This window comes from Tasmannia lanceolata, unplaced genomic scaffold (assembly GCF_043159265.1).
Source record: "Tasmannia lanceolata isolate RefF3 unplaced genomic scaffold, GAP_Taslan_0.1 ptg000003l, whole genome shotgun sequence".
Classification (NCBI taxonomy): domain Eukaryota; kingdom Viridiplantae; phylum Streptophyta; class Magnoliopsida; order Canellales; family Winteraceae; genus Tasmannia; species Tasmannia lanceolata.
Genome location: NW_027518680.1, coordinates 10,323,475 through 10,388,861, shown reverse-complemented (window position 1 = coordinate 10,388,861; position 65,387 = coordinate 10,323,475). Strand labels below are relative to the sequence as shown.

At 40.3% G+C, this 65,387-nt stretch overlaps 2 protein-coding genes and 1 long non-coding RNA gene across 8 annotated transcripts; 1 reads left to right on the top strand and 2 right to left on the bottom strand.

Annotated features, from left to right (window-relative positions):
• Window positions 1-29,107: 29,107 nt before the first annotated feature.
• On the top strand, window positions 29,108-32,962 carry LOC143850647 (putative wall-associated receptor kinase-like 16). The gene is made up of 3 exons (XM_077359868.1): window positions 29,108-30,178; window positions 30,419-30,574; window positions 31,552-32,962. Exons 1-3 carry the CDS (start codon window positions 29,317-29,319, stop codon window positions 32,733-32,735), a joined length of 2,202 nt encoding a protein of 733 aa, XP_077215983.1. The 5' UTR covers window positions 29,108-29,316; the 3' UTR covers window positions 32,736-32,962.
• LOC143850651 (chlorophyll a-b binding protein 7, chloroplastic-like) lies at window positions 31,669-42,795 on the bottom strand. 6 transcript variants are annotated; one of them, XM_077359884.1, is made up of 8 exons: window positions 42,592-42,795; window positions 42,328-42,494; window positions 38,804-38,950; window positions 38,381-38,513; window positions 36,226-36,902; window positions 35,431-35,483; window positions 35,188-35,301; window positions 31,669-32,096 (listed from the first exon to the last, which is right to left on the bottom strand). In XM_077359884.1, the coding sequence occupies exons 1-5, from the start codon at window positions 42,718-42,720 to the stop codon at window positions 36,768-36,770; spliced, it is 711 nt and encodes a 236-aa protein (XP_077215999.1). In that variant the 5' UTR covers window positions 42,721-42,795; the 3' UTR covers window positions 31,669-32,096; window positions 35,188-35,301; window positions 35,431-35,483; window positions 36,226-36,767. The 6 variants fall into 6 exon arrangements, with proteins under 6 accessions (XP_077215999.1, XP_077215992.1, XP_077216003.1 ...); XM_077359877.1 differs by having other exon boundaries at window positions 35,188-35,483; XM_077359888.1 differs by having other exon boundaries at window positions 35,188-35,483; window positions 38,377-38,513; window positions 42,592-42,793.
• Window positions 42,796-52,494: 9,699 nt separating this feature from the next.
• Window positions 52,495-54,215, bottom strand: LOC143850696 (uncharacterized). The gene is made up of 2 exons (XR_013236024.1): window positions 54,082-54,215; window positions 52,495-52,956 (listed from the first exon to the last, which is right to left on the bottom strand). It is a non-coding gene; the product is annotated as an uncharacterized LOC143850696 (long non-coding RNA).
• Window positions 54,216-65,387: the final 11,172 nt, after the last annotated feature.

Here is a 65,387-nt window from a genome sequence, read left to right as displayed (position 1 = left end):
CCAAAGTGCATTTAAAGAAAAGCTAGGAATTGATAACACGTTTGAATTATTTTCAACATGAGGTTGGGAATTTGGGATAAGGGTAATATGCCTGATTTATGATGGCCAAGACCATCCATGGACCTCATTGCCATACATATGACAGGGGGTCCATGCCATACGTGGTCATCTCCTTAACGAAAACATGCTAGTCTTAAAAGACATTTCCTTTGGGCTTTAATGAAGGATCTCCATATCCTATTTTCATTTTCAAGTTTCTTGGTTTTGATTATTGTCAGCAGTTTTCAATTAGAATCGGCGTTTAAAAACACGGATGTGACGCGGAACACGGTCAAGAAAAATCCTTGTCGACTCAGTGTGGATGTGGCCAAGAATGCAGTTGACACGGTTGATGCGGTCATAACTCGGGAGAGTCAAAGGAGTTTTTATTAACTCCGTAAGGTAAAACACCGGCCAAGAAAAATCCTTGTCGTGTCAACGAGTTTTTAAACACCGATTAGAATACCTATGGTCCCATGGGTTAATGCGAGCTCCACAGCTTGACGATGTAGGCACCTTATTTTGTTCCTACCAGACCTAACACTACTAGAAATCAACTTGGGCGGGTACTAGTGAATTAGATTGTGATGATCGGCTCTTCTTGTTAATTTTTCTAAGTTTTTTTTTGAGGGACTTTGACATAATTTTAGTACAGCCCCTCAGTATCAAGATGTCCTTTTTATATGATGTAAGCATTTTAATTTTATATGATGTAAGCATTTTGACATAATCGGCTCTTCTTGTTAATTTTAGGACATCTCATGCTGGAAATGAAATTTTAGTATTGCATTTATGCTTTCAGATGATGCAATTTAAGGGTGATTTTGAAATATTTTCAATGTCGCTTATATCTTATAAAAAAAAAATCATTCAGTTGTTTATTTGTACCCACTCAAATTTTGGTTCTTATAAAAAATATTATTCTCGGTCGTCAAATTTGAGGACCTTTTGGTAGGTTTTTTGTGTTGACTCCTAGTTGGTCTAAGACAAGGACTTTGTGTGTGGTTTAGTGTAGGCTCTCTTGGATCAATATTTATCTACATCTCAGATCCATCACAACCAGCATGAGATGTATGAAAGAAGAAAAGATTCAGATTTAATTTAATGAATTTCAGATTTTCCTATTTTTAGAAAAAATCACCTTTTCATGTAGATATTTTTTTGGTTCTATTAAGGCCTGGTTCGTTTTGGATTTTGAAAATCAATTTTAATTTTGAGTCCAAAACCGATTATTGGACTCGAAATTAAATGCAAATTTGAGTACAATAGTCAGTTTCGGACCCAAAATCCTTACAACTATAACGACCAAATCTCATAGTTAACCACCAAAATCACAAACAAAATTCATAAACACAGAATAACCCTATATTTTCTTTTAAAAAGGGAAGAGACTAAAACCCTCATTCACGTGATGTTATATTCTTGAGTTTTACAAGAAGAAATATAACCCTTTATAAGTCTCTTAGGCAATAGATTTTAGAAACCAACCCTCACGACGAAGGAAGATTCCTAATGGGTCTGATATTCCATTAGTTCCCACATTGAATAATCCATCGATTGAAGATAGATGGTCATGTGGGTTTTGCAATAGGCATAATTTGTGCCATTGAAGTATGGAGGTCTAGAAACATATTGGTCTTCCGCATACCCCGATAATAATTTTAAAAAATTATAGCCTAAATAATTGAGCAAGTTGGAAGCCTCTTCTCAATAATAATTTCATGCAATAGACTTTAGAAATATAACCCTTTAGGCAATAGACTTTAGAAACCAACCCTCATGAGGAAGGAAGATTCCTAATGGGTCTGATATTCCATTAGTTCCCACATTGAATAATCCATCGATTGAAGATAGATGGTCATGTGGGTTTTGCAATAGGCATAATTTGTGCCGTTGAAGTATGGAGGTCTAGAAACATATTGGTCTTCCGCATACCCCAATAATAATTTAAAAAAATTATAGCCTAAATAATTGAGCAAGTTGGAAGCCTCTTCTCAATAATAATTTCATGCAATAGACTTTAGAAATATAACCCTTTAGGCAATAGACTTTAGAAACCAACCCTCATGAGGAAGGAAGATTCCTAATGGGTCTGATATTCCATTAGTTCCCACATTGAATAATCCATCGATTGAAGATAGATGGTCATGTGGGTTTTGCAATAGGCATAATTTGTGCCGTTGAAGTATGGAGGTCTAGAAACATATTGGTCTTCCGCATACCCCAATAATAATTTAAAAAAATTATAGCCTAAATAATTGAGCAAGTTGGAAGCCTCTTCTCAATAATAATTTCATGCAATAGACTTTAGAAATATAACCCTTTAGGCAATAGACTTTAGAAACCAACCCTCATGAGGAAGGAAGATTCCTAATGGGTCTGATATTCCATTAGTTCCCACATTGAATAATCCATCGATTGAAGATAGATGGTCATGTGGGTTTTGCAATAGGCATAATTTGTGCCGTTGAAGTATGGAGGTCTAGAAACATATTGGTCTTCCGCATACCCCAATAATAATTTAAAAAAATTATAGCCTAAATAATTGAGCAAGTTGGAAGCCTCTTCTCAATAATAATTTCATGCAATAGACTTTAGAAATATAACCCTTTAGGCAATAGACTTTAGAAACCAACCCTCATGAGGAAGGAAGATTCCTAATGGGTCTGATATTCCATTAGTTCCCACATTGAATAATCCATCGATTGAAGATAGATGGTCATGTGGGTTTTGCAATAGGCATAATTTGTGCCGTTGAAGTATGGAGGTCTAGAAACATATTGGTCTTCCGCATACCCCGATAATAATTTAAAAAAATTATAGCCTAAATAATTGAGCAAGTTGGAAGCCTCTTCTCAATAATAATTTCATGCTATGTACTTCAACTTAATCTCAATTAGAAAAATAATAGCCTACATAATTAAATAATAATAACTAGTATTAAATAACTTTGTGCAATGTACCTCAACTTAATGCCTTACTCTCAATTGATGAATTCACGCAATTGCGTGAGTTGAAAATTTTGAGCAAGTTGGAAGCCTCTTCTTAATCGCCAATCGGTGATTAAACTTGTAGAGAATAAGAGATTGTGGAGAGTAACCTTATAGTTGTAAAGAAAGTGAGAGATTGTAGAATGCAGAGAGTGTATATAGAGAGAATTAGAGAGGAAAAGTGACTTGTGTGTTGAGAGATGGAGCAATGGGTAATAGGACCTGAAAATGATTTTAAAAATAAAAAGAACACACTTTATTATCCAGTAAAGAACATTTTAATGAAATAAAATTCAATTTCCTTATATTGCTCTCCTTACAAGTAATTTTTGGGTTAAAACAGTTAAAGAAGGGAAGATTTGGACAACAACAGTTCTTTTTTGACAAAAGCGAGATAACTTATTAAGATGTTTAACATGCTTAAAGGAAGAAGAAAGAAGAGTTTTCGGGTAGAAAACCCCAAAATAGTCGTTCTTTAGATATTGAGGATATTTGGGTAAAAATTGTTCAACTTACAAAAATACCCTCAAAACTAGCCATTTTCTAGATGTCGAAGGGGATATTTGGGTAAAAAAAATCCATAAACTAACCGTTTTCTAGTTGTTGAGGGTATTTTCGGTAAAAAACTAAAAGGGAAAAATACAGTTATAAGCCCTCAACTTTCTGACTCATTCAATGATAACCCTGTAGTTTCAAACTCATCAACGACATCCCCTGACTTTTCAATGTGTAAAAGGTAGACCCCCTCTTTTGAAAGACTATCAATGTTAATTATGATATAGTCTCTAGTCGGTTGACTATAGAACCTTCTCTAGTCCGTCGACCAAAACACAGTGGACTCACATTGTTTGGATGATCCAAAACATTCATTTGATGGGCTCTGGCATTGATAGGGTGTGCCCAAAATATCAGCTCTATAAGATCATCCTAACCCTTCGATTTGTGGACGGACTGTCAATTGAGGAAGTCTACCTTATACACATTGAAAAGTTAGGGGGTGTCGTTGAGGAGTTTGAAACTACAGGATTATCGTTGAATGTGTCAAAAAGTTGAGGGGGTGTAACAGTATTTTTTCCAAACTAAAAATATAAGAAATCGTGGGTCGTGCCGTGCCAGCACATCGTGGGCCGCGGGCCAGATAGACTAAGATCATTGGGTCTTGCCTGTCAGTCTGTCATGACCAACTACTGTAGTAAATGGGCCGTGTAAGATAGGGCCCACGTCGTACCAGGCCGGAGCTTCCCTCAATTTCCACTTTGACATTATTACACTATGCAATCTCAATAGGGCTTGAGAAAGCCCATCTCATTGTGCCACCATCATCCCATGGATGACCACCTACTCAAGCCAGCCCTGGGATGTATTCATTTTTTTTCAAACTTCATTGTACCTAAAGCTTAGGCTACAGTCCGAACAAGAATTCTTTTAGAAAGTCAGTTCTTTGCACTTTTAACTTGTACTAGTAAAAATGCACGTGCGATGCACGTGCTATCCATTTAAAATTTAAATGATAACATAAAGAGGATCTTTTGGTGCTGAGAAATATAAAAAAAATTGAAAACATGCTTTTTTGAATGATTTTTAACTTACCTTTTTTTTTTTGCTAAGCACGGGAATGATCAACTTGTCCAGAAATCTAAACTGAACAGTGTTAGATTAACGCATAAATCTAAACTGAACAGTGCTATAGAAGAAAAAGAGAGATAGATTAACGCATTTACTAAAGAAATGTGTTTTAGAATAGGGCGAAAACTGATTCTCTAAATCTAAACTGAACAGTGCTAAATGATACATGTTTGCTCCTTTATTGGTTCCTTTGTCTTCATTGTATGGATAATTCTGCAACTTCTTAACACCTTTTATCGCATATTTTGATAATGGCATGGAATCACATATTTTGATACTACCCTCACCGTATTTTGATGATCGCACTCCTCGCTTTATTAAAATGTACGGTATGGCCCATACCGTAGGATGATCCAACCCGTCCATTAGATGGGCGAAAACTGATTCTCTAAATCTAAACTGAACAGTGCTAAATGATACATGTTTGCTCCTTTATTGGTTCCTTTGTCTTCATTGTATGGATAATTCTGCAACTTCTTAACACCTTTTATCATGTGAGCAAATTAAAGTTGAAAAGAGGCCAATACGGAATTTCAACCATTCCAAATGGACTGTTAGGATCGTCTGATCATAATATATATATATATATATATATATATATATATATATATATATATATATATATATCACTACCTGTGGACCCCGATCTGAGAGGACCGGTGCCGAGGGATGCGAGATCCCCCTACAATCCTCTGAGATCTCCACAACGTGAAGGAGAGCTCTACCAAGGAACTCTCGAACTGGTGCCACCCTCATAGCATAGCACGAGTGGCGATATAAAAAAGAAAGAGATACCTCTTGATCCGGAGCAAGGGCTTGAAACTAAGACGCACTCGAAATAACTCAAAGTCGCCATCTATGGATAGGCCATGGAACCAAAACAAATGCTCTGCTTGCAATGGATAACCAGAGATACAAAAGGTCCGTGCCTGGTGACGAATGGAGAAGGTCCGAAGAGTACCACCAATTCTCCCGAGTGCGAACACTTGGTCTCGTATGCCATTTATTTATTAACTTTGAAGAGTTTTGGGTGAAAATCATGTGAAATAAGAACGAATATCCCCGAGAAAAACGTCTACTTAAACATGCATGACCCGGAGATATTAAACGCATACAAAATAAATAAAAGAAGTGTGCCACCTAAGCATTGCTAGGTTATGAGTGTCATGCCTAAATAGGTGTCTAAATTCTAATAGGCAAACACATGCATGCTACAGCTAAAAGTATGAGTCTGTACAGGAAAGGAAATCTAAAATTAGCAGTTAATCATAAAATGAATTAAGAAATAGTAAATGAAATAAGGAATAAACAAAATGCCAGGCAAATAAAAGAATAATGAAATAAAAACCTACAGCGAACACATAACGCCTATCTACATTGGGGCGAATACATAGCGCGGAATATAAAATCCTAACACATCCCATCTAGAAAGCAGTAAATGACAGATAGAAAATGCAGTAATGAAAACCTATGTCGAACACATATCGCCTATCTACATTGGGGCGAATACATAGCGCCTAATATAAAATCCTAACACATCCCATCTAGAAAGCATTATATGACAGATAGAAAACACAGTAATGAAAACCTATGGCGAACACATAGCGTCTATCTACATTGGGGCGAATACATAACGCCTAATATAAAATAAAATCCTAACACATCTCATCTAGAAAACAATAAATGACAGATAGAATAAGTAGTAAAGTGCTACAGCTAAGAAGTAAACCTGAGCAATGAGCAAACGTCAGCAGATGATAGTAAAGGATAATAATCAGTAACCTAATAAAGATAGAGAATTATAGCTAAGCATGTGAGAACTACCGCTAAACATGTGAGAACTACAGCTCAGCAGGTAAGAGCTACAACTAAGCAAGTAGGTAAAACACATAAGCAGGTAAATGTTATAGCTAAGCACGTAAGTAAGCAAGGAAATGAACACACGCTATTATGATCCTATGCGAAAATCATCATTAATATGCAAACACAAGCCCTAAAGTGCTACCAACAGACCGAGTCTTTAGATGATCTGATGTTCATCCAAAGAAGCCTACGTATCCCCGCCTCCACGAGAATCAAGGCAACGTAGTTCTTCGCGCCTATTCTAAGCTATGATGCCTAAGACATCTAAACCTCTATCCTAGACACGACCTAAAAGACCGGACTAGTTATTAAAGCTTCTTGTGCGATTATTTAAATTCCAGTGGATTGTGATTTTTAGGACACCCTATATGCCATAACTAAATGCAGGTTAGCCCTAAGGTAATGCAGGTGGTTCCTACAACCTATGTGTAACTAGGCCATGTGTCCTAAGGAAACAATGGGATCACTAACACATCCTAGACCTAGTCATCAGTCGACGATGTAAATCGCCAACTGACCGGACGGAGGCACTCCTAGCTAGGACAGGCTCCTAACTCTAAAACAAACACACAACAAGCATACAACAAATCAAGGACAAACTCCTAACTCTAGACGAAGAGCTTTTTGAAAACAAGATTTTAAAGTTGTTTATTCAAAAAAAGATTTAAAATACTATTTACAAAAGTTTGGCTGGACTTGGGATAAAAATCCCAAGCTGCACTACGTACATCGTGAAAGAGGATCAAGCCAACGTAGTTCGAAAAAAAATTTCCTAACTACGCTTCTAAAAGAAACACTCAACACTTTAGATGATTTTGGATTTTTCTGATTTTTCAAATGTTTTTGATGTTTTCAATTTCTAATGTTTTGAAGTGTTTTTTACATTTTAGGCGTCTAAAGTGTGTTAACACCTGTGGAACCAGATCCGGGACGGGCGTGAGGGGACGGGCCCCCGCGCGAGTCTCTCTAGATCGTCCACGTGAAGGAGAGCCCCACCAAGGAACTCTCGAAAGAGTGCCCCTCACAGCATGAGCGGCGATGTAAAGTGAGATACCTCTCGATTCGGGGACTAGCCCAGATTCGAGGCGTACCTTAAACAAAGAAGAGTCGCCATCCAAGGAAGTGGGCCCTGGATCCCATGCTGTGCTCTGTTGCAACGGATAACCAGAGATATAAAATAGGGTTCGTGCCTGATGACGAATGGGGAAGGGATTAGGCGCCCCCAATTCGCCCAAGTGCTAGCACCTGGTCTCTTATGCCATTTATTATTAATTTTGAAGAGTTTTGGGCGAAAATCATGCGAAATGGGAACGAATATCTCCGAGATTACGTCTAGCTAATCATGCATGTCTCGGAGATGAATAAGAAGCACACACAAAAGAAATGAAAGATATGTCGCCTAAGAATAGCTAGGTTATGAGTGCCATGCCTAATTGGTGTCTAAGTTCTGGTGGACAAGCACATGCATGTTACAGCTAAAGGTATAGGATCTGTACATAAAAATAAGAAAACACAGCATAACACACAACACGACACGACTCGACACACGACCCGACACGACAAACCCTAGACTCTAATGCAATACTTGACTCGGACCAGGATGGCCATTCATCCTAGCTGCACTACGTATCCCGGCCTCGGGAAGAATCAGAGCCAACGTAGTTCGATGTCCTATGCTAAACCACAATGCCTAAACCTCTAGGACCGCTATCCTAGACTCGATCAACTAGACTCGACTAGTTTTTAAAGCTTTTTGTGCGATTGCTTAAATTCAAGTGGATTGTAATTTTTAGGACTCTCTATATGTCCTAACTAATGCAAGTTGATTAGCCTTAAGCTAATGCAGGTGGGCCCTACATCCTATGTGTATCTAGGCTGTGCATTCTAAGGAAAACCATGGGTTGACTATATGCTTCCTAGTCTAGCCATCGGTTCGACTAAATGTCTAACCGATCGACTTGAGGCCTCCTAACTCTAGGGACACTCACACGACAGGACACACCATATCAATACAAATCAGGACCGACTCCTAACTCTAAAACACCCTAAATATCTAGGACAGACTCCTAACTCTAGGGGAAGATCTTTTTGAAAAGGTTTTGAAGTTTTTTGTATTTTTTGGAGGTTTTGAAGTTATGAAAAATGGTGAAAGTTGTGAGAAATATTTACAAAAAATGGTGGCTGAAAATGGTGAAAGGGTGTAAAAATGGTGTCTAAAAATGGTGAAAGGGTGTAAAAATGGTGTCTAAAAATGGTGACTGAACTCACGGTGCCAGCAGCACGCCTGAGCTGCCTACGTACCCCTCAGCTAGGGATCAAGCCATCCGTAGTTCGGAACAGAATTCCTAACTGCTCTGCACATAACTCAAGATTTTTTGAGATTTTGATTTTTAAAATGTTTTTGGATTTTGAATTGTTTTTGAGATGTTTTTGAATTTTCAAGTGTTTTTGGAATGTTTTTGTTGTTTTCAAGTATTTTTGAAATGTTTTTGTTGTTTTTTGACACCAGAGAATAAAATCCTATCATCATAAGGGTAGGGAGACTTCTGGAATCCCGCAAAGGTTGGATAGCATCCTATGCTTTGCGGGGGAACGAACAGGAAAATAACTCGGCAAGGGTTGGACAGCATCCTATACCTTGCAGGAGCGGGTAAAGATCACGACTTGATGAGAGGATGGACAGAATCCTAACCCCTATGATGATAGGAAAAACTCCTGGACTGACTGAAGGACTGACTCCTGTGCTGAAGACTGTTATAATTACTATTCACAACTACTATTCACAACTACTATTCAAAGCTACTATTCAAAGCTACTATTCAAAGCTACTATTCAAAGCTACTATTCAAAAGTACTATTCAAAAGTACTATTCAAAAGTACTATTCAAAAGTACTATTCAAAAGTACTATTCAAAAGTACTATTCAAAAGTACTATTCAAAAGTACTATTCAAAAGTACTATTCACAGTAGGACCTACCAAGTACTATTCATACATCGGCGGGCCCCACACAAACGGGCCCCACATCGGCGGGCCCCACATCAGCGGGCCCCACATCAGCGGGCCCCACATCGGCGGGCTCCACACAGCGGGTCCCACATCAGCGGGCCCCACACAAACGGGTCCCACATCGGTAATTGGAAACGAAATAACAATTAAATATTCCACCGAAAGAAAAATAATAATACTTAATTAATAGTAATCATCGCGGTCAAAAAAATTAATAATTTAATAATATTAATAACCGACAAAAATAATAATTTAAATAAAATAATCATTACGGTCAAAAAACAATAATTAATCACCGACAAAATTAATAATTTAATAATATTAATCGACGAAAATAATGATTTAATAATATTAATCGACCTGGTACTGTTCACGCAACCTTTACTATTCACGAAAATAAAAATTTAATCCTATTACTATTCAAACAGCTGTTACTATTCTCGATAATTTAATATTAATAATCAACGAACAGTCAAACATGCAATGATGAAACGACAAAAAAAAATTAAAAATAAATAAATAAATAAACATAAAAAATGAAAATACCTGAGCGTAAGGGTGGCCGGAGTTGGGGCCGGATTCCGGCACAGCCGGTCGGAGGTGGTGATGATCGGACTCCGACGAAATTTCTGTCGGAGAAGAAGATCCTTCTCTCTCTCTCTCTTTTCTCTCTGCAGATCTCTCCTTCTTTCTTTTTTTTTTCTTTTTTTAAAAATAAAATAAAAAAATAAAATAAAATAAAATGAAGAAGAAGAAGTTGGAAGTGGGGTGGAGGAGATGGTGGTAGGGCTGGAAATGGCCGAATAGTGGTGGTTTGGGTTTTGCAGAGGAGAAAAGGGGAAAATGAAGGAGAAGGTGGAGATGGTTCGACGGTGGTGATCGGATTCCGGCAAGCTTGCCGGAATCAATGGAGGTGGTGGCTGTTGGTGGTTGTGATTGGGTGAAAGCTCGATCGGAGGTGGTGATGAGGGAAAATATGGGCGGCTCCGGTGGGATGTGGTCGGAGGAGTTGGGTTGCAGAAATAGGATGGAGGCAAAGATGAGGTGGTGGCCGATCCGATCGGAGCTCCGGCACCGTTGCCGGAGGAGAAGCTCTCTCTCTCTATCTTTTTTTGTCTTTTACCAATGAGCTCTCCCCCTTTCGTTTTTTGATTTTTTTTTATATAGGTTAAAATAACCTGTTGATATCCGCACCCCCATTTGATGGGCGCACAAAAATGATAAGGCGCGCCCGTAACCTTTGTCCCATTCGGTCCAGGTTCGGCCCCACCCAGGATAAATCACCCCCCTTCTGCGCATTTACACCACAGCACCGTCTTAGCTCGTTTGCTAGGCAAACGCGATCGGATTTCGACGAAATTTTGCGGGGACCTAGCTGGGACCCAAAGCTAGCCTAGGGTTAAGTTTGGGACCCTAACTCATTGATTTGATGGGGATTTTTGCAAAACTGGAAGGGTTTAGGGCACGGTCAAAATGGGGTGTCTACAGATGCCCCTCTTTGGCAGAGCGCGCTTGTCGCGCGAATGTCAAAGCTGAACAGACAACACATTTTGACTGGCCCAAGATTTCGAACAGAAGGGATGCAAAAGGGTGGCGAGATGGATCGACGAGACACATTCTCATCGAGAAGGAATGATAAGATGAATTGACGAGACAGAATCTCGAAAAGAAAACTGAGATGGACTCTCAAGTGGTAATGAGACAGACTCTCACACAATGCAAAATGGAATGATTAGACAGCATCTATTTAAGCCATTCAGGGATTTGGAGATTGTAAAGCGGAATGATTAGACAATATCATGATCAAACCTAAATTTGGATCTGGGACAAGCGAAATGATTAGACAGCATCTTGATCATTCCTGAATTGGGATCTGAGAAGACAGCATCTTAACAGATGAACACAGCGGAATGATTAGACAGCATCATGATCAAACCTGGATTGAGATTTTGAGAAGACAGCATCTTGACAGACGAACGTTGCGGAATGATTAGACAGTTATCATGATCAAACCTGGGATCTGAGAAGACAGCATCTCGACAGATGAACGAAGCGGAATGATTAGACAGTTATCATGATCAAACCTGGATTGAGATCTGAGAAGACAGCATCTTGACAGACGAACGTTGCGGAATGATTAGACAGTTATCATGATCAAACCTGAATTGGGATCTGAGAAGACAGCATCTTGACAGATGAACGAAGCAGAATGATTAGACAGTTATCATGATCAAACCTGGGATCTGAGAAGACAGCATCTTGACAGATGAACGAAGCGGAATGATTAGACAGTTATCATGATCAAACCGGGATTGAGATCTGAGAAGACAGCATCTTGACAGACGAACGTTGCGGAATGATTAGACAGTTATCATGATCAAACCTGAATTGGGATCTGAGAAGACAGCATCTTGACAGATGAACGAAGCGGAATGATTAGACAGTTATCATGATCAAACCTGGGATCTGAGAAGACAGCATCTTGACAGATGAACGAAGCGGAATGATTAGACAGTTATCATGATCAAACCGGGATTGAGATCTGAGAAGACAGCATCTTGACAGACGAACGTTGCGGAATGATTAGACAGTTATCATGATCAAACCTGAATTGGGATCTGAGAAGACAGCATCTTGACAGATGAACGAAGCGGAATGATTAGACAGTTATCATGATCAAACCTGGGATCTGAGAAGACAGCATCTTGACAGATGAACATAGCGGAATGATTAGACAGCATCATGATCAAACCTGAATCGGGATCTGAGAAGACAGCATCTTGACAGATGAATATAGCGGAATGATTAGACAGCATCATGATCAAACCTAAATTGGGATCTGAGAAGACAGGATCTTGACAGATGAACACAGCGGAATGATTAGACAGCATCATGATCAAACCGAAATTGGGATCTGAGAAGACAGCATCTTGACAGATGAACATAGCGGAATGATTAGACAGCATCATGATCAAACCTGAATCGGGATCTGAGAAGACAGCATCTTGACAGATGAATATAGCGGAATGATTAGACAGCATCATGATCAAACCTGAATCGGGATCTGAAAAGACAGCATCTTGACAGATGAACACAGCGGAATGATTAGACAGCATCATGATCAAACCTGAATCGGGATCTGAAAAGACAGCATCTTGACAGATTGACAACAGCGGAATGGGTGCTCTAAGGGAGACTTTAGTGAGGTGCTCTCAGGGAGACTTTGGTTGGGTGCTCTCAGGGAGACTTTGGTGAGGTGCTCTCAGGGAGACTTTGGTTGAATGCTCTCAGGGAGACTTTGGGTGGGTGCTCTCAGGGAGACTTTGGGTGGGTGCTCTCAGGGAGACTTTAGTGAGGTGCTCTCAGGGAGACTTTGGTGAGGTGCTCTCAGGGAGACTTTAGTGCGGGTGCTCTCAGGGAGACTTTGGTTGGGTGCTCTCAGGGAGACTTTGGTGAGGTGCTCTCAGGGAGACTTTAGTGAGGTGCTCTCAGGGAGACTTTAGTGAGGTGCTCTCAGGGAGACTTTGGTTGGGTGCTCTCAGGGAGACTTTGGTTGGGTGCTCTCAGGGAGACTTTAGTGAGGTGCTCTCAGGGAGACTTTGGTGAGGTGCTCTCAGGGAGACTTTAGTGAGGTGCTCTCAGGGAGACTTTAGTGAGGTGCTCTCAGGGAGACTTTAGTGAGGTGCTCTCAGGGAGACTTTGGTTGGATGCTCTCAGGGAGACTTTAGTGCGGTGCTCTCAGGGAGACTTTAGTTGGGTGCTCTCAGGGAGACTTTGGTTGGGTGCTCTCAGGGAGACTTTAGTTGGGTGCTCTCAGGGAGACTTTGGTTGGGTGCTCTCAGGGAGACTTTAGTGAGGTGCTCTCAGGGAGACTTTGGTGGGGTGCTCTCAGGGAGACTTTGGGTGGGTGCTCTCAGGGAGACTTTAGTGAGGTGCTCTCAGGGAGACTTTGGTGAGGTGCTCTCAGGGAGACTTTAGTGCGGGTGCTCTCAGGGAGACTTTAGTGAGGTGCTCTCAGGGAGACTTTGGTTGAATGCTCTCAGGGAGACTTTGGGTGGGTGCTCTCAGGGAGACTTTAGTGAGGAGCTCTCAGGGAGACTTTGGTGAGGTGCTCTCAGGGAGACTTTAGTGCGGGTGCTCTCAGGGAGACTTTGGTTGGGTGCTCTCAGGGAGACTTTAGTGAGGTGCTCTCAGGGAGACTTACACGGATGATGCCTCAGGGGTCTTACATAGATGGGATGCCTCAGGGGTCTTACACAGATAGGATGCCTCAGGGGTCTTACATAGATGATGCCTCAGGGGTCTTACACAGATGGGATGCCTCAGGGGTCTTACACGGATAGGATGCCTCAGGGGTCTTACACAGATGATGCCTCAGGGGTCTTACACAGATGGGATGCCTCAGGGGTCTTACACGGATGGGATGCCTCAGGGGTCTTACACAGATGATGCCTCAGGGGTCTTACACAGATGGGATGCCTCAGGGGTCTTACACGGATGGGATGCCTCAGGGGTCTTACACAGAAGGGATGGATATTTCTTTTGATTTTGATTGATTGATTTATTGATTCAGATTGATTCATTTGAAAATTGCTTTGTCTCTTGCCGAGAAAATGGGATTGCGAGTTCTTTGCTGAGGACCAGACTCACATGATCTGCTGAGGTTCTGAGTATTGATCATTTCTTCTGAGAGAACTGAATTTTGCTGGAGATTGAAGGCTGCGTGAGCAAATTCTAGACTTCGCTAGGGAAACTGATTTTCTTGGAGAATTGACTCTTCTGAAGAGTGGAATCAACTGAGGAGTTTAGAGGTTTGGCTTGAGATGTGCTCGTACCCCTCTTATCTTAACTTGCTGGAGGCCTTATTACTGATTGCCTTTGTGTGCTTGACATCTTTTATGACGCGAGTCATAAAAGATGCCCCTAGTATATTGTGTTTCCATGACAGGAGTTTTAAGGAGGCAGGACAATGATGGTTGAAGAAAAGATGTTTCATTTCATGAAGGCTTGAGGTTGCACAGTTTTTTTTTTTGTATGGAGAGAGTAGGACAATCACCATGATGGCTGGGTCTGAGAATCCCTTTTTTTTGCATTGCTCACTTTTGGAGGCTTAAGGTCTCTGGTAGGTTTGAATAAGATGTCTCTCGCCCCTTCTGATACCTAAACCAGGATTTACTCTGAATTTTCTTTGCATTTTGGAGGACACGCTCCCATTCTTCCAGCACCCGACAGTTTGGACTTTGCAAGGAGAGGGAACACAAATATGGAGGAACAGATTTCCAAGGACTCAATCAAAGAAGACTCTTTTTGCTTTAAGGACTCGACTCGCTTTCGACTCACTCTTGGATCTGATGTGTTATTTTTCAAGGGTATGGCTTAGCCACTCTTAGAGTATTTCGAAGACCATGTCAAGAGGCACTACTCTCCTCTTTCGGTGTTTCCGTCATGGTTATTATCCCTTTCAAATTGCTCGGTTTCAATGCCCCTAGTTTAGAGGAATGTTAAAGTAATCTTGCTGGCACTACTTGGACTCCGAGATTTTGCCCTGGTTGAAGACTGTTTCTCCATCTCGATGATTCGCTTTTTCGTTGGAAGTCATTGCCATTGACCAGATTGCCTTTTCAGGTTTTCAATCTGACGGACCGCTTGCCCTAACTTTTGCCTGGTTCGCCCTTTCGGGTTTTCAATCCAGCGGGCTTGATACCCTAACTTTTGCCTAAGCTGACTTTTCAGTTGTCAACTTAGCGGGTGAATGACCCTAAATTTTGCCTAGACCGCCCTCTCGGGTTTTCAGCCTAGCGGGTCTTCAGACTCCGTCTCTTTTTCTTCTTGACTTTGAACCTCTGCTTGTTCACCAGAAGGACTTTTCTAGGTAGGCTTGGATTCAAAAGGGTTGGGTATTTCTTTTGGATTTCAAAGTTTCGACCGAACCTTGATCGGCCAGGTTGCCTAAAGTATCCCAAAAATGGAGGATCAGGTCCGCGTAGTTCGCTGGGGTTTGGAACACAATGATTTGGCTTTAAGCTCAAAGGTTGAAAGGGAATAATGTGACTTTTATTCCAAAGGTTGAAAGGGAATAATTTGACTTTTATTCCCAAGGTTGACCGAACCTGAATTGATCAGGTTGCCTACGTACCCCCGAAGAGTTGGGGATCAGGTCAGACGTAGTTCGAAACGAACTACCCCTGGTTTGTGGGTGTTTGAAAAGAATGTTTGATTTTGTTGAGGCTCAAAGGTGTTTGCAAAAGGATTTTTTTTTTTTTAAAAAAAAAAAACTTGGGATTTTGGCATTTAAGGCTCAGGCGTCCAAGGATGGCCTTCTGGTGTTTTGGCATACAAGCTTTTTGAATGGCTAAGGTTCAATGGCTTTGAACTTTTTTTTCTCTCTTTTTTTTTTAGGAGTCTGGCGGCATTTCCTGGCAAGACTTCATCTGTACTGCGCAAGCTAGACTGATTGAATTCCCACTTTTTCTTTGGGATCTCGCACTGATATTCGGGATTCTACGGCTCTGGGTCTTCTATGAATGCTGAAGATGATTTTGAAATTTTCAATCCATTTATCGACTCTGCTTCCTGCGATTCTGACGTTCTTGAGGAGTTGACGTGGGGCATGCTCCCTTCTCCTTTCTTCTCTGGATTCTATCTTATTTTTCTTTGTTCATTCTGATTTTTATTTTTTTGCTTGGATGTGGGGAATGCCCCTACGCCTGGAATGCTTTAACTTGAAATTCCATCGCAATGTATAGCCCAAGTATTCTTTTTGGGGTTCATGCTCTATGCTCATGACTTTGTTGTCTGAAAGTCTTCTCTCAATTTTTCATTCACTGCATTTGATGTTTGGTATTCTTCATTTGAATTTTTTTTTTCGACCCGATGTCTGAAGCTGAGGGTGACTCACGTTGAACAGTGTCAAGGCATGTTTCCGGTTTATCCTCATAGGACCAAGCAACACTTCTTTGAACCCTCTAAATAGGTTTATCGATTCTTTGCGCTCTTCGAGAGATAAAATTTTGCCAATCTTCATTTCCCGAGTTTCGGATTTCGATACCACTATCCACGGTATCAATTTCATCTTCAAGTGGCTTTGCTCGACGCTCTTCCTCTCGTTTGATTATCTTTCAAATCTCGAGGAGAATTTCATCGGCATCCTCATTCGAGGAGGGTGTCTTAATTTGTTTATTAACATTAGATCCAAGAGTGAACATATACAAGAATATTGACGACACTGGAATCAAATGTTCTTTTCATTGAATGTTTGAAGTACATACAATGATTTTTGATGCGCCACGATAGGCTCTCCATCAAATTCAGCAAAAGATTGGACATTGGCTCACAATGAGAGAGACCGGTAAACACAACATACTTAGAATTGATACTGACATGGTTAGACTTACCAACTTTGACAGGAGGGTTGGTATACACACTTCAAAACAAATTTCAAAGATGAGACACTTTATCGGAGGCAACGGATTGGCGCTGAAAGTTCAAGGACAACGTGCCTTCATTAATGGCGATAATGATTGGAAAGAGTAATCCTAGAGTTAGAATCTCAGAAGGGAGGGCCTCTTTGGTTTCTGTTGACCCAGCTCAAATTGTTCTTTAGCACCTGACAATGGCAAGGCTTTCTTTGGTATGATATTTTCAAGGAGTTCAAGCTCTGATATTTTTCTTTTCTCTTCCCAATCATTTTCCAGCCCAGAGGTGGTACAGGTAAAGGTGGTAAGATATATGAAGGGTTGAATGGGTGAAATGGTTCCCATGGTGGGTGTAGGAGGTGCAACACGGTTATGTGCAGGGTTCTCAGAAGCATTTGAGTTCAAGAAGAATGAGGGAATCCCTGTCTACCAGGTAGCGGGCTAGACCAAGCGAGTTTAGAGATGAAAGCTTTTTTGGGGTTGATGGTAGACGAGTGACTAAGACTCCTGTCATGGACATCATAAACACTAGGCTCAATGAGAATTAATCCCATAGCAATGTAATGTGCAAGTTGAGACAAAAGGTAGCGCCAACACATCCTTCCCTTGGATCAAAATCCGACAGCTTAACGGTTGTGCATGAAGATGTGGTACGACAAGTACATGGTTTGTCAACAAGCCTAAAAGGATGATGACCACACTCAAGGTATTTGGAGAAAATTCGGCAGCATAACGGCTATACCAGGAGATGTGGTAAGGTAAGCACATGGTTTGTCAATGAACCCAAAAGGATAATGATTACGCTCAAGGGTTCTAAAAAAAATTGGCAGCATGACGGCTATACTAGGAGGGTCTCAGCAACTAAACATGAAGAGTATGCCGTCATGGTCAAGATAAAGCAGGGTTCTCAGCAAGAACACACACTCCGATAATGATAATGGCAAGATAGACTCACAATCGACATGTGGAACACGGTCTGATCAGGATCAATCAAATGATCAAGCTCACGGAAGACAGATCATGACTAAAAGAGCCAAGAATCTGATGATAATCCACAGAATGGATAGATGGGGAAAAATTGATTAGATTAGAAGGAAACCTAACTAAGAAGCAAGCCCTAATCTAATAATAAATATATACATATATATATATATATACATCCTAACCAGGGGCACCAACCCTAGTCTAACTAGCGGAGTCAAGGAAGTCTCGACTCAAGACAGACTGATGAGTGTACTAGGACCGTTGTAGCCATGTCAAAATGAACTACCCTAGTCTACAAAGGGGACAAAGCTCCTAACTCTAGGCTCCACACGTGTGAGCAACACATGTTCGTCCTATATGAGTACATATATATAGTGTCCTAGCAAGGGTTCCCTAATTTTGGTTCTAAAGGGAGCAACTAATATATATACATAATATAATGAAATGAAAGTAAGGCCCAGGCATTTCTGCAGGGTACTATGCCTATGACCATACCCTTGATGTATAACGCCAGCACACCCGGCATTATACAGAGTATGTTCATTGCTCATCGGCTGCTGTAGAACACCAGCACACCCAGTGTCTACGGCTGCAGCTCTGGCGCATAGCTCGGAAATAGATACAACGGCTCCCATCTGGTGCGCGTCATATCTATTCCCTGAGGCCAATAATGAAAATAATGAAAGAAATAAAGAATATGACAATGCATGATGTGCAGTGTGTGAATCCCTTGTTTTATTTACGCACCTAATTGGTGCCCCTGGATTTCTAACGATAAAGTTCCCATTTAACTTGGTTTTGACCCAAATTTCTTCAAAATTAATAAAAATGGCATTTTTACAGAGTTAGGCAATGTTCCAAGAAATCCCCAGCAGAGTCGCCAGTCTGTGGAACCAGATCCGGGACGGGCGTGAGGGGACGGGCCCCCGCGCGAGTCTCTCTAGATCGTCCACGTGAAGGAGAGCCCCACCAAGGAACTCTCGAAAGAGTGCCCCTCACAGCATGAGCGGCGATGTAAAGTGAGATACCTCTCGATTCGGGGACTAGCCCAGATTCGAGGCGTACCTTAAACAAAGAAGAGTCGCCATCCAAGGAAGTGGGCCCTGGATCCCATGCTGTGCTCTGTTGCAACGGATAACCAGAGATATAAAATAGGGTTCGTGCCTGATGACGAATGGGGAAGGGATTAGGCGCCCCCAATTCGCCCAAGTGCTAGCACCTGGTCTCTTATGCCATTTATTATTAATTTTGAAGAGTTTTGGGCGAAAATCATGCGAAATGGGAACGAATATCTCCGAGATTACGTCTAGCTAATCATGCATGTCTCGGAGATGAATAAGAAGCACACACAAAAGAAATGAAAGATATGTCGCCTAAGAATAGCTAGGTTATGAGTGCCATGCCTAATTGGTGTCTAAGTTCTGGTGGACAAGCACATGCATGTTACAGCTAAAGGTATAGGATCTGTACATAAAAATAAGAAAACACAGCATAACACACAACACGACACGACTCGACACACGACCCGACACGACAAACCCTAGACTCTAATGCAATACTTGACTCGGACCAGGATGGCCATTCATCCTAGCTGCACTACGTATCCCGGCCTCGGGAAGAATCAGAGCCAACGTAGTTCGATGTCCTATGCTAAACCACAATGCCTAAACCTCTAGGACCGCTATCCTAGACTCGATCAACTAGACTCGACTAGTTTTTAAAGCTTTTTGTGCGATTGCTTAAATTCAAGTGGATTGTAATTTTTAGGACTCTCTATATGTCCTAACTAATGCAAGTTGATTAGCCTTAAGCTAATGCAGGTGGGCCCTACATCCTATGTGTATCTAGGCTGTGCATTCTAAGGAAAACCATGGGTTGACTATATGCTTCCTAGTCTAGCCATCGGTTCGACTAAATGTCTAACCGATCGACTTGAGGCCTCCTAACTCTAGGGACACTCACACGACAGGACACACCATATCAATACAAATCAGGACCGACTCCTAACTCTAAAACACCCTAAATATCTAGGACAGACTCCTAACTCTAGGGGAAGATCTTTTTGAAAAGGTTTTGAAGTTTTTGTATTTTTTGGAGGTTTTGAAGTTATGAAAAATGGTGAAAGTTGTGAGAAATATTTACAAAAAATGGTGGCTGAAAATGGTGAAAGGGTGTAAAAATGGTGTCTAAAAATGGTGAAAGGGTGTAAAAATGGTGTCTAAAAATGGTGACTGAACTCACGGTGCCAGCAGCACGCCTGAGCTGCCTACGTACCCCTCAGCTAGGGATCAAGCCATCCGTAGTTCGGAACAGAATTCCTAACTGCTCTGCACATAACTCAAGATTTTTTGAGATTTTGATTTTTAAAATGTTTTTGGATTTTGAATTGTTTTTGAGATGTTTTTGAATTTTCAAGTGTTTTTGGAATGTTTTTGTTGTTTTCAAGTATTTTTGAAATGTTTTTGTTGTTTTTTGACACCAGAGAATAAAATCCTATCATCATAAGGGTAGGGAGACTTCTGGAATCCCGCAAAGGTTGGATAGCATCCTATGCTTTGCGGGGGAACGAACAGGAAAATAACTCGGCAAGGGTTGGACAGCATCCTATACCTTGCAGGAGCGGGTAAAGATCACGACTTGATGAGAGGATGGACAGAATCCTAACCCCTATGATGATAGGAAAAACTCCTGGACTGACTGAAGGACTGACTCCTGTGCTGAAGACTGTTATAATTACTATTCACAACTACTATTCACAACTACTATTCAAAGCTACTATTCAAAGCTACTATTCAAAGCTACTATTCAAAGCTACTATTCAAAAGTACTATTCAAAAGTACTATTCAAAAGTACTATTCAAAAGTACTATTCAAAAGTACTATTCAAAAGTACTATTCAAAAGTACTATTCAAAAGTACTATTCACAGTAGGACCTACCAAGTACTATTCATACATCGGCGGGCCCCACACAAACGGGCCCCACATCGGCGGGCCCCACATCAGCGGGCCCCACATCGGCGGGCTCCACACAGCGGGTCCCACATCAGCGGGCCCCACACAAACGGGTCCCACATCGGTAATTGGAAACGAAATAACAATTAAATATTCCACCGAAAGAAAAATAATAATACTTAATTAATAGTAATCATCGCGGTCAAAAAAATTAATAATTTAATAATATTAATAACCGACAAAAATAATAATTTAAATAAAATAATCATTACGGTCAAAAAACAATAATTAATCACCGACAAAATTAATAATTTAATAATATTAATCGACGAAAATAATGATTTAATAATATTAATCGACCTGGTACTGTTCACGCAACCTTTACTATTCACGAAAATAAAAATTTAATCCTATTACTATTCAAACAGCTGTTACTATTCTCGATAATTTAATATTAATAATCAACGAACAGTCAAACATGCAATGATGAAACGACAAAAAAAAATTAAAAATAAATAAATAAATAAACATAAAAAATGAAAATACCTGAGCGTAAGGGTGGCCGGAGTTGGGGCCGGATTCCGGCACAGCCGGTCGGAGGTGGTGATGATCGGACTCCGACGAAATTTCTGTCGGAGAAGAAGATCCTTCTCTCTCTCTCTCTTTTCTCTCTGCAGATCTCTCCTTCTTTCTTTTTTTTTTCTTTTTTTAAAAATAAAATAAAAAAATAAAATAAAATAAAATGAAGAAGAAGAAGTTGGAAGTGGGGTGGAGGAGATGGTGGTAGGGCTGGAAATGGCCGAATAGTGGTGGTTTGGGTTTTGCAGAGGAGAAAAGGGGAAAATGAAGGAGAAGGTGGAGATGGTTCGACGGTGGTGATCGGATTCCGGCAAGCTTGCCGGAATCAATGGAGGTGGTGGCTGTTGGTGGTTGTGATTGGGTGAAAGCTCGATCGGAGGTGGTGATGAGGGAAAATATGGGCGGCTCCGGTGGGATGTGGTCGGAGGAGTTGGGTTGCAGAAATAGGATGGAGGCAAAGATGAGGTGGTGGCCGATCCGATCGGAGCTCCGGCACCGTTGCCGGAGGAGAAGCTCTCTCTCTCTATCTTTTTTTGTCTTTTACCAATGAGCTCTCCCCCTTTCGTTTTTTGATTTTTTTTTATATAGGTTAAAATAACCTGTTGATATCCGCACCCCCATTTGATGGGCGCACAAAAATGATAAGGCGCGCCCGTAACCTTTGTCCCATTCGGTCCAGGTTCGGCCCCACCCAGGATAAATCACCCCCCTTCTGCGCATTTACACCACAGCACCGTCTTAGCTCGTTTGCTAGGCAAACGCGATCGGATTTCGACGAAATTTTGCGGGGACCTAGCTGGGACCCAAAGCTAGCCTAGGGTTAAGTTTGGGACCCTAACTCATTGATTTGATGGGGATTTTTGCAAAACTGGAAGGGTTTAGGGCACGGTCAAAATGGGGTGTCTACAACACCCTTTCAGATAAAGGAATCCAATAGAAGAGCCTCTATACCCACCATATCGCGGTAGAGTATTACAGAGGAAAACGGGATCCCTAAAGCCTAAGGGGAAAGAAATCAAAATGAGGGAACTAAAGTTCCAAGGAAAAGAACAATCTCGAAGAGACGAAAATAAAACTAACGAGCCTCAATCAATCTCCAAAGGAGACGATATCTAACTTGTGAGGAAAAACCTGAACAGACGAGAGATGAAAAAGCTTCTAACCCTAAAGGTAGACTTCTAAACAAAAGGGACAAACAAAAAAACCTATAATAAGAACTACTAAACAATCAGTCACTAAGGAAAGGGTCCTAACTAGTTAAACACTCTGAGAGGAGGGAATCCCTTAACCTGCGAAAACTCTAAGGTATGAAGGGAAGAGATTGGCTCAAGAAATGTTCCATCGACGTCTAAACCTGAGGGAAGTGTTCCCAAAATTGATGGCATCCCGAAACTCGAAAAGGATCCCGAGGAACGTGCAAAGAAGAATCCCAAAAAGAAAGGAAACCTTCAAACCCTATGAAGACCCTAAGATGGGAAAAATGATAGGAAGGGCAAGGGGTTGGCTCAAGAAACATTCCGTTATAGCCCGAGCCTGAGAGGAAGTTCTTGAAAAACGATGGTAAGATCAGATGCTAATGACTACCCTGAACTCCAATGAATGTCCTGACAACAAGAGGAAGCTCCAGGGCTCCGAAACAAAATTTTAATAACAACAAAGAACTCGGGGGGAGAGACAAAGAAAAGAAAAGGAGAAGTATGAGAAAACTCTTGTTAGTCTCGAGAATGAATCAAGGTGGTCAATTTGACCTTAATGCAGACATTGCACGGGGGCCTTGAAAAGAGATCTCACACCTCGCTTCACTTAGGAGAGGAAAAGGGGCCTCTGGCTTAGTAATTTGCACTTGCTATTATCACCTTAGTGGATTAAGTCATGTTATTGACTTGTAACCCGAAATCCCACAACATATTATTCCTTTCTTATCTCTCCTGCTCATAGATTGAAGTAGAGCAAAATGGACTCCAAATTTGTTCTAACTTGCAAGCCCGAAACAAAGTGAAGCAAGCCCTAAATAATGTAGATAACAGCGACATTGAATTGGCAACCTATTAAAAATCATTTTTAATTTTGCAAACCTAAGATCCCAATCGAAATGATTTGACAGGTTCACAACCACTCAGAAACTATATGAGAATCGACTCACAGAGCATTGAATGGGCAGACGTAATCAAGTACTCAAAAGTATAGACTCAACGTTTTCAATGAAAGTCATTTGATGTGCTCAAAGCTCACTTGGCAATACTGTGAAAATCACAATGGAATTCATTTGAGACAGGCAATAAATGAATTTCTAAATGAATGAATTCAACATATTCAATAAGCGTCATTTGACAGATTGAATCCGATTAACTTAAAGGCCGGTAAAAATTTGCAAACTCCATAATGAATTGCCACTAGCTGAACTAGTTGAACGAGGAAACCAAGCATATCAATTTCTAGAGTCAAGTCCTATTTCAGAGAATGAAGCGAAATGGAATCTCTTTTATGGAACTACCTATTCAAAATCATTTACATTTAATTTACTAAGCCACAAATGTGCAAAACAGAAATTCGCTTTAGAACAGAATACAGGTTTTATGAAACCTGCACAACATGACAACATGCCTTATAATTTTCCTTAACTGTGGAGACACAACCACCTACAGAAACAAGAGAATCAATGTTTACATCCACCTTCCTCTACAGTAATTGCCTAGAGAATGACATTAACACAGCCACAAGAGGTTATTCTCTCCTGCTACTCAGCTTAGAACCCAAAAAGAAAATCAAGGTAACACATAAGTATGGAATTGAACCCTATCTATGCCTTACTCTTTAGTCCCCGACATGAAAGCTAAAATCAGCCAGAAATTGAATCAAAGAGCCGAATTAAACATGGTCCAAATTCAAAGATGAAACCCCATTTCCCAATTCTTCATGAACAAGATCCATAGATATGCATTATCTCAGCCCCAAAGAACCAAATCATATTTGAATTAAACAAAAGAAAGGAGAATTACCTGAGAATATGGGCGACAAATCCGATTGGAATTGCTCTTCCCGAGTTATCTGTTACAATTCTCGTCCACGAATAGGGGATCAGAGGTGACTTTGGAGCCGACGGCGGCTTAAAATGGGTTTTGAAAATGGGTTTGGGATGGAGGTAGGAAAGGTTTAGGAGGTGATAGTGGAGAAATTGGTGTTGGATTTGGGTTAAAATGGTGATGTAGATGGTGAAATATAGAAAATGGAGGGGGTTTGGTGATGGTTGATGGAGTGGCCGAAGATGGGAGAAGTGGTAGAGATGGAGTTTGAGAGAAAGCTATGGCTGAGATGGGTTTGGGTTGAAGAAAACAGGGGAAATAAAAAAGGTAATGGTGGTAGTGAGGGCTGATGGAGGTTTGACTTGCAGGGGAAAGGGAGGCCGGATTCCCGCGGGATGGCCAGAGAAGATGAAATTGGGCCGGAGGTAATGGGTTTGGGTTAGGGAAATGGGTTAGAGATGGTTGTAGAGGTGTAGCAAAGGTGGAAATGGGATTTTGATGTCTATGGTGGAGTGGGTTTTGGGAAAATTGGCATGGGTTTGGTGGAATGGGTTTGGTGGTAGGGGGTAGAGGAAGATAGTGAGGGTAGCTTGAAAAGGGGTTCGGTGGGAAGTGGGGAAGGTGATGAAGGCCATGGATGATGGCTGGTTAGACGAAGATGGGGGCCGGAGATGGGGATGGTGGTCGGAGGAGAGGGGATGGGGTTGATGGTGACGTGGAGATGGAGGCCGATCGGAGCTCCGGCCGGAGATGGGTTGGTGGTGGTCGAGTTGCAGCCCCCCAACCTCCTCCTCTCTGTTCTCTCTTCTCTGCCTCCTCCCCTCCCCCCCTCCCCCTCTTTTAGAAAAATGAAATCCCCCTCAAACCCTAATTCAATGGAGGCTTTATACTTAGGTCTTTCTTCTAAGTTGATCTTAGCCCTCCATCTCTCTCTCTGGTGGGACCACCAAATGAAGAAAACCCTCTCTCCCAGAAACCCCAGCTGATCCCTTCTTATGTAAGGGAAATGCTATATTCGGCCTCCCTCCAAACCTCCCTTGGACAGCCCATTCGAGTGTATATGTAACTGATTCCTTGCACAAGGAGGGGGCGGCCAGGTAAAACATACCCAAGGTTAAATGATATATTCGGCTCCCCATTTCCTTCTTGGACAACCACCCCTAATGTATCTTGACCTTTTATTTGTACCTTCAAGAGTAGTCCAGGCAAGATGGAGTGGTCCAGAGAGAGAAAAAGAATGAAAATTAAAGGAAGGAAATGGCATGATTACCCCCTTTTCTTCTTGGACAATCCTCTTTGGTGTATTTACTATACTATAGGGGGGTCTAAGTAAGAAAAGGGAAGGTGCATATGACCTTCTCTTTCATTTGATCTCTAGGGAAATGATATTGGCACCCACCGGGGTATTTTGTAATATTTCTATTTTCCCACAAATGGAGGGAACTAGGGCGATTGAGCGGAGGATATCAACGGGGTCCGGGATCACTCGGGTTCCATGAAGGCTTCAACAATGATTTGCACATTTTTTGGGTTTTCAGGTTCTTTTGGCGCTCGGGACATGATTTTTTTTTTTTTTTTAAATTTCAAGGACAGGTTTCGGAACCTTGTTCGGTTTCGGGACTTTATTTGATTTTAAGGGTTTTAGGGTCTGGTCAAAATGGGGTGTCTACACTACCATATTTTGATAATGGCACGGAATCACATATTTTGATACTGCCTTCGCCGTATTTTGATGATCGCACTTCTCACTTTATTAAAATGTAAGGTATGGCCCGTTCCATAGGATGATCCAACCCGTCCATTAGATGGGCCACTGTCTAAATAGGTTGTGCCCCAAAAATAATTTTCATTGGTTGATCCTAACCCTTCGATCGATAGAGGGTTATAGGTTGATCCAAACCATTAATGTGATGGAACACAACATCAATTGGTTGTACCCGTAACATCATTTCCATAGGCTGATCCTAGCCCTCCAATCGATAGAGGTTTCCATAATTGTTGTTCCTCTTGAGGTGCCCGGAATCCGCCAATTTTTTGCAAGTGTCCTACATGAGTAATATAAAGTAGTTTTTTCGTCATTGTCATATGTCTATACCTCTTCTTGGTAGTTTTTTGCCGTAATTGTCATCGACAGTTACCTTTCGTTGGTACTTTTTGTATGTAGATTGATGATTTTACCCTCAAATAATTTCAAATAGAGATAGATGTTAGATATTAGCAAAGGGGTTAATGGTAAAAGAAAAGAAATTGTAGTAGATAAAATACATTAAAAAAAGGTGACAGCTGGCGTCTTTTTTTGACGCATCTGCAGGGGCATAAAAGAAGCGGAAATGACAAAAAAGAAGCAGCAGAAAAAGGATATACGTGGAAGTTTAATGAAATTCAAGGCGGGATACAATGGGAAATTAAGGCAAAGGGTGGAAGAAATTAACCCATCATTTTGCCTTTATATATAGTAGTTAGATTAGATTAGATTAGATTAGATTAGGCATGGGCCCACCCGAGGCCAGGTTGTGTATTTGGTTGGCACCCCATTGGCGGCACTTTAAAAAAAAAAAAGGGAAAAAATTGAACACGGGTCATGGTTATAGATTTTAGAAACCAACCCTCGCAAGGAAGGAAGATGCCTCACGGGTCTGGTCGATGGCTGCTTTTCGATCGCTATTGATGCATGACTGACTATTGACCAAAAAAAATAAAAATCTATCCCAGAGACTTCCTAATGTTTGGGGAATGCTAGCGCCACTCGCATAGATGGAGAAAAATGTGGTAACATTGGTGTTCACGATGATTGTGGTGGGGCATTGCCATTAAATTCATGTGTCTAGAATTCCTAACAAGTATAACTTTCTTCTCTTATGTCTCTTTCATTTTGTCTTGGCAGTTTCTGTTAGGGGTGGCCAACCGGTTCGGTTCTCGGTTCCTTTTTTTTTCGGTTCTTGGTTCTCGGTTCCATGAACCGTAAGAACCGAACCGAACCGTAGTACATAGTAGGACCGAACCGAACCGGACCGAACATAATCGGTTCGGTCCAGTCCAGTTCTTCGGTTCTAATGGCTAATTATTAATTATTAATTATAATTTATAAAAACTTTTAATTAAAGTTATAATATAAGTTACTTTCTTATTATAAGAATAGTATTAACTATTACTTATTAATATTATAAGTAATTTATATTATTAAGTATATGTATAATAGAAATATAAAATATATATATATATATATATATATATATATATATATATATATTCAAAGTTCGGTTTTTCGGTTCTTGAACCGAACCGAGAACATTAGACCCGGAACCGAATCGAATAAGTTCGGTTCTTCATCAGTGGAACCAAACCGGACCAAAAATATTTTTAAACAGTTCGGTTCCGGTTCGGTTCTGGCCACCCCTAGTTTCTGTCATGTCCATATACCACACGCGCAAACACACGTAAGAGGAGAATTTTTTTCATTACTGATAAGGTGTCTTTATCAAATTAAATGGGTAGTTGGAAATACACATTATTTTCAAAAAGCATATTTGGCATACCAACTCTTAATTTTTAGGGATAATTACATTTACACCCCCTCTAGTTTCTGACACATCCACTTCAACCCCTATAGTTTAAAAGTGACAAAGACATCCCCTCTAGTTTCGTTCTGTTTAAGGTTTGCCCCCTCAGCTGAAGGTTCGTCCATAGATTGAAGGGTTAGGATGATCCGATGGAGTTGATTTTTTGGGCACACCCTATCTATGTAAGGACCCATCAAATGAACGCTTTGGATCATCCAAATAATGTGGGCCCATACCCGAATCCAAAGCGTTTGGTAGTGTTTGGATTCGGGTATGGGCCCACATTATTTGGATGATCCAAAGCTTTCATTTGATGGGTCCTGACATAGATAGGGTGTGCCGAAAAAAGCAACTCCATCGGATCATCCTAACCCTTCAATCTATGGACAAACCCTACCTTAAACAAATTGAAACTGCAGGGGTGTATTTGTCACATTTAAAACTATAGGGGTGGAAGTGGATGTGTCAGAAACTAAAGGGGGGTGTAAATGTAATTATCCCTAAAAATAAAGCAGACGACTTCTTAGTTCTTTTACACCAAACACATGCTCTCTCTTTCATTTGTCTTGGTCACCCCCGCCTTATTAGTCAATCATGGCTAGCTACTTTTCACTATTTGTCACTTTTACTTATCCCAAAGACTTGAAGTCATATATGGCTTGGAGGATGCTAGCGCCACTCACTTAGATTGAGAAAAATGTGTTCATGGTTCGATTGTGGTGGGCCTTGCCAAGAAATTCTTGTGTCCCCATTGCACGAAGCTATTAACATGCAAATGTGTCATTTTTTTATCAAACGCGTATGACACTTGAATCCTTGTTTGACATTTCCTTTCTTTCTAGGAGCGTAGAAAGAGTCAAAGAGATGATATCCCTCATAACCTTTCTCATCAAATATTATATATATCATCCGGGCTTCTTTCTTATTATGTAATAAGTAGGTAAGAAGAAATTAAAAAAAAACAAGGAGAGATGGCACTTTTTTTTTTTTTTAACCCGGAATGATAACGACCCCAGGGCAGATCGGCAAATTTATATATAAAAGTTGGGACCATACAAGAGGAGGGAAAACCTCCTAGCCATCAATACAGGAAGCCGTAGCCCTAGAAAGAGAGTAAGGAGGAGGGGAAGCCTCTAACTCGACAAAATAGCAAGCTAAAGCCATAGGAAAAAGACAACAATCAATGCTTATAAGGGAGAGTGCCCTTAGTTGATCTTGCTTCTGATGTTGGGAAGGCTAAGTGCATCACATCTTGCTGCCCCTCTTGCCAGGCGAGATGGCACTTTATGTGTTGCTTCAGCTGTTATGGCTAACAACAGCATTAGCATCTTCAATAGCTAAACCTGGGTGCCTAGATAAATGCGGTAACATCACCATTCCCTTTCCTTTTGGCATTGGAGATCCCAACTGTTTCATCAACGGCTGGTTCAACGTATCCTGCAACACCACCTTTGACCCTCCTAAGCCATTCCTATACCTTCGTGAAATTGAGGTTCTTGAGATTTTGTTAAAAGAAGGGCAAATACGCGTTAGTGGTTGGATGGGAAGGGACTGTTACTCCGAGACGGCCCCCGGGAAAAATCGTTCCCGTGGGTCCACTAATTTTACAGGAACCCCATACACTTTTTCCAGTACACAAAACATATTCACTGCCATTGGCTGCGACACCCAGGCCTATATCAGAGGCCCCAGTGGTACAGACTTCACTACTGGATGTGTCTCAATTTGCGCTAACAAAGAGCGCTTAAGAAACGGGACGTGCTCCGGCATTGGCTGTTGCCAGACCTCTATCCCAGAGGATTTCAAGTACTTGAGATTCTCCCTTGAAAGCTTTAGCAACCATACTAGCACCAAGGATTTCAGTCCATGTAGCTACGCCTTTTTAGTCCAAAAGGATTACTTCAATTTCTCCATTCCACTCATCTCCGTTCAAAATTTCTCTGATGAAACTAAGAGAAAGTTCCCAAGGGTACTAGACTGGGTGATAGGGAATGAAAAGTGCGAAGTAGCTCGGAGAAACACTTCTACTTATGCATGCGGCTCGAAAAATACCTGTAACGATTCAGACAGTGGTGGGTATCGTTGCTATTGCCCAAAGGGGTTCGAAGGGAACCCTTACCTTCCTGATGCATGCCAAGGTATTCTTTCTCATTCTCTATGCAAACACTCAAACCAAAACATGGTAGAGAAACTGGTTGAGTTGGTTGACCGGGAATTTTCTCATGTCAGCTCACCAATATTATAAAGATGACAAAAAAGTATAACTCGTTAGCATCATTTTGCAACTCCTTTTGTAATAAGAAAATGGAATCTCCTCTATTGGAATATGTTTATTTAAGTCCTAACGAGAGATGCTGTTGCTTGTGATGGCTGTGTAGATATTGATGAGTGCGTCGGTTATCCAAATCCCTGCAAAAATGGGAAATGCCATAATACGGAAGGAAGCTATTCTTGCAGATGCCCAAAGGGCACACTTGGTGATTATGGGGAAGACGGATCTGGTTGCCAATTTCCAACCCTCCAAGTTGTTCTAGGTAATTCCCTCTTACCTCTTCAAACAAAATTTTGCAATAAAACTCAAAGGGCCACTACAACAAAAATGCTTATTACCGACATTCTATCACCGGCGTTCTGAAAAAACGTACCTAATTTTATATATACACCGACGTTCATATATTAGAACGATGGTGAAGGGCTCTTCCCACAGGGGTTGATCTCATGAGAGAGAGAGAGAGAGAGAGAGAGAGAGAGTAATCATTCTATAAAAAAGAAGAAAGGCATTTCGTGGCTGGCTTTTGCATGTGAGAGCCAGCCACGAAATGATAATTAAAAATATAAATTTCTACGCGATTTTTTTGGTAGCTTCCCCTACTTTTTATTAGAGTTTTCTTCCTTGGCTCAAATGGAGCTTATTGGGAACTGTAACATCCAATGAAAACATTCTACATCGAGAGAGAAGGGTGAAAATACCAACTTCTAAATGCAAAATGATTTACACTACAAGTAAATTTAAAAGGGAAACAATAGGTTGTGGAGGACTTTTCTTCTGTCCTATTTTCTCCAAATGAAACCATATTTTAGATTGCGAAATTTCAACCCTATGGAAAGTCCTCCTACGGAAAACAATCGATTCCCTAAGACATTTACTAAATCCACATTTCCTAAATCCGGTCTCTCTCTCTCTCTCTCTCATGCATAGGCAGAAGCGCGCCCACACACATGAAATACTTTGTATTACATTATTTAGATATTGTGGATTGTTTCTCCATCCTCAATGTTTATATAGCTATCAAAGACGAGGTCCCTCTCGAGTCTACCTCTGGAGGTCTGTAAATGGAGTCCCACTTGTGGAAACTAGATGGGACCATTTCAACTCGTGAGGATGCCTTGTATCACACATAAAGGGGGTCTCATCTCTCCCAAGCATTATTTACATGGGGTCCCATTACGTCTTTCTTTCCCAATCCTTGATAATTTTAACATCTTGCCCATGTCATGTGTGTTGATTCAGGTGTATGTGTAGGCCTTCTGTTTCTACTTATTAGCAGTTCTTGGATATACTGGGGAGTAAGGAAAAGAAAGCTCATCAAACTAAAAGAGAAATTCTTCCAACAAAACGGAGGCTTGCTATTACAAGAACAAATTTCTTCCCATGAAAGTGTTACCAATACAGCCAAGATCTTTACTGAAGAGGTACTTAGAAGGGCAACTGACAATTATGACCAAAATCGAATCATTGGTCGAGGGGGTTATGGTACAGTTTACAAAGGAATTTTAGCAGATCATCGAATAGTTGCCATTAAGAAGTCCAGAGTAGCCGATGGAATCCAAATCGAGCAATTTATAAATGAGATTTCTATTCTTTTACAAATCAACCATAGGAATGTAGTGAAGTTGTTGGGTTGTTGCTTGGAGACTGAAGTTCCCTTACTAGTTTACGAGTTTATCTCCAATGAAACCCTCTTCCACCATGTCCATGGCAAGGGTGGTGCATCTTCCATTTCATGGGAAAACCGTTTGAGAATCGCTTCTGAAGCTGCAGGAGCACTTGCTTATCTGCATTCAGCAACTTCCTTACCAATCATTCACAGAGATGTCAAATCTACCAACATACTATTAGATGAAAATTATACAGCAAAAGTGTCTGATTTTGGAGCTTCAAAATTGGTTCCTTTGGATTATACTGAAATAACAACGTTAGTGCAAGGGACCCTAGGATACTTGGATCCGGAATACTTTCAGACAAGTCAATTAACAGAGAAGAGTGATGTCTATAGCTTTGGAGTGGTTCTTTTGGAGCTCTTAACAGGGGACCAACCAGTTTCTTCCGATAGATCCGAGAAAGAGAGAAATCTTTCTATGTATTTCATTTCGTCAATGAAAGAAAACCGTCTTTTTGAAATCTTGGAGAAACGAGTTGTGGATGAGGGAGGGACAGAGCAAATCTATGCAGTTGCTGATCTTGCAAAGAGGTGCTTGAGAATGAGAGGAGAAGAAAGGCCGACGATGAAAGAGGTGGTTGTGGAGCTCGATGGATTGAGAAGGTTGGAGGTACACCCTTGGGTTGAACTGAATAAGAACGAGAGTGAATATTTGCTTGGTGAACCATCCGGACTCTACAACAGCAGCCAAGGTGTTGGGAAAGATAGTTTGGAAGCCAAAGACGTCTTATTAGAGTTAGAGATCGGACGGTGATTGCGATGCTCGTTATTAAGATTATTAAGTTCTTATTGTTAGCAAAAAGATTATTGTTGGCCAAAATAGAATGTTTTCTATTATAAGTATAGATATAAAAAAGAGTTGTATTTATGTGTAATCTCTTTGCCATTATTTAATGTAGTTCGCATGCCCCGACGAGGGCACCGAATTCACATGCAAACCTATATAATATTTCATCTAAGAGATTCAAATACCATCAAACTACTCTCCCCCCTCTCTCTCTCTCTCTCTCTCTCTCTCTCTCTCTCTCTCTCTCTCTCTCGAATGGAAATGGATTAAATTAAAGATAGGAAGAATGGGACAACCCCCACGATCAAGATAATCAAGAACAAACAACAAGAAAGGAAAAGGCAACAAAAGACAACAACACATTAAGGAGTAAGGAAATCATGTACTTCCAACTCCACCCTCGATGCCCCTCCCTAGCTAGCCTATCGGCCTCGCTATTAGTCGATCACCTTACATGATGGAAAGAGAATGACGAACCCTCCACCCAATATGATAACTATTCAAGCAACCTTATCCAATTCAAGGAGTCTCCTTCTACTAACCTTATCCAATGGATTATGATCAACAACCTTATTCCTTGATGCATCACTCTAATCTCCGCCTCAATGGAGTATGTGGCCTCAATGGGACCCAATGCCCAAATTGTTTATAACACATTCCTGAGAGGCTTCTTGCTCCCGGCGGTCCGAGATTCCCCAATCTGATCTTTTCTTATGACTCCAAGATTCTGGTGAGTAATCTAGTTATTTTTTCTTGACCTCTCAATCATGAATAGTCTTTTTTGTTCTTCGTGTCTTTCTCACTTGATACAGCTATGGGTCATGCAACCATGTCATGATCCCGGGGCTCTTGGCCTCTGCTTACATATAGTTGTTTCCTTTCTACATGTATATTTGCACCTTTCACACTGTCTTTCGCCCTCTCTTACTACCACTTCTCCTTTCTTTCATCATTTCCTTTTTCGAAACCTCCGAAAAACAAGGAAAACCCTGCTGCGGTTGAACCCCATGAAGTCCATAAGTGTAAACCAACCCAAACCTGCTAAAAAAATCAGAAGAATACCACTAAATGATAGGTGGCTATCCACGATAGAACCACGTACGTACCTCGGACCCATCCGCATAGGCATGCCTTCAACGAGTAGTCACCCAATGAATCCGTGTTCTCTAAAGCCTAGGAAAGCCCCATTATTTTACGTAAAATCTTCATTTTCAAGTAGAGACCGATATAAGTGCCTAGCAGCTTCCAATCCCGTATCCGAAATGCAGACCATACTTTGGGAAAGGGGAATGATGCCGTAAATGAAATCTAACTGGGTCCTACCGGAATACCCCAAAACTAGCGTATACATGAAACTTATTTAACTTACCAATATACGTAGTGATTTAGTTGTTGGGAGGATATACATGAAAATTATTTAACTTACCAAAATACCCCAAAACTAATCGTTTTCTAGATGTTGGAAGGAGTAATTGGGTAAAAAGTATTTAACGCCCGAAAATACCACTAAAACTAGTCGTTTTCTAGTTGTTGGGGGTATTTTCAGTAAAAATATAAAAAATAAAATAAAAATAGTGTGTCGTGCCTTGCCAGACCAGCTTAGATTATATTATTGGGCCGTGCCTCACATGACCTCACTATAGCACACGGGCCATGCAAAGCCCACGTGCCGGGCTTTGCTTCTATTACTCTATAAGTCCCACCATCACCAACTTCCTTTCATCAAACTCCTCAAACTCTTCAAAGTACTTCATTAGAGCAAGCACAAAGGCTTGTGCATCTTCAGAAGGCACGAGGAACGAGTGCACACAAATGAAGACGGTGAAAACGGTTGGAAATTAGCTTTTAAATTACTTAAATTTTGAAAGATACATATGAAAATGGTTAGAAACTATTATGTTTTGATGTACTTGAATTTTGAAAGATATATAAAGAAAATATTACATACAAGCTCCCCTCATGACTCTCCCAAACTTAGACTCTTTTAGACCCCACGCTTCCCCGCCCCCGCTCTAGCCTCAGCCTCCGCCCCCGCACCCGCTTCGTGCTTCTAAGATCACGACACATATTTGTACATATGGTGATTGATAAAAAATGTTTAGAAACATTCAATTGACCATTTACATTGCTTCTTCAGCAGCACTGTGTTAAATATATGACTACACATTCACATATACTTCTATTGTATTTTATCTTTAAAGCATTTTATTGCCAGATTTTGTAAAAGTAAAACAACATATTTTTTGCAGTTCATCATATTAGTTTTTCTCAGGGTTCCCGTGCTTAGTATTTTGTCCTCTGTGATTGGTGCCAAATATTTAGAAGAAAGATGTGTGTTTTTTGTTTTAATTTGATGAAATTCTGATCTCTGAGAATGAAATAGAGGGTAATACTGCAGCAGTTAGAAATAGATATTCACCTGCTATACCATGGCCAACGAAGTTCAAAGCATTTAGATTGTTCATGGCAGCATAGATCTGCTTAATTGGGATTTTCTGACGGCCAGACGCTTCATTTATTAACTCCTTGGAATCTGTAGAAGTAAACAAGCCATTGATCAAATTTGGTAAGTGTTATAAGGGGTAAAGTTAAAGTGGAAGAATCTAAGAATGGAAAATGCTATGAGATGCCAGATTTTTCTTATGGAACATTAGATTTAGACATTTCTTTGCCAAGTGAAAATCCTTATGAGGCCCCCATTTAGTAGCCACAGACCTGTTTCAAAGCAAAAATTGAAAAGGTTAGAGAGTTTAAAATGATGCAGATAGAATGGGGATTTGATCATCGTCAACAACAAAAAAGTTTCACATGTGGCTATTGTAGACCTCAATTTACCATAAGTTTCTTGTTTGTTTACAAATAAGAATATCCCTAGGAGGCCCCCAATTATTTGCTATAGATCAGTTTCAGGGCAAAAATTGCAAAAGTTAGAGAAGAGTTAAAAATGATTCACATATAATGGGGGATTTGATCATTGCTCTTAAAAAAAAAAAAGGATTCACATTTGGCTATGCCGACCTCTTTGTACCATCAATTTGTTGTTTATCTACAAATAATTGGATGATTCATTAACAAACTAAGGAAAAAAGAACAAGTAAATATACAGAAAGAAACAGCATAATTGAGACATTTCAGTAAGCAAATCAAGATAAAGGAATCGGTGGAAAAGTCATCACTGAACAAAGAAAGCAGCATAGAAAGATAAGATTATGCACCCAAAGAGCCCTAATAGAGCAAGCTCACAATAAAGGATTATTCCCCTTTTCTAAAATAACCACTATCCATCTGCAATCACCTTCTTCAAGACAGTAGAGTTGTGAAAAGGAAATCTATTTCAGAGGTAAAAATCAAAGAAATACAAGAAGAAACACAAATCTTTGGAATGGAATTTCAATATTAGAGAACCGGAAAAAAAATCCACGTTTATTTTTCCATGGTTATAAAGAAACCCACTCACCATTAATAGAAAAAAAAAAGCTGTGAGTAAATTATATCCACAACCTATAAAATTAAAAAGTAAAAAATAAAATAAAATATCCTGTTGAGGTAAAGCATATGCAGACCCACTTATCAGGTAACAGAAAAGTTCCAAAGAAAACATTCACTTTACAAAAATACCCCCAAACTAATCGTTTTCTAGATGTTGGAAGGGGTAATTGGGTAAAAAGTATTTAACTCACGAAAATACCCTAAACTAGTCGTTTTCTAGTTGTTGAGGGTATTTTTCAGTAAAAATATTAAAAAATAAAAATCGTGTGTCGTGCCTTGCCAGTCCATCATGGGCCGCAGACCAGACCAGGTTAGATTATATTATTGGGCCATGCCTCACACGACCCATCACTATAGCACACGGGCCGTGCACAGCCCACATGCTGGGCCGGGCCGCCCTCCTGGCCCAATTGTCACCTTGTTATTAGATTATGCAATCTTTATTTTGAGAATGAAATTCAGCACGGACATGAAATTTCAAAAACAAACAAGAGAGTTCAGTCCTTCCCTTTACGGTCCCAATTCACAGATGAACGAGTGAGGCCGCAGGAAAAGAGTAATGAATCGTGCCGACATTAGTGACGGAGATCGTGTGGATGGGCGTTGTAGGGATGTTTGAAGACTCCTGGGACGAGGCCCAAACCGCTGCCTGGCGTAAATGATGAAAACAGTGAAAAGAAAGACAAAAAGTGAAAAGCTTGAGGGAAGAAAATTGTAGAAAAATAGCTTGAGAAAAAGAGAGCTTGACTGTTTGATAGCTTGTAGGGAGCTTGTGCTCTTGAATTTTTTGCCATTGAAGGGTTGTAGAGGGGGCTATTTATAGGTAAAAAAGAGGAGAAAGTGCTATTTTTAGTGTTTCAATTAAGGGTTCTCAAAATCTGATTTGATTGGATTTGGATGAAATTTTGGAACGGAATCAGTGTAAAATAGGTTGTTTAGAAGGCATTTGGTAAGGTGATTGGAAGATTTGGGTAGAAGTTAGGGATTTGACATAGATTTGGGCATTTGGGGAAGGTTTTAAAGGGGGAAAATCGGATTTACGTGTGGGGATATGGTATCTAAGTTGTGGTTTAGGGTTATTTGAATGGATTTGTGTATTTAAGGAAGATTTGGGTGAAGCAATGGGAGAGGATTGGGCTGGTTTTCCATTTTGGGGAGAAATCGTGTCTTTGGAATGAAAATCACGTTTTAAGGGCTCAATGGCATGGTGTTGTAAATTCAATTGTTTTCTTGGTTTTTTGCATACTTAAAAGGATGGTGGCATGGGCGGTAAAAAATAACAAAACAAGGGCATTTTGGTGGTTCTTTAGAAAGCTCTCCACCATAACAGAACATTCAACATACCACGGCTTACATTATATCCTAGCACTCGATATTGGGTGCTACCACCACGGTAACATTTAAGGTGAGGGAGGGAAAGAGATATGCAATTATAATTACATATTCCGTTATATTATATATTAAATTTTGTAGCTAGCCATCTATAAGAGCCTATGCAACTAATATAAACATTTATATTGGTTAAATTTACAAATATGATGTCATAAATTAATCTATAGATGGGCCGTGAAGGTTGTGGATACGCTGGAAAATAGTAATTAAGAAAAGCATGACTAAGACGTCATTTCAAGCATTGGAAATTGACAAACTATATCAGTGGGTCATTTTCGTTTAATAATGACAATAGAAGATGCTTCATCAGAAACAGTACACCTGAAACCAACCAGTTATTCAAGGTTATACATTGACAACCAACAAACTTTAAGGATGTCAGTCAAATCCCTCTTGATTGGAGAAATTAGAGAAGAGAATTGAAAAAAATCAAGAAGGGCTAAGGCACACCACGGAATCTTTGAGGAAGAAGGGTTTCAAGTTAGAACTCACACTTGTCTCCCACCCACCCACTACTTTCCATAGCCTCCCCCCAACAGATGAAATATGCCAAGTGATTTTACTTTTGGAAGAAAATAATGAGTGAAGGATTTCAAGTTGGAATGCACTGTCCTTAAAGCATCATTAGATCACACAAATAGGTGTAAATGAAACCACTATTGAGTAATATATTAAAGTTTAATTGAAAATTTTCCCGGGTTCATAAATTATCATGCCGCATAGATACTTGCCTTAAGCTTTGCATAGCCAACTCGCCACCACACAGGTTCGACAAAGTGCACAATGCCAAAGTGGTCTAACAATTCTGGAATAAGAACACCAAGTGATGCAAGCATAGCCCAACGAGCATGAAGTATTTCAAAGCTGCAGGGAGGTAACAGAACTTAGAATTTTCGTCTTGGAATATTGAAAACTTCAATGTTGGGTTTGGCAAGTCTATGGGCATCTTGAAATTGTTTTGTCAATGAATTTCATACAAGCATAATTATTTCAGGTTGATCTGATCAGTAGAGATGGTCAAATTTGTTCCTATCTCCATATCAGTTATAAGGTTCAGTGCCAACTGCCTTTTCGATGGTGATGAGAAGGATGTAATATGTTCAACGTGTTAGTGGGTAATTAAAGATGAACAAAAAATAGCATAGTTTACGTACTTGAAATATTTCTGGAAGGCTACAGGATCCTTGCTCAGGCCTGCGACATCAAAGCCGTAATCACCAGGAAATTCTCCAGTGAGGTATGCAGGATACTCGTAAGGGATAGGACCAAGCCAGAGAGGGCGCTCCTTTCCATACCAAAAACTGAACAATAGTTAAGTGTTATGTCATTAAATGTAACAAAAAAAATAAGTTACTCAGATAATATCCAAATGGTCATTTAATTTTTAAGACTTTAGAGATGCACATTCTGCTCTTTCAGTTTCGTACATGTAGGTGTGGCAGAAAGCAGAGTTTAACATTCAGAACAGTTATGGTGCTTTCTCAAATAGTTCGTTGGTTATAACTATCAGGAATGAAGTTGACTTGGCAATACACCAATCTTTTTTCTTATTTTGATAAAAATTTATGAAATAGGGTAATTGAAAGCCAATCACATGAAAGCCTCATGTGTAGGGAAGCAGACAATATCACCAGTATTAGCAAATATGGGGTTGAATACAAAATTTTTATTCTTTACTGTCTTGGCCGCTTCTCTCCTTGGAGAAGTAGTTTTTTATTGTGGGTGTGCGGTTGCAGGGAAGCAGGAGAGGGGAAGTATTCATGCTTTAACTTTGCTTGTAATTTATTTATTTGGGCAAAGAAATGAATAAATAAAAGTATTATAACAAAGTAGGACCAAAAGCACGGCAAACCATAAGAAGGATTGTGTAGAGACACATCTAAAAGCAAAGACAAAAAGAATGTCTGGTATTTGGATTATCATGATGAATCAACCCTACTGATTTTAAGGCTCATCATGCATCTGATAATTGAGAATGCCGAGACACAGCTCAAAAAACCAGTTGACAAACATGCCCTAAACAGAAGGGGACTAACCTGTTAAGTTACCAACTTCTCCAGAAGCTTAAGCTGTTGGAGAGAGGCGTTATTTATCTTTTATACTTTAAAACTCCCCCGCACGTGTGGCCCACTTGGCAAACACGTGGCACATGTGGTCCCACTTTGGGCCGACCATCGCATGTGGATTTTTGCTACCCGGGAGGTTTGAACTCGAGACCTTTGGCTCTGATACTATGTTAACTTATCAACTTCTCCAGAAGCTTAAGCTGTTGGAGAGAGGCGTTATTTATCTTTTATACTTTAGTTTAACATAACCTTTTATCTTGTCAAAACTGGAGAACACTAAAAGATCCCTAATTCACGACCTTTGAAGTAGTGGCACGTTCATGATCCAAATGATTCAAAGGTCGCTCATTGATGCTTCTAATGTTGGTTTGGGTGCATTACTCTATCAAAAAGGTCGCTCATTGCTTATTAAAGTGAGAAGTTTAGCGGTGCCAAATTACGCTATTCCACATATGACGAGTTTAACGCCGTGGTGCAAACTCTACGACATTGGAGCCACTATTTGATTGAAAGATACTTTGTCTAATATTTCAATCATGAATCCTTGAATATTAGTAATAGCCTACAAAGCATAGCTCAAGACATGCAAAGTAGGCTGCTTATTTACAAGAGTTCACTTTCATATTGAAGCACAAATTGAGCGTTCAAAATCGCATAGCCAATGCTTTACGATGGAGACCATCTTTGCTAAATCTTACACACCAAGGCACTTGGGTTTGAGATGTGTCGTGATTTATATATTTATGATCTGTACTTTAAGAACATATGAAGGAAAGTGGAATGGTTTCTTCATTCAAGATGGTTTCCTATTTAAAGAAAATCAATTGTGTTAAAATACTCTACAGGTCAAAATCATCCAAGAGCTGCATGGGGAAGGGCACTTTGGGAGAGATAAGACTTTACAACTTACAGCCACAGAATCATTTGGGCCATATATTCACAAGGAAGTGTTTTGATTTGTTGAATGATGCCATGCGTGCTCAACCTCGAAGAGAATCACAAATAATCCCAGACTTTATACGTCGTTATTTATGCCAGAAGCTCGATGGACAGATAAGAGTATAGATTTTGTCTTGAGTCATACAAGAACACAAAGAGGTATGGATTCGGCATTTTTAGTAGTTGATCGATTTTCAAAGATGAGGCATCTTATAGCTTCTCAGAAGACAATGGATGCATCACATATCACTTCTTTATACTTCCATGAGATTGTTCACCTAAACGATGTGTCAAGTTCCATTACTTCAACTTTTGGCTAAGTCTTTGAAAACTTTTTTGCACCAGACTCTCATTTGGTAGCACTTGTCATCCACATATCGATGGGAAAAAGGATGTTGTGAATTGAAGCCTTGGTCATTTTCTCTGTAGCCTTCTTGGGAGCAATCCTAAGAATTCGAGAATAATGCTTTATTCGAAGCCAAATTTGCATTCATTAGGTCTACAAACAGATTATGGAAATTCAATCCATCTGAGGTGGCATTCGAATTTAATTCTAAATCTGCCTTGATCTTGCTCTGGTACCAAACATGAAGCGTGTATATTGTAATACAAAAATGTTGATGCTAAACCTCATAAGATTGATTCTCACGTGAAAAATCATGTGGACAAACATCGCCAGAAAGTAGTGTTTGATGTGGGAGATTTTGCTTGGGTCATCCTCAATAAAGATTGTTCCCTGAGTGCTTAATGTAGTGAACTCAGTCCGTGGAAGATTGATCCTTATGAAATACTTGAAAAGATCAACATCAATGCCAACCGATTGAACCTTCCAAGCCATAATCTTACTCTTGATGTGTTCAACGTCAAGCACCTAGCTCCATATCGTGGAGATTCAACGAAAGAATAAGAGTTGAACTTGAGGACGAGTTCTCCTCTCAACCTAGAGAGAATGATGCAGATCAGGTGGGACATGATTACATAGAGGTTCTGAATCATGCTAAGAATAAACCCATCAATGGTTTAAGAAGAAACACATGTTTTACCATGTTGAAGACGCAATCCACCGATTGAAACTCCAATCCATCAATCGTGGCGTTTAATAGTAAATTGACTGATCTGGAAATCAATTGAGGGATGTTCGAAACAATAGCTATGAAAGTTATCTCTAGCATTTTTTATTTTGAATATATTTCTTTTCCAAGACAAGTTATTGTTGGATTATGGTTCTTTTTGCATCTAAGTGCTGCTATTAGATGAATGCACGAATTAGGATTTATTTTTATTTTTTTTTGGGGGGGGGGGGGGGGGGGGGGGGGGGGCGCTGGCTGGCTTTGTTATGATTATTGAGTTTTTAATCTAATTTTATATAAAAGTTGAGGGAGACACCCTCTTCTCTTCTTGAGTTCTTGTGTTTCCTGTATACAAATCCTAATATACTTTTAATCTAATGAATTATGCCAAACGCCTAAATGGGTGCCTGATCATAAAGGCAATAATTGATTTCAAAATTTGAATTATGGGGTGTGTAAACAAAAGGCAATGTAAATTCCCACATTTTCCAAAACCCAAAACCCCTAAACCAATCCCCATTCAAGAAACAAAGAAGACCCAAGAAATATAAAAGAAAAAAAAACTCAAATCAAACAATCAACACTGAAAAACCCTCAACTTGCCTCTCTTCTCTAGCACTTTCTGCCAACGCCTTGAACTTGGATGAATCCTCCATGGCAACCTTCTTGGTGCTCTGTAACCTCTTCTGTAGGGCCTCTCCAATGGAACTGTTGGCAATGGCTTTCACGGCAGTGAAAGGAATCGCAGAGAATATTAGAACCCCAGCAAGCTACAACAAGAGTCCGAGATTGAAATCAAAATCTAGAGAGAGAGAGAGAAAACAAAACCCTTCAAGTAGGGAAGAAGAAGCAGATAGAAAAGCAGACCTCTTGCCATGAGGCTTTACAAACAGGATACGGGGATTTGGGATTTAAATAGCGAGTTCGAGGCCTTGAGTTAAAAACCCTTGAAGCCATTCCTTTTAGAGAATAAGGGGGTGGTAAGACGAGAGCCATGTCTCTCTTACATGGAGGATGGAGCTTTAGATCATGGATAAAAAAGGGAAAGTCGAGGAATTTATATTCATTTATCTTTAACCACTCAAAATCTTTTTGGAGCAACTAAAATCCATGATCCCTTTAATTAAGAGTAAGTCCTTCACTAAATTCCAAATTAAGAACTCTCTCTTAAGGTTCAACCAATGATAAATAAGAGGAATGATAGATACAAGGGCGCCCTTGTATAAAGAGACAGAAAAGGGCTCTTGATTGGATCCACGTCATTAAAGTGCAACCCAATTTACTTTCTCATCTGTTTTTTGAAAGGTTACCAAAAATGATGTGGATCCAATCAAGAGCCCTTCTCCTTCTCCGCCTCCTTATGCAAGGGCCCCCTTGCAAGTATCATGTCCTCAATAAATAAATCCGTTAACAAATTTTTTTGTCTCTATCAATGCTGGAAATAAGATAAATAAATCTAATAATGTCCAAACTAAGTAAATCCTCACTCATCATCCCATTTCCCATTCCGCGTATCTATATCTATTCCCCGTAATCTGAAAAATGACATTTAAGGAATGAGCTAATGCTCATGGAGTGGACAAGCGTCCTATAACGGATGGATCAAGTATGCAATTTAACATAAGCAAACAACTTTGATAGTCATAGTCGTTTCGCAAAACATATAATGCAAGAGAAATTCATCACCACTATAAAATTCCATGAGTTCTCATATAACGACAACCATGATCAATTGAATTTCGTTCAATTAATCCGTTACGGATCTCTCATCCACGATCATAAATATGAAATATTTACTTATGACATGTTTCTTAGATCCTGCAGCCTATACTAGGTATTTCTTCCCTAGGGTTTCCCAAAGTTCTTTTACAGATTCATCATACATTTTATTATTTAAAGCATTTACAATGTGTTCCCCCATATGTATTCATCCTTTTTCCAATTATTAGAAACACAAGATCTAGCATGCTCATTTTCCTCTACGTAAGGGTGTCAATTTTGGCTCGGGCTCGGAAGCTCGCTCGAGCTCGTCTCGAAAAAAGCTCGGCTCGAGCTCGGCTCGAATCCTTAACGAGCCGAGCCCGAGTTAGGCTCGGCTCGGCTCGGCTCGTTAAGGCTCGTTAAGAATTTAATATGTTTAAATATATATATTATATATTAATATATACACTAAAAGGGTTGTCTAGGGAGTGAAAGGGGGAGGCAAAATATGTCACTTCTTTTTTGGAACCCCATTTGTTACTTGGACCACCCCCTAGTGTAAAAAGAGTAGTAAAAAAACACTAGATAGGGCTGTCCAGGGAAAATGAGGGGTGTAAAATTAAAATAATTCGAGCTCGATAAGGCTCGCGAGCCTGACCGAGCAGAGCCGAGCCGAGCCTGGTTCAAGCCCGAGCCGAGCCTGGCTTTTGAGCTTAAAGAGCCGAGCCGAGCCTGGCCAAGCTCGGCTCGCCTCGGCTCGTTTACACCCCTACCTCTACGTTATTAACAAATACAGATAGCACATATTCAAGTTTAGAGTTGTAAGTAAAAACCTGAGTTTTTGTTGCCATCTCATAAAATCCGATCCATCAAACTTTTCAGGCCTTCCGGCATGAGTCGAAGACATGATTGGATAATCCAAAATATCTCTTTATAAAAATCAGTATACTTGTCTCAAGATTGTTGTTAGGGAATACTAGGGGATTTTAGATTGTACCTTTGAAGAATCTGATTTTGATAACATTGTAGTAATAGATCTATAAAATAACAGCAAAACAATGAAGAAAAAACTTATCAGCGAATTGAGGCATGAATCTTAAATCGCTGTCCTCGAGACCAGTATCGCCCCCACATATGAAGAGTCGTGGTGCAAATTGGGTTTTCTGGCGTATGTCTTATAGATTCAACAACTCCGCTCTAGGAGGTATGCAGTCACGCTGCCTGGATGCCTAGCGATCACGCTTTATGCAGCCTTGATGAGAGAAGAAAACAATCCAAAACTTTGCAAAATAATAAGAACTAGAAGGTAGAAGAATAGAGACAATAGATAGAAATATGTTTATGTTCGTGTGTATCTCTCAACACAGAACAACACCATAAAAAGACTTACAAAAGTCGCGTCCTTAATCCCTTAGTTAAAGGACACATTAAGGAAACAATTTTGAATGTTGCCCAACGGGAAGAAAAGATAAAGCTGCACTTATTGGGCGGTTATAAAACCAAAACGATGCAAGTTAATATCGCCGTTAACTTCGAAATTATTCACTAATAATAAAGGTGAAGTTATTCACCAAGGACGACAAAGTTGTTCACTAAGAATGGTGTAGTTATTCACCAAGAGCGGCGAAGTTATGCACCAATAACCTCGAAGTTAAGGGAGAATTTACATGGGCAGTAACAAAATAAAAAATAAAATTTAGAGGAAAAACTTCGAGCTATATGTGAGGTTGGCCGGGCCATGCCGGGCGGTACGCATGTGTGGTATAGCCAACAGCCCATCGGGTCCACTCGGCCACTCATGTGCATAGGTCCCTTTTTCCTATTCTCATTCACAGAGCAAATGAAGTGAAAACTAATATATACCCATGAACCATTCCTCCACTTTCGAATGTGGGACTAAATGTCTCCACAAAGCACAAAAAGAGAATGGAGGGAAATTCAAGTTTTTCTTTGAAAATGCCACAAAAGCTTAAAGTGGACAAACTAAACGACAAAAGACGTATACAGTCAAAATGAGTAAATAAGTCTAGTGACCAGTGAGACCATCAAAATGGGTAAATAAGTCAACATTTGCTAGGTCCCGGAAAGCCATTTCCCTCCTGAAATTTGCATGAGAGAACAGCGACATATGCTCTTAATCATTTAATTCATCTGATATGGCTGTGTTCGCCTGCAAAAGTCAGCCGCGAACTGGCTTTGCCCAAAATGGCCTAGCAAATCCCTTTTTTAATGATGCGTAATATGTGGTGTTTTCTTGTAGCTATGACAGTCTTAGAAATGTTGAGGTCAATGGCTTCCAAGGTGACCGCCGCCAAAAAGGGTCCGGTTGGGTTTGGGTTGAGTCTGGTTGGATTCATGTTCATCTAGGGCAAAACAGAAAAAATATAAGGAAAAAACATAATCCTAAGAAAATTATGAAAAAATTAGAGGACGGAGCTCGGGTTCGGGTTGGATTGCCAAGGCCTCAACCCTAACCCAATCCTAAATTAAATCGGCTTGTCTTTTCCCAACCCTAACCTGAGCCAAAATCAGATTGAACCCGTCAGGTTCGAGTTGAGCCCGGCCCAAGTTGCACCCCTACTTATGATTCCTTTTACAAATAAGATTAAATAATTCCAGTTCAAATAAGGATTAATTTTTGTGGTATCCAAACGGAACAAGGACCTGTTTTCAGATTGCAAGAAAAACATATCCGATGGAGCATCGTAATTGAAGGTCTCTCTAGGTAAAAATTGAACAAAGTTGGTGCAAGTTATATATCTCTTTTCGTGTGCAAATAAAGTAGGACATTTTGGCAATATTTTTCCTTTCAAAACTTCTCCAAAAAATTCTCACAAACCAAACAGGGCATAAGTAGGTTTACACGTTTTCTATAAAAAAAAAAGAAAAACTCCCAATGAAAATGCATTTACCATTTTTTTTTGAGAGAACGGTTTCTACACACAAGTGTAGATAAGTTATCTACACACTAGCTTAAAATGCAGTGGGGGCCACATTTTTTAGGTGATCCAAAGCATTCATTTGATGGGCCCTCACATAGATAGAGTGTGTCCAAAAAATCAGCTTCATAGGATCATCCTAACCCTTCGAATCGTGGAGGCAAAAAATGGACAGATATATGAAGGTTTATACACGTCCATTTCACCTCCACAAATCGTAGGGTTGGGACGATCCTATGGAGCCGATTTTTTGTGGACACAATATCTATGTGAGGGCGAATCAAATGAATGGTTTGGATCACCCAAACAATATGCCATCCACTGTAATTTAAGCTAGTGTGTAGATAACTTATCTACACTTGTGTGTAGAAACCGTTTTCTCTGTTTTTTTTTTTGCGGGGGGACTCTCATTGAAAATGTGTTTACCAAACATTGGAAAATTCATTTTTCATATAAATTAAAAAAATCCCAAAAAATAAATAAAAAATCCTTACATCCAAACAGCCAGGAGGTTCTTTTTATTGCTGGATAGATTTCCATCATATGCAAGAATGCTATATTGAGGAACTACCATTCTATAAATTTCTTACACAATAACCCTTTGCTGGATAAAATTCTGAAGGAAACCGTAATTTCGAGACCAAAGATGTAAAGTAATGAAATTCCACTAATCTTGAATTCTTGGATGACTTCCATCAATCACATAAAGTGCTAACACAGTTACCTAATCTACCATTAAGAGATTTAGATAAGAAATGAAATGGCAAATCCTAATCTAACACAGTTAGCTAATCTACCATTAATACTTAAGTACCTACCTAATCAAAGCAAATCAGATCTCATAATATCCCCCATAAATTCAAGTGAGCTTCCCATGCTTACTTACAAGCAAAGTGGGAAATAACAAGGTTATAAGGTCTACTACTTGCATAAACGGAAGGAAATAACCTCTTCAGGTTTTAATGGTTCCCCGTTCTTTAACAAACAATCGACGGGTCGGAGTCGCCTGAAATTTTTTGGATTGATCAGTGTCACTGAAGCAAATTCCCCGCAGTCGATATGAACATCATAAATGGTCACTGGTTTAGATCCATAATTCAGAACTTGAACAGAGAAAATGGAGATGTGACCGTGCCCCGTCCCTATTTTGCCTTGTTGTATCTCAATGTTGCTCGGATGGCAAGTTGAGTTCAAACTCTTCCCAGCTGCAATACAATGCCAACTAATTTGGCCGTCCCTATTTTGCCTTGTTGTATCTCAATGTTGCTGGGATGACAAGTTGAGTTCAAACTCTTCCCAGCTGCAATACAATGCCAACTAATTTGGTTAGAACCATAATACGAACACTTAGCGAGTCAACTCAGTGGGTCAACTTAGTGGGTCAGTAAAACAAGTTTAACTATTGACCTCTTATTTATTTATTTTTTGGTAGGCGATTTCGACCTCCTGGTTGAAGAACAAAGCCTAGAAAAATTGGCAATTGAGGGGAGGTTCATTCCCATCGACCTCTTATTTAGTGGTTAAATAACTCATAAACATTTTTTTTTCTATTAATTACAACATAAGAAGGGAAGTGATATATTCTCCCCCTTTCTTCCTTGGGCCACCTCCTAGTAGTGTAAAAGTATAATCATAAATACAACTGGCACAATGAAGAAAAGGGGGCGTCCCTTGTAAAAAATTGGGTTTTTGACAAATTCAAAATGGAACAAAAAGTCAAAAACATTGGTCCTCCACTCTTTATTTTTGTACTTTCCATTTTCGTCCCTCTTTATTTAGAATTCTCTAGGGTTGCAACTTGGGTATGGTTTTACCCTACCCGCATCGACCTCACCCGAAAATAACATGGGTTGGGTTTACAGAAAAAAAAAAACCCGAAACCACTCTTATAGGTGTATTGTAGCTTTCTTAAATATCTTTCTAATCACACGACAAATTATTTAAAAAAATATTAATAGAATTGTTTCTTGAGGTGATCATCTTTGTGATGTGTAAAAATAGTTTCTGTCTTTGATTTAAGCACATGATGACATAGATTTAGATATTTTTGGCATGACGATTGGTTGTTTTCTACAAACTTCGAAATTAGCCACTCTAAACAATAAAAACCCGACCTGACCTGACCCGAAAAACTATCTGGGTGGGGTCGAGTTTATGAAACTCAGGTTTTCCCATGAAAAATTAGGCCCAACCCGAGACAATTTCTTGGGTAGGGCAGGGTTCTGGAAAACCCGACCCGCCCAACCCGAGTTGCAACCCAAGAATTTTCCATTGGATCTAGTTGTACTTTGACCAACAAAAAAGGTTCTAATTAAACAAAAGATGGGTTGTTACTAAAAATAGGGTGGAAATAAAGTTTTCTCAAAAAAAAAAAAAAGTCAAAATCCGGAGTTACTACGTTTTTATAGGGAAATAATATTAACACAATTATGTTTTTTTTATAATTGCACTAACCTATCTTGTCATTTAACGTTTAAAGAGTCGTCTAGGGTTATTACAGTTCCCAAAAAACTCTTACAAACCAATTAAAAAGGAAAAGAGAAGCTGTATTTGTGCAATTATTTAATAATGGTTATATCATATGTATACGTAAGAGAGAGTTACCAGCAGCTTGGAAGCCCATGAGAAGAGCACAGAAAAGGACGAAAAGCCAGGCCGAAGACATATTTGATGGATCAAGGGTGAGCTAGAAAAGGAGACGAGCCTTTCAGCCTTTGCAAAAGATGCAAGAGCTTTTTTCCTCCACTTCTCAGCCCAATTCTTTGGAAAACAAAATAACCACCACAAGCTCTTGTGTCTTAATAAATAAAGGGACCTATATATAGAACGAAGGCTATTGATAGAAATTAGAAATAGTAACTAAAACCTACAAGCTTTTGTGTCTTAATAAATAAAGGGGCCTATAGAAGGAAGGCAATTGATAGAAATTAGAAACAGTAACTAAATACTTCAATTCTTCATTTAGAGACTCCTATTCTTGCTTATTCCAAAAATAACCCTGCATGGATACTCCCTCTCTCTATAAAATTCCAAATCAAAGCGAAGGCTAACATATTAGGGACTTCGTAATTCTATTTCTTTCTCTTCTTCTCTCTATAATTTTAAGTATCTCTTCGTAATTCTATTTCTTCCTCTTCTTCTCTCTATAATTTTAAGTATCTTTTTCCTGTTGGGACTGAGATAAAATGGTAAGTCGATGATCTCATCTGTAATGAACAAAAATAGCTTCCAAGACATAGATGGCATATGTGCTCGGCAATTGGCACCGTCGAATTGATTGGTCATCACAAGGCCACCCAATGGGTCCATGTCAAATATGCCAATCGGAGATCTCTCTCGTAAGATTGTGCCATTGCTAAATCAATGGCTTAAAGACATCTTTATGATTCAACAACCAAGGAAAATTACAAAAGAAATAAGTGTTTTTAACAAAATAGAGGAAGAAGGAACTTTATTTATAAAGCACAGGAGCAAAACGTTTTTTTACAACCAAGGAAAATTCCTAGCTAGGAGAAAACTAGAAAGTAATAAAAATTTAATACTTTTGAATTATTTTCAGTACTTCCCTTTAATTCAAAGTGCTTTGTAAATATGTCGAGGACGCCATGTAACTTGAAAAACTCCTCCTTTTGAATTGCTTTTTTTAAACATGTGGGCGATTTGATCCACCATGTTGAAATGCTCTAGCTTGATTTCTTCTTGAGTCACAAATTCTCTTTAATTTGGATTTGTAAATCCATTTTTCACGTAAAAGCAAATAGTCCCACATCGATAAGTGAAATGGATGGAGATGGGTTATAGGGGAATGAGCATCATCCCTCTAACATCTAGCTTTTAGGGGGTGAGTTCTACCTGGTTAAATTCCCTACAAATGGTATTAGAGCTCAGGGCGTGGTAACCCCGGCAATCTCCCCCTCCATGCGGAAGTAACACGGAGAATCTCGCCCCTCCACACGGTGGCAAAGCTGGAACCACAAGATACTACATCGGGGTTTCTGAGATCTTCCCCGATGGGCATTTCCACCCTCGGAGGGAAACCGGGGTTACCACACCCTGAGCTATGATCCAATTTTTGTGGCAAAAAGCCCACCGCCAATAACACCTGCCAATCTACCACCGGCGAATACACAGAAATACCCAAGATCTTGCACAACAAGGTGGAGAAAATATTTGCCAACAAACCACAACCACCAACAAAAGGAATCACAAGCAACCCCAAGAAGACAAGAATATACTTGGTTCACCACAATGGGCTACTCTAGGGATAAGGCAACACAAAATATCCACTATTTAGAACCAATAGTACAATGTTACCTCCACCTTAACTCTTGAAAGAAATATCCTGTCCCCAATATTGATAGTGGCACCTCCCATCTATTCTCATTTTTTTAATTTTATATTCATGCATTTGGCACTCCACTCCTTTGATCCATACACCCCCATCTTTTGTCCAAAAGCAAAATCCCACCCTCAGAATTTGATAATTACACTCGTAAAAGACAACAACATCAAACTTTGGTTCTCACTAGTTTCATCAAGCGTCATTCCAATGTCATTGATATTTGTCGCTGCCACCAATCTCCAATTGTTGCTCTCCTACCAACTTTTCATCTGCTTTCTACATCTATCTTCCTTCCAAATCATAATTTCTTTTTTTTTTTTTTTTTTTTTTGTCTATTTCAATTGCAGTACCTCTTTGAGGAGCATACCTGAAAAGGAGTTCTACTCAGTTGAGGAATCTCGATTCCTTGAGGTGCATGCTTGGGAGAGTAGCTTCAAATTCCATAAGGATTGACATCAAAAGATGACCCATGACATCTAATTCTATATTCCACGAGGATCGATAACTAAAACCGTGATGATTTGCCCATTGAGACTTGATTCATTGTGATCCATTTCCTTAAAGATAAGTGTTTAATACCGATGATATCTAAAATTGGTCCATGAAAACTCTCCCATCGAAGCTAGAGTTTCATATATTAAGCATACTGAGGCTCATCTTTCAAGCAGCATAATATTTGGCAATCAGCTTCAATCATCCGACAACAGGCATAAATCATCGTCTTTAGCAATACCGGCAACTTATATCAGGCGACATCCTCAGCATGCAATTTATCAATATTTAGTATCATTGATCAGATTGGGAATTTTAATTGAGGAGTTTTATTGTAGTATCAAACGCATGTTGATTTCGAATCCACATACGTTTGATGGGGCATGTTAGAGTAGATCAAATCTATCAGATCTGAACATTGGATCACAAGTATTAGATGCGAAGAAAGGTAGTTAGAACTTAGAACAGAGAAGGAAACTGGTTTAGATTAGGATTATCTTCTTATTATCTTTATCTTACCATGATTATCTGTAAGTGTTTTATATAAGCACCTATCATTGTTAATGAAGGACAACTGAGATTAATCAAATCTCCAAAACTTATCAATTTGAAGTATTGGGCCTCATAAAAACTTAGTCACACAAGCACATTTTCTAAAGGGGGTTTGCTAGGTCCCGGGAAGCCATTTCTCCGCCGACATTTGCATGAGAGAACATCACACATGCTCACATTTTAGCAGATTGTCTTATTCATTTAATTCATCTAGATGGCTGTTCTTACTGTGAAATGGCTTTCCGTAAAATGCCCTAGATAATCCCTTCTTTTAAGGGTACTGATAAATCGACCCCCAAATATCTTAAATCGACCCCCTATGTCTTTTTCTCTCTCCTCTGGGCTAGAGTGAGAGATAGGAGAAAGACAGAGACAAAGGGGGTCGATTTAAGATATTTGGGGGTCGATTTATCACTCTCCTTTTTTAATGAGCATAATATGTGGTGTTTTCTTGTGGCTATGACAGTTTTAGAAATGTTGTGGTCAATGGATTCCAAGGAGACCTTATGATCCCATTTATAAATAAGATTAAATATTCCATTTCAAATAATCTAAGGTCTTTTTTGCATATTGCAAGAAAAACATTTCCGATGGATCATCATATATTGAATGTCTCTCTAAGTAAAAATTATAGAAAATAATATTTTCTATGAAAATAATATTCCATGGAAAATAAAATTGCAGGGTCTAAGATGGTTTACAACTTTTCTATTTATTTTGGAAAATACTCCCATGGAAAATGCGTTTACCAAACATTGGAAAATTTATTTTTCATAAAATTAAAAAATTCCAGAAAAAAAAAAAAAATCCTTACATCCAAACAGCCAGTAGGTTCTTTTATTGCCGGATAGATTTTCATCATATACAAGAATGCTTATTTACAACGAACGTGGGAAGTAACAAGTTCATAAGGTCTACTATTTGTATAATAGAAGGAAATAACCTCGTTAGGATTTAATGGTTCCCCGTTCTTCAACAAACAATCGCCCGGTTGGAGTCGCCTGAAAATATTTGGATTGATCAATGTCATTGAAGCAAATTCCCCGCAGTTGATATGAACATCATAAATGGTGACCGGTTTAGGTGGATGATTAAGAATTTGAACCAAGAACATGGGGACATGATTGTATGCGAGCCCTACTTGGTCTTGATGTATCTGAATATTGCTCGGATGACAAGTTGCGGCCAAGCTTCCTTGGTTCCCAGCTGTAATGCCATGCTAACTAATCTGGTTAATTAGAACTATAATACCAAAAACTTAGCGAGTCTACTCAACTCAACTCGACGGTAAAACTAGTTGACTCGCCGACAACACGTCCCGATATGAAAAGTGAAAACACACTACAATATTCAAATTCTCGAGTTCTGACTTATTTATTTATTGGTAGGTAAGCTGGAATTGAAACTCCGAACCTACAGATTGAAGAACAAAGCCTCGATTAATTGAGCTAGAGGCTCAATCCCATCGACTTCTTATTTATCGGTTAAATAACTCAAACAAATTTTTTAGAGGTGCAACTATTGTCGGGTGGGGTTGAGCTTTTGCTAAAAAATGAATTGGAATCAACTTGAACATGACCCAATTTTAAGGTAAAAGCTCAACCTGAATTCCCAAAAATCAGCATGAGATGCACCACTAATATTTAAGGGAAGTGATATATTCTCCCTCTTCTTACGTCGGCCACCCTCCTCTAGTGTATTTATGACTACTCATTTTGCGCTACAAGGGGTGGCCCTCCGATCTATATTGGAACTACATATTATGGAAACCTTTATAGATCGGAGGGATGGGATCATCCTTTGGAAATGATTTGCGGGGCACACCCTATTTACATTGTGGGCTATCAAATTGACGGTTTGGATCATCATATGGCCTAAGCCGTACAACATTTTGAAAAAATCTTAGACTACATGGGCTTACAACATATAAAATCTCTGTATATAGCTAGAATTCTATAGGGAAACGAAATCACAACCTAGGTTTTAAATTTCGGTTTCGGAGGAGCGTCAAGGGTCTCCACCGAAACCCGAAATTTCGGATTTCGGTCGAAATTTAAAACCTTGATCAAAACTATGTTTTTATAATTGCACTAACCCATCTTGTCATTCAATAACTATGTTTTTATAATTGCACTAACCCAAGTTGTCATTCAATGTTGAAGAAGTCGTCAAGGGTTATTACAGTTCCCAAAAAGCTCTGACAAACCAATTAAAAAGACAAGCTGCGTTTGTGCAATTATTAAAGAATGGTTGTGCTTGGTATCATACTATCATTTCCCATTTTATATCATATGTATAAGTAAATTCTAAGAGAGAGAGAGAGGGATTTACCAGCAGCTTCGAAACCCATGAGAACAACAGCGAAAAGGACAAAAAGCCTGGCCGAAGACATATGTGATGGATTAAGGGTGAGATAGAAAAGGAGCCGAGCCTTTCTTCCTACAGTTTTCAGCCCAAATCTTTCGAAAAACAAAATAACAAGCACAAGTTCGTGTGTCTTAATAAATAAGGGAAGAGACCAATATAAGGAAGGCTATTGATAGAAATAGTAACTAAATCCTTCATTTAGAAATCCACATTTCTTGCTTATTGCAAAAATAACCCTTGGCATGTTCGGCAGTCACTATATTCCGGGATTCTTCCAAAAATAAGGAAGCCTGTCTCTCAAATTTCTCCTTCTTTTTCGACAAATTAATGAGATTCATTGGAGTGACACATAATCGCTTCCAAAGATTGACATTAAAACATTGGAAAACGTCTTTTACAACTTCCTTTTTCCCCCTAAGTAAAAAAAATTAATAGGGTCTGTTCAAGCTATCTTTTTTAGTATGTAAATAAATTAGAAAATTTTGATAATATTTTTCCTTTCAAAACTTTCCCTAAAAAATTCTTCTAATCCAAAAGAGATTGTTTCTGATAGAACACCGTTCTATCATAAGAGAAATTAGGGAAGAAGATGATGGGGAAAGAGAAAATAATGAGTTAATTCGAGGAAACTCAGGCCTCCAATGAGTTAATTCGAGGAAATTCGACCTCCAAGATGCAAACTGCACTTAATTTGATTATTCATTCCTCAAAAGCCATATGGCATCTACATTATATAGAAATTTGGGAAAGCAAAATATGAAAATAGAAATCAACAGAATAAAAAACATGAAATAAGGAAAGCTAATATAAGATAGCAATAACATAAATGAGGAAAGCATCTAAATAGGAAAATCTATTCCTAACATTCCCCTGCCCTTAATTTCAACCTTGTCCTCAAGGTTGATTATCCTCATCATCGTCGTCGGAATAACTAGCTGGCTCGATCATCAACAACCGTTTTTGTTCTCAACGATGACCCTTATGCCATTTTCTCATCACAGTGCCAACATAGCCCCTTAGTCATTCAGTCCTTGAGTTCTTCTTCCGTCAATCGCTTCACATGCATATTACGACTCGTGAATTTTATGGGACCTTATCGAAGAAGATCAAGGGGTCGGCTAGTAAAGCCATCACACGAACGTCGACTATCTTCATGTAGTCTTTCCTCCTGCAATCGTGCATAAGAGATAGCTGCCGTCATCGTGCGAGGACGATACATCTTGACTTCCAGCCGAATTTTCGGGCGAAGTCCCTCAATAAATGTTCCCACTAATTGAGGTTCCAACCAATCTTGTGCACGATTGACGAGTCGTTCGAAACGGCTTTGATACTCTAAGACTGTCGTACTTTGTCATATCTCTGCTAACTCGCCGTGAACGTTCTCATACTGGGAGGGGCCAAAACGTACTAACAATCCATCTACAAACTTTCTCCAGTTTGGCAATCCGTGATAGATCCCCTCAAACCACTTGAACCATTGGATGGCATCACCTTCTAAATTAATGGAGGTGATGGTAACCCGTTGGTAGATGGGAGTTTGATAGAATCGGAAAAAAACGTTCCGCTCGTGTCACTCATCGCTCTGGATCACTACCATCCCATCGTGGGAAGTCTATCTTCATATGGGGACAATATTGCTCTCGTTCAACGCCGAAGCCACCTTCCTGACGAACACGATCCTCGTCCCGTCGATCCGGTATGTTGACAGATCTAAGCCCTGCACCCGAATTGTCATGAGTAATGGTTGGCTCAGGTGATGGACGGATTTGGAGAAGAAGATCCGTGATCTTTTGTAACTGTGTCTCAATGTTGTTGAATCGTGCCTGATAAACCGCATTGAGTTCTTTTATGATTTCAGCTTTCAACTTCGCTTCCAAGGCTTGTTCGTCTGATGAAGAACCACTCTTGTTCTCGGCAGCCATGGAATAAGCCTTCAAATCTCTGATACCGAGCTCGTTCTTTTGAAGGCACGTCAGAGGCATCCACCAGGAAGTGCTCTGATACCAAGTTGATAGAACACCGTTCTATCAGAAGAGAAATTAGGGAAGAAGATGACGGGGAAAGGGAAAATAAGGAGTTAATTCGAGGAAACTCAGGCCTCCAATGAATTAATTCGAGGAAACTCGACCTCCAAGATGCAAACTGTACTTAATTTGATTATTCCTTCCTCAAAAGCCATACGTCATCTACATTATATAGAAATTAGGGAAAGCAAAATATGAAAATAGAAATCAGCAGAATAGAAAACAGGAAATAAGGAAAGCTAATATAAGATATCAATAACATAAATAACGAAAGCATCTAAACATAACAATATTTTCTATGAAAAAATATTCCATAGAAAATAAATTCAAGGGTCTAGTAAGTTTACAGCTTTTCTTGAAAAAGTTTGATTTTTGCAAAAAAAAACTTGCATGGAAAATGAGTTTTCCAATGTTTAATTTGGTAAAGGGATTTCTCATATAAAAAATTCCAAAAAAAATTCGTAACATCCAAACAGCTAGTAGGATCTGGATAGATTTCCATTAGGTACAAGAACGATATATATATATATATATATATATATATTAATGAGGAACTTTTATTCTATAAAAATTATATATAATAGCTGAAAAGTCCTTTATTGCCGGATAAAATTCTACATAAATTGAACCAGGAAACCATAATTTCGATACCAAACAAAATAATCTCATGCAAGAGATATCAAGTGAGCTTCCCAGGCTTACAACGAACATGGGAAGTACAAGGTTATAAGGTTTACTATTTGCATAATAGAATGAAATAACCTCATTAGGTTTTAATGGATCCCCGTTCTTCAACAAACAATCGCCCGGACCGAGTCGCCTGAAAATTTTTGGATCAATCATTTTCACTGAAGCAAATGCCCGGCAGCTGATATGAACACCATAAATAGTGAGTGATTTAGGTGCATGATTGATAATTTGAACGCAGAAAATGGGGACATGACCTGGCCCCAACCCCATTCGGTCTTGATGTATCTGAATGTTGCTCGGATAACAAGTCTCGGCCAAACTTTCTTGCTTCCCAGCTGTAATGCCATAACCATAATACCAAAACTCAGTGAGTGGACTCAACTCGATAGTAAATTAGCCATAGTCATATCATAATCCCTTTACCAAATTAAACATTGGAAAACTCAGTGAGTGGACCATAACTTGAACCAATCCTATGCAACTTTTAATTGTGGGACCTTCCATTTATTATAATATCCCTCAAAATTAGCCATAGGCATATCATTTACCCCTAAATAGACATGTCTTGTTAGGGTACAAAAGAAAACTCTATCGTTTCTATTACTCTCTTAAGCCAAATAAAAAAAAATTCAAACAAACCAAAAACAAATCTCTGACTCAACCTACATCCCTGCTTGAAGAGTAAAGATGAATGGTTTATGACAAATATATGTTTAGTTCTGTTTGAGAGAGAGAGAGAGAGACCTGCAGCTTGGAGAGAAAGAGAGACCTGCAGCTTGGAAGCCCATGAGAATAGTAACGAAAAGCCAGGCCCATGACATATTTAATGGAAAGGCTGAAGTAGAGAAGAGACGAGCCTTTTCAAAGCAATGCAAGAGCTTTCTCTCCCCACTTTTCAGCCCAACTCTTTGGAAAAAATTAATATACCCAGCACAAGCTCTTGGGTGTTAATAAACAAAAGAAGGGACCCATAGATGGAATGTCATTGATTGAAATGGTAACATCCTTCTTTAGTTAGAAACGGCTATTGCTTGCTTATTCCAAAAATAAGCTTGTTCCAAAAATAACCCTGCACGTACACTCTCTTGTATAAGGCTTTCTAAAATTCCAAAGCAAAGCATGATCCAAGACACAGATGGCATATGTGCTTGGCAATTGGGACCGTTGAATTGATGGGTCATTCGCAAAATTGGGACATTGCTAAAACAATGGCTTAAGACTTCTTTAGGAACGTATTTTTTTCATCATGCTTGAACAACATATAGAATCATCGAATGAGGATGTAGGGTTTCCCCCCATTATGATTCGGCAACTAATTAAGAAAGAATACAAAAGAAATGAAGGTTTTTAAGAAAAAGAAGGAAGGAAATAAATTCTCTTTATTTACAAAGCAATAATAATAAGAGCAAAATGGTAGGTTTTACACTACCATCCTGCCTTAATTAGAGAATGTTAAACGACAAAGAGAGACAGGAGAAATCCCTAAATAGGAACATAATAATAACTTTCCAAGATAAAAGCTAACCTAATCTCCTAAAATAAAATTAGAGAAAAACTAGGAATTAATAAAGGTTAACACATTTGAATTATTTTCAGCACTCCGGCCCATGTAACTTCCAAAACTTCTCCTTCGGAACTCGGAAGTGCTTTTGTAAACATGTCAAGGATGTCATGTAACATAGAAAAACTTCTCTTTTGGAAGTGCTTTTGTAAACATGTTGGTGATTTGATCCACCATGCTGCAATGCTCTAAATTGAATTCTCCTTGAGTCGCCAAAGTGCATTTAAAGAAAAACTAGGAATTGATAACACGTTTGAATTATTTTCAACATGAGGTTGGGAATTTGGGATAAGGGTAATATACTAATATGCCTGATTTATGATGGCCAAGACCATCCATGGACCTCATTGCCCTACATATGACAGTGGGTCCATGCCATACGTGGTCATCTCCTTAACGAAAACATGCTAGTCTTAAGAGACATTTCCTTTGGGCTTTAATGAAGGATCTCCATATCCTATTTTCATTTTCAAGTTTCTTGGTTTTGATTATTGTCAGCAGTTTTCAATTAGAATCGGCGTTTAAAAATACGGATGTGACGCGGAACACGGCCAAGAAAAATCCTTGTCGACTCAGTGTGGATGTGACCAAGAATGCGGTTGACACGGTTGATGTGGTCATAACTCGGGAGAGTCAAAAGGAGTTTTTATTAACTCCGTAAGGCAAAACACCGGCCAAGAAAAATGCTTGTCGTGTCAACGAGTTTTTAAACACTTATTAGAATAGCTATGGTCCCATAGGTTAATGCGAGCTCCACAGCTTGACGATGTAGGCACCTTATTTTGTTCCTACCAGACCTAACACTACTTAGAAATCAACTTGGGCAGGTACTAGTGAATTAGATTGTGCCATTGAAGTATGGAGGTCTAGAAACATATTGGTCTTCCGCATACCCCGATAATAATTTTAAAAAATTATAGCCTAAATAATTGAGCAAGTTGGAAGCCTCTTCTCAATAATAATTTCATGCAATGTACTTCAACTTAATCTCAATTAGAAAAATAATAGCCTACATAATTAAATAATAATAACTAGTATTAAATAACTTTGTGCAATGTACCTCAACTTAATGCCTTACTCTCAATTGATGAATTCACGCAACTGCGTGAGTTGAAAATTTTGAGCAAGTTGGAAGCCTCTTCTTAATCGCCAATCGGTGATTAAACTTGTAGAGAATAAGAGATTGTGGAGAGTAACCTTATAGTTGTAAAGAAAGTGAGAGATTGTAGAATGTAGAGAGTGTATATAGAGAGAATTAGAGAGGGAAAGTGACTTGTGTGTGTTGAGAGATGGAGCAATAGGTATTTATAGGACCTGAAAATGATTTTAAAAATAAAAAGCACACACTTTGTTTTCCAGTAAAGAACATTAAAGAACATTTTAATGAAATAAAATTCAATTTCCTTATATTGCTCTCCTTGCAAGTAATTTTTTGTGCTAAAACAGTTAAAGAAGGGAAGATTTGGACAACAACAGTTCTTTTTGGACAAAAGCGAGATAACTTATTAAGATGCTTAATATGCTTAAACGAAGTAGAAAGAAGCGGTTTCGCGTAGAAAACCCCAAAGTAGTCGTTCTTTAGATATTGAGGATATTTGGGTAAAAATTGTTCAACTTATGAAAATACCCTCAAAACTAGCCGTTTTCCAGATGTCGAAGGGGATATTTGGGTAAAAAAATATTTAACTTGCAAAAATACCCAAAAACTACCGTTTTCTAGTTGTTGAGGGTATTTTCGGTAAAAAACTAAAAGGGAAAAATACAGTTACAAGCCCTCAACTTTCTGACTCATTCAACGATAACCCTGTAGTTTCAAACTCATCAACGACATCCCCTGACTTTTCAATGTGTATAAGGTAGACCCCCTCTTTTGAAACACTATCAATGCTAATTAAGATCTTGTCTCTAGTCGGTCGACTACATAACCTTTTCTAGTCCGCCGACCAAAACACAGTGGACTCACATTGTTTGGATGATCCAAATCATTCATTTGATGGGCTCTGGCATTGATAGGGTGTTCCCAAAATATCAGCTCTATAAGATCATCCTAACCCTTCGATTTGTGGACGGACTGTCAATTGAGGAAGTCTACCTTATACACATTGAAAAGTTAGGGGGTGTCGTTGATGAGTTTGAAACTACAGGATTATCGTTGAATGTGTCAGAAAGTTGTAGGGGTGTAACTGTATTTTTTCAAACTAAATATATAAGAAATCGTGGGTCGTGCCGTGCCAGCACATCGTGGGCCGCAGGCCAGATCGACTAAGATCATTGGGTCTTGCCTGTCACTCTGTCACGGCCAACTACTGTAATTAATGGGCCGTGTAAGATAGGGCCCACGTCTTACCAGGCCAGGGCTTCCCTCAATTGCCACTTTGACATTATTACAGTATGCAATCTCAATAGGACTTGAGAAAGCCCATCTCATTGTGCCACCATCGTCCCATGGATGACCACCTACTCAAGCCAGCCCTGGGATGTATTCATTTTTTTTCAAACTTCATTGTACCTAAAGCTTAGGCTACAGTCCTAACAAGAGATCTTTTAGAAAGTCAGTTCTTTGCACTTTTAACTTGTATCAGGCATGGGCCCACCCGAGGCCAGGTTGTGTATTTGGTTGGCACCCCATTGGCGCCACTAATTCATTACAGATATGGACCATATGGTGAAGATAAACACACCCAAAAAAAATATTGAACACGGGTCATAGTTATAGATTTTAGAAACCAACCCTCGCAAGGAAGGAAGATGCCTCACGGGTCTGAAATTCACAGCATAACTTTCTTCAAACCAATAATACGAGGTCTTGGTCATTGTTAGAGCCAGTCATGGCTGCTTTTCGATCGCTATAGATGCATGACTGACTATTTAAAAAATATCTATCCCAGAGACTTCCTAATGTTTGGGGAATGCTAGCGCCACTAGCATAGATGGAGAAAAATGTGGTAACATTGGTGTTCACGATGCGATTGTGGTGGGGCATTGCCATTAAATTCATGTGTCTAGAATTCCTTACATATATAACTTTCTTCTCTGATGTCTCTTTCATTTTGTACCAGGCCGTGCAATCTCAATAGGGCTTGAGAAAGCCCATCTCATTGTGCCACCATCATCCCATGGATGACCACTGATGGGGTGTGAAAACACCAGCCTCTCACAGGCTGCCACCTGTCCCAGAGTAGGTGAGATCCAGCCTCTCACAGGCTGCCACCTGTCCCAGAGTAGGTGAGATCCAGCCTCTCACGGGCTGCCACCTGTCCCAGAGTAGGTGAGATCCAGCCTCTCACAGACCACCACCTGTCCTGGACACCTGTCCAGGACACCTCAACAGATCTTCCCTATAAATAGGGGACTAAAGCTCAGACTAATGGGTAATGCTAAAAACCCTCTTCTCCCTAAAAACTCTGACATTTCCCTTCACTCTTGCTCATACTGACTTGAGTGTCGAAGGACCTGTCCGGAGTAAAATCCAGTCTGGTCTTCTGACCTCGTTTGCCTTGTGCAGGACTAAGCACTCACCACAGGACTCATACTCAACCTCCCTCGTCACTCGCTCTCAGTTCTTACGCCACTGCTGTACCTGTTACCGATTTTTGGTCTAACAGATTGGCGCCATCCGTGGGACTAAGAACTAAAAGCTGTTCTTACATATCTCACTTACAAAAATGGCAGGGCGCAAGAGTGCGCGGTTAGCTTCTGCGCAGACTGACCAAGCCGCGCTACCTCGCAGGACCCGGAGCGGTCGAATCGCCTCGATGGTAGTGGCAGCATCTGCCGACCAAAGCCTTTCTCGCTCGGAGCATCACAATCCCGTGCCCACCTCGGAGCAAGTCCAAGCCCTCTTCCAGCAGATGACGGCCCTTGTTGGTCAGTACCAACAACTACTTCAAGCACCCCCTCCACCTCCTCCAGAGGCCCCGCGATCTGCCCAAGGAGTCCACAGGGGAGAGTCATCACGTCATTGGGAGGGCAGAACTCATCACTCCGCTAGACAAGTTCATCGCCCCATAGTGAGGCACGCCCAGACAGAACCTGATCACCGCGAAAGATCGCGGTCTCGCTCCACGCAGAGGCGCCGGCCTCACGAAGATCGTTTGCCACCGGCAAAATCTCGGCCTCGTCGTAGGAGTCCGGAAAGTCAGTCCGGTTCTGCGGCAAGCCCATTTGTGGGAAGAATCAGGTCCCCAGACCGCAGAACGGATCCGCTGCTACAGAGAATGGAGGAGATGAACCACCGAATAGAGGAATTGGCGAAGGATCAGAGCCGGCCCGCCTCCAGAGCGTTCTCAAGCAGAACGCCGTTCACTAGTGATGTCCTGAGTGCTCCAGCACCCAGAGGATTTAAAATGCCTGCCGTCCCTCAGTACGACGGCACTACCGATCCCGTGGATCATTTGGAGACATTTAGAACAATGATGCTCCTCCACGGCGCCTCCGACGGCTTCATCTGCAGAGCCTTCCCAACGACGCTCACTGGCGCGGCAAGAGACTGGTACTCCAGGATCAAACCAAACTCCATCAACAATTTCGATGATTTTGGAGAGGATCTGGTCCGCCATTTCATGAGTAGCCGTAGGCCGAAGAAAACGACTGCATCCCTGATGGCCTTGCGACAGGATGATAATGAACCCCTGAAGGTGTTCGTCCGCCGCTTCAACAGGGAGGCACTACAGGTGCCCAATTTAGATCCCTCAGCGGCTATGAACGCACTCCTCACCGGTGCAAGATCTGATGATTTTCGTCGAGCGGTGGCTCGGCAAAATCCGCACTCACTGGCGGATCTCATGGCCGGGGCAGAAGAGTACATAACAGTGGAAGAAACACTGGCAGCTCTTAATTCAAACCGGAGGATAACCTCTGAAGAGAAGAATCTGCCTAAACAGCGTAGGGAGGATAAACCTCCCAGGAAAGAGAAGTCTCCACCCCCTCAGAGAAGAGAAGAGAACTTCACACCTCTCAATACCTCTAGAAAGCACATACTGGCGGCAATCAGTGAGGAGGAGTTTGTGAAGTGGCCGCCTAGAATGATCTCCAAGGGAAACAGAAGAGATCCTTCAAAGTACTGTCGGTTTCACAAGGACCACGGCCATGACACAGAGGATTGCTGGCAGCTCAAGGGAGAAATTGAGCAGCTGATCAGCCGGGGTTATTTGAAAAAATACATCCAGAATGACGGCCGCACCCAAGAGCGCAAAGGAAAGAGTCCCCAGGGCCGTAGCCCTCGAAGATCACAGCAGCCCCCTCCTCAGGATAAGACTTCTCAGGTCACCGACGCGCAGCCTGAGGCACCCCGATCTCAACCAAGGGGGGTTATCAATACAATCATGGGCGGACCAGCCGCTGGGGGCACCTCCTCTGCTGCTCGAAAAGCATATGCACGGCAAGTTAACGCCGTTCACACAACCAGCAAAAAGTCAAGAACGGAGAATGAGATCTCCTTCTCGGACGCAGATCTGGACATCCTTATTTTGCCCCACGACGATGCATTGGTGTTAACCATGCTCGTTGCTAACTGGGAGGTAAAGAAAATTCTTGTGGACAACGGGAGCTCAGCAGATATTCTATACTACCATGCCTTCGAGAAAATGATGATAGGCGACGACCGTCTAAGGCCGGCGAACTCAGATTTGTTCGGCTTCTCCGGAGAGGTCGTAAAAGTGGTAGGACAGATCGAGCTCCCTGTTCTTGTCGGAGATTCACCATGTCAAGCGTTCGCCATGGTTAACTTCCTGGTAGTGAAGGCCACCTCGGTCTATAATGCTATCTTGGGACGGCCTGGCCAGAATCTGATCCGAGCAGTCGCCTCAGCCTACCACCAAAAAATGAAATTCATAACCCCTAATGGCGTGGGGGAAGTTCGCGGAGATCAGCCTCAATCAAGGGAGTGCTATGCAATGGCACTGAAAGGAAAAAACGCAGTGGAATCACTGCCAATCGAACTGCTTGATGTAAGGGACGAACTCAGGGGTACTCAACCCGCTGAGGACCTACTCTCCATCCCACTGTGCCCGGAGGACGGTGAGAAAGTTGCTCTGATCGGTTCCTCCCTTAGTAGTAGCATTCAACATCAACTCACCGAGTTTCTCCAGGGCAATGCAGATGTCTTTGCATGGGTTCCTGCCGATATGCCCGGCATCGATCCAGAGATCAGCACTCATAGGCTTGGTGTCGATTCAACCTGCAGACCGGTGAAGCAGAAAAGGAGACACTTTGCTTTTGAAAGGCGACAGGCAATAAAAGAAGAAGTGGAGAGGCTTCTGAAGGCTGACTTCATTCGCGAGATTCGATATCCGGACTGGCTAGCAAACGTAGTCCTAGTCAAGAAGACTAATGGAAAGTGGAGAACCTGCGTCGATTTTACTGATCTGAATAAGGCTTGTCCCAAGGACAGTTATCCGCTCCCGAAGATCGATCAGCTCATCGACGCCACAGCGGGTCATGAACTGTTGAGCTTCATGGACGCCTTCTCCGGATATAACCAGATCAGGATGTACGAATCGGATATACCAAAGACCTCATTCGTCACAGATCAAGGGACTTATTGCTACCGAGTCATGCCCTTCGGCCTCAAAAATGCCGGAGCTACTTACCAAAGGCTGGTGAACAGACTTTTTCAGAACCAGATCGGCCGAAATATGGAAGTGTATGTGGATGATATGCTGGTCAAAAGTCGAAGCGCACAGGACCACGTGTCTGATCTCAGAGAAACATTTCAGGTCCTCAAGAAGCACAACATGAAACTCAACCCCACCAAGTGCACTTTTGGTGTCAGCTCGGGGAAGTTCTTGGGATTCATGGTGAGTCAGCGAGGGATAGAAGCAAATCCCGAGAAGATCAGAGCTGTGATAGAGCTTACCGCCCCAAGAACCATCAGAGAAGTTCAGCGGCTCACGGGAATGATAGCGGCATTGGGCCGCTTCATCTCCAAATCGGCGGAGAGATGCCTGCCCTTTTTCAGCGCGGTTAAGGGGCTCAAGACTGCGCCCTGGACGGAA

Excerpts from the sequence above, each read along its gene's own strand:
- LOC143850651 (XM_077359877.1), bottom strand. The coding sequence starts at position 42,720 with ATGGCTCTCGTCTTACCACCCCCTTATTCTCTAAAAGGAATGGCTTCA. Across the intron at positions 42,495-42,591 it reads GTAAAGCCTCATGGCAAGAG|CTTGCTGGGGTTCTAATATT; the intron begins GTCTGCTTTTCT and ends CTCTTGTTGTAG. Across the intron at positions 38,514-38,803 it reads GCCTTCCAGAAATATTTCAA|CTTTGAAATACTTCATGCTC; the intron begins GTACGTAAACTA and ends ACCTCCCTGCAG.
- LOC143850647 (XM_077359868.1), top strand. The coding sequence starts at position 29,317 with ATGGCACTTTATGTGTTGCTTCAGCTGTTATGGCTAACAACAGCATTA. Across the intron at positions 30,179-30,418 it reads CCTTCCTGATGCATGCCAAG|ATATTGATGAGTGCGTCGGT; the intron begins GTATTCTTTCTC and ends ATGGCTGTGTAG. Across the intron at positions 30,575-31,551 it reads AACCCTCCAAGTTGTTCTAG|GTGTATGTGTAGGCCTTCTG; the intron begins GTAATTCCCTCT and ends GTGTTGATTCAG.